The sequence below is a fragment of the Dipodomys ordii genome, unplaced genomic scaffold (genome assembly GCF_000151885.1).
Source record: "Dipodomys ordii isolate 6190 unplaced genomic scaffold, Dord_2.0 Scaffold20, whole genome shotgun sequence".
Taxonomy (NCBI): Eukaryota; Metazoa; Chordata; class Mammalia; order Rodentia; family Heteromyidae; genus Dipodomys; species Dipodomys ordii.
The window spans coordinates 5342342-5413838 of record NW_012267236.1 but is presented as its reverse complement, the minus strand read 5'-3'; the positions used below and the strand labels follow the sequence as shown (position 1 = coordinate 5413838).

The 71497-nt window shown below is 45.2% G+C and overlaps 1 protein-coding gene across 1 annotated transcript; it reads left to right on the top strand.

The window, feature by feature from the left end:
• The first annotated feature begins 41656 nt into the window (after positions 1-41656).
• Positions 41657-68222, top strand: Lbh (limb bud and heart development). The gene is made up of 3 exons (XM_013013737.1): positions 41657-41923; positions 44939-45041; positions 65622-68222. The coding sequence occupies exons 1-3, from the start codon at positions 41898-41900 to the stop codon at positions 65808-65810; spliced, it is 318 nt and encodes a 105-aa protein (XP_012869191.1). The 5' UTR covers positions 41657-41897; the 3' UTR covers positions 65811-68222.
• The last annotated feature ends 3275 nt before the right edge of the window (positions 68223-71497 follow it).

Below are 71497 nucleotides of genomic sequence, written 5' to 3'. Positions count from 1 at the left end.
CTTCTAGCTTCTGTTCCCACAACAGGGTAAATTGAAGGGGATGGAGCATTGTGGGGGGGGGGGGAGAGACAACATTTCCCCTATCTCTGCTATGAAGCATCAACTTTGATCTTAAAGTGCAATATTTTCATTATCACCTATTTGAACAATTATTAAGATATTTTTAGTGGAGTGCTGGTAAATATTTAGCAGCCAGCTCTGAGTGGCAGGGGGTGTCAAAAACATCTGCTTTGTAGTGCTTACCACTTTCCTTGGGGATAACTATTCCCCATCCCTGGCAACAACAAGCCACCACAGTTAGGTAGTGATGTCACAGAATGTAGAGCTGGTGACTAATGTCCACACTTGTCTCTCACAGTGTGATATTACCTAACAGGCTTACACTAATGGTATGGTTCTGCTGCTCACTCCTCCCCTTCCCCCATTGTATTAGTGTGAAGCATTTATGCTACCTTCCCTGGCTTCTGCTTCCGGATTGATTCAATGGAAATAGCAGGCCTGTCTGGCATGGCCCCTTAACCCCTGTGCCTAATAACCAAGGCTCCTTCTTCAGGGCTGTCCTGACTCCCTGATTATCTTCCCTCCAGAGCGTGGAAGTCCTTATTTCCCAGCACCGTTTCTCTGTCTGTCTGTCTGTCTCCCCCCCTCTCACACATGCATACTTCCTTTCTCTCTTTTTCCATTTTCCTTTTCTGTAGCTACCTCTGCTACAGCTGTGCTGGAAGACTGGACAGATAGAAGAAGCATGAGCCACACTGCCTGGGTCCTTCTCTGGGCTGTTTATAGAAACCTGCCATGCCATTTCATCTGCAAAATGAAGATGATGGCCTATGTCCGGGGTTGTAATGAGATTAAAGGAGTCCGAATATGAAGAGCAGTTTTTAGGAGAGTGTCTGACACTCAGCAAATACTACTGACAATTGTCCTCTGCAGCCACCATCATCTTTCTGTGGGCTCCCCATCCAGTCTAGGCTCATCTTACATCTGCCACTCTTCAATGTCATGTCCCCTCTTGGCTGCAGAATTCTGTCTGCCTAGATGTGGTGGCCTTTGGCTATATAATATTGTCACAAGACATGGCACATTGGGGGCAAGAAGACACAAGGAATTAGCCCTCAATTGAGGATCCTGAGTTGTACAGATATCCGAGCCTTTTGGCTTCTGTGCTTCACATCAGGTCCTTTCTAACTATCTGCAATGCAGGGCTTCAAGCACGTGCAGGAAGACAGAGTCCTTGGTTGGGAACAGGAGGACTCTAGGGAGGAAAATAGAGAAAATTATAAGGGAGTGTTCATTCTTTTTTTTTTTCTTTTTATCAGTCATGGGGCTTGAACTCTGGGCCTGGGTGCTGTCTCTGAGCTCTTCAGCTCAAGGCTAGTGCTGTACCACTTTGAGCCACAGCGCCACTTGTGGTTTTCTAGTGGTTAATTGGAGATAAGAGTCTCATGGACTTTCCTGCCCAGTCTGGCTTTGAACTGTAATCCTCAGATATCAGCCTCCTGAGTAGCTAGGATTACAGGCATGAGCCACCAGCACCTGGCTTTATTCCTTTTCCATTAGGGGCTATTGTAGACATCAGACACATTCCACATAAGCTGTGATTGTGAAGCTTATTCCATCCCAGTTCTCCTAAGGGGTCTACTGCCCTTTCTAACAACCAAGGAGCCTGTACCCCCAGACTCAGGTATAACAACCTTTAAGGGGTACAGTGAGCTTGATAAGAAACAGGGGCTTCATCTTCTTCATAGGGAAAGCATTGAAGAATGTGTTTCCAAGGTTCAGTGGCTCATCCAACAACAATAATAATTACCTTAATTTTCTTCAGTAAGGAATTAGTTAAACAAATTAGGGTACATCCATAGTACATGATGTAGCCATTAAATGAAGTAGAACAAGGCATGATATTTCATTAATGGTCCCACTACTGGAAATTGGTGCCACACTGGTGGCTTTGTGAGTGTTATGATAGAGGTGGGCAATTGTAAAGATTTGGAGCCCAAGATGTCAGTTGCATCTTGAATTAAAATCATACCCCTGGATTGGAGCCCAAGGTTCATTTGTATCTTGGCCACTTAAAAGAGAGAGAGATGACCTGGCATGTCCATGTTTCCTGGAACATCATTGGAAAGCCAAGGGGACATTGCAGAGAAGAGGCTGTGAATAGAATTACAATTTGTAGGGGACAGCCTGGTTCAGAACTAGATGTTCCAAAATATGAGTCACCAAAATGAGGAAGGCTAAGACTCCTTATGGAATCTATGTGACCTGGTAAGGATGGCTCAAGGCCATCCTTGAGTCGGGGACTTAACCTGCCATTGTGGGTCTGAAAATTTAGGAAACCCCATATCTACTGGAAATGAGAAGAATAAGGATGGAGCCCTATGTTGGGGAGAAGACAAGGCTTAGAATAAGCAAAGTTCTGTGTCACAGCAAGGACATAACGCTGGACAGGCCTTTGAAGAGACATGCTTTTACTCATGGGCACATTTGTGCAAGGCCCCACCCAAGAGGAGTTGTATATCTGAGCTACTGTGGAGGTTGGTTCTGGATGGGTCACTTTCTATACTCTGAGCACAAGGTAGGGCAGATAGCAACAGATACACTGAATTCATATCCTCACAAAAGAAACTTGGGCAGTGTTGATGGTAGTGTACTTAGTGCCTGGGACCCAAGAACAAGACTTGGAAGTCCATAAAAGCTATGACAGCACTCCTGTTACAAGGGCATCTTGGTCTGTTCTTGTTGTGCTAACAAAATATTATAAATCAGATGGCCTTTAAGTAATGTGAGTTTGTTTCTCACAGTTTGGAAGTTTGAGGTCAGGATGCCAATGCAGCTGGGATCTGGGGAAAGCTTTCCTCTGGGTGGCAGATGGCTGCCTTCTGGCCATCTCCTCATGGGAAAAGGGGTGACGAGCTGTCTTGGGCCTTTTATAAGAGCATTAATCCCTTTTATGAAGGCCCAATTACCTCTCCAAAGTTCCAGTTTCTAATTCTGTCACCTTGGGTGTTAGGATTTTAATATATGAGATGAGTTTTGGAGATCAGAAACATTAAAAGGTAACAGATACTTGCCACTAGAGATGAATTAAAGCAGGATAGAGACACTCATTGTTTCTCTGATCTACAATCTACTAAGAATGCCAGGAAGGAAGAGCAACAACACTAATGATGACAGAAAGTAAGGAGAACAAGGGAGTTCAGGTCCCAAGTGTCCAGATGGGCTTCTGTTGGACCCAAGGCGGGTGTGGCCCCATGCTTTGAAGGCCACTACCCAACGTTCCAGGCCTTGGTAAGGTGTAGGCACACAGGCTTCCACTCAGACATTGGGTATGTGTCTCTGATCCACTTCCCATCTAGCAGAAGAGTCCAAGAATAAGAACACTGTGCCCTAGTCATTCACTCTGACATTTCATCATAATGAATTAACCCTAAAACTAGAAGGGGTCGAAAATACTGCCTAACAAATCACTCCAATGCTTAGTAGCTTAAAACAATAATGATTTATAATTTTTGTGGCTCAGAAATGTAGACAGAGCAGAGTACGGAGAGGATAGCCTGTCCCTACTTCAGTAGATCTGGATCCTGTTTGGGAAAAGCAAAGGCTAAGGGCCTAAAAATACTGGTGCTGACCATGGGCTCCAGGGCTGTTGGCCAGAACACCAACATATAGCCTCTCTGTGAGGCCTGAGCAAAGGTCCCAAGAGAGAAAGCCAGGGAGAAGCTGTATCCTCTGATAACCTAACCTTGGAAGCCACACTGGGTGACTGACTTCTGCCTTGTGCTATTTTTTGAAGTAAGCACAAAGCCTGAAACGTACTTAAGAAGAGGAGAAATAGATTCCATCATTTGAGTGGAGAATTTTTAGATTATTTAAAAACTCCCATAGATCTTAAGAGTTACAGGGATTTTGATAAATTGGGTCTTTTAAGGATGTTGCATCCCGTATTCCCTTTTATTCCTGAAAATTAAGGTGCTGAAGCTTGAAGAGAGTCGATGCTGAAAGAACTCATTAAGACTTTTGCTCTCAATGTCATTCTGTCCCCAACCCGAAAACAGGAGAAGAGGATGGAGGACTCTTTCAGGTTCCAGTCAGAAGAACACAAGAGTTCTTAGAAATGAGGATTGTGATGCAGGGAAGGGAGGTTTTATCCTGTAAATAAAGAGAGGTAATAGGAGGCATCATTAAATATATTAGCTTTCTACCTCTATAGTAGAATACTTGACACAGTCTACTTACGAAGAAGAGGTTTATTAAACTCATGTTTTGGAGGTTCAAGGGGTATGGTGCTTTTATCTACAGAGAGAGGTGCTTTCTCTAGGCAGCATCATTTCATGGTATAGGCACAACTGTATGTAAGAGCTTATAAAATAGGAAAAAAGTGGGGGTGGGGGTGGGGAGGTGGGAAGGAGGTTGCAAGATCCTTTTCATGCTCACGATGGCTTGAGGACCTCTCACTGAGCTGCTGCTTTTTTTTTTTTTTTCTTGTTGGTCATGGGGCTTGAACTTGGCCTAAGCGCTGTCCCTCAGCTCTTCAGCTCAAGGTTAGCACTCAACTTGATCCACAGTGCCACTTCTGGTTTTCTGGTGGTTTATTTGAGATAAGATTCTCATGGACTTTCCTGCCGGGGTTGGCTTTGAACCCTGATTCTCAGATCTCAGCCTCCTGAGTAGCTAAGATACAGGCAGGAGCCACCGGCGCCTGGCTTAGAGCTTTTGTGTGTGTGTGTGGGAAGAGAGAAGGAACAAAAGATGAGGAAGATAAACCAGGACTTCACTAAGGGAGAGGTTTTTCAAGGAATTTTGAAGAAAAATGCAGGTCAGCTCAGGTATGGGAGTGGAGTGAAGTTCAGTTCAGATGTGTAGCCAAGAGGAAGTAATATTTCCTAACAAAAACTGCCCAAGAAACTAAAGTGTCTATGGGTTAGCTTTTGCTTGTCCACGCAGGATACTTCTCAGAGTCTGGACCACGTCGAGAACATTTTATATGCATTACATATTTGTAACCGAAATTAAGTCTCAGAACTGGGTAGGCCTGCCTTCATTTATGCCTTTTTTTTCCTTTTTTTTTTTTTTTTGAATAGAAACTTCCCGGAAAAATTGCAAGCAACCATTAACAGTAGTTTTCTCTGGGCTAAAAATGCCTCCTTTTATTTTATACTGTATTACTAAAAAGTTTCTCAACACAGGCATGTTGTTTTTAAAACCTGTTTAGCATAAATCAGTGTTTTGTTGTTGTTTGTTTGTTTTTAAGACAGTATGTCAATACTATGTAGCCCTGTGGTGGCTCCTGTACTTAACTATCCTCTTATCTCAGCCTTACAAGAGCTGGAATTGCAGACATGTACCAACATGCCTGGCACAATTAGTGCTTGTTTTGATAGTTATATATAAAATACAAACATTTATACTAGCATAGGGGATTTCATATGCATTATATCTGTTTTTCACAACAACAGTGACAGATTGGTTTCTTTATCTCCTGTTTTACACATGAGCAAACTGAAGCTTGAAAAATGAAATGAATGTGTTTGTCAGGGTTCTTCAGAGAAACAAAATCAATAGACGAGAGAAAGTGTGAGATTTATTTTAAAGAATTGGCTGGCAAGTCCAGAATCCACAGGTCAGGCCAGTAGACTAGAAATTCAGGTAAGAACTAGTGCTGTATTATTGTTCCTCATTCAGCAAGCTAGTAGGCTTTAGTGCAGCATTCTTGAGAAGAATTCCTTCTTCTTTGGGAAACTTCAATCTTTGATGGACTTAGAGGCCAGGCATGATGGTCATGCATGTAATCACATCACTTAAGAGGTTGAGGCAGAAGGATATTAAGTTGGAGATTAGTCTGGGATACATAGTGATACACTTTCAAAAAAAACAACCAAAACAAACAACTCAGCAAACAAATAAGTAAATACACCGATGAAGCCCATTACATTATGGAGGTCCTTTACTCAAATCTATTGATTGTAAATGTTAAACACAGCTAAAAAAAATATTTGAACAGCAACATTTAAGTTTGCTGAGCAAACATAGGGCCCCACAGCCTGGCCCTTTAGACACATAGAATTAATTGTTACAGTGAGTTGACCAAATTTTCCCAGTTAATACATCATAAATCACATTGGAGCTAACCTTTTTGTGGGCTGAGTGGCTACATATGAATGAACAAATTTAAGTACTGGGAGTCTCCAGTATTGGCTGCTCAGTGGAGATGAGTATAGGGATGGAAAGAGCCCTGCTCTTGGCTGGACCAAGTGGCAGCTCTACTGAGTGTCCCCTCTGAAAGCTGATGTCAATCAACTGTAAGGTCTCTCTAAGTCTTTTTTTATTAATAAGTTATTTTTTATTGTGAAAATACCGTACAGAGGGGTTACAATTACATGAGCAAGGAAATGAGTACATTTCTTATCAAGCATTGTTGCCTCCTCCTTTGTTTCCCCTTACCATTCCTGCACTCCTATCTTCCCCCTAGGTCTTAAGTGCTAACATCCAATGTCACTAGAAAAAAAAGCATAAATTAATATTATAACGATGTAGCACTAGGTGCGCCCAAATGGCTAATCTTTAAAAGACTAAAAATATCAGGTGCTGGCAAGGACTGGGAACAACTGGAACTCTCATAAATTGGCATTAGAAATGTATATTGGGCCGGGCGCTGGTGGCTCACGCCTGTAATCCTAGCTACTCAGGAGGCTGAGATCTAAGGATCGCCGGTTCAAAGCCAACCCGGGCAGGAGAGACCGTGAGACTCCTATCTCCGATAAACCACCAGAAAACCGGAAGTGGCGCTGTAGCTCAAGTGGTAGAGTGCTCCCCTTGAGCTGAAGAGCTGAGGGACAACGCCCAGGCCCAGAGTTCAACCCCCATGACCGACAAAAAAAAAAAAAAGAAATGTATATTGGTACAATTTACTTGGAAAGTGACCAGGAAGTATTATTAGAGTCAGAAATATTCTTATTCTATCACCTAGCAATAGGACTCAAGTATATAACAGACTCAAGAGAGAGAGCAATAGTCCACAAAAATATGCACAGGAATGCACACACCTTTTTGTATTTGTTTAGACCTAAAAATTGGAAACAAATATTTATCAATAGACTGGATAAATCGAAAGCAAGCAGTTATTCAGTGAAAGACTACCCCCACATTAAAAGAGAAGTAACTACTATTACACATGATGAATCTCATCTCTTATCAAGTAGGAAAAGTAGACTTGCAATATGAGATTCCATTTAGATGAAGTTTAAAAACAGATACTATTTTTTTTAAGGGTGATTGATGTGAAAAGGAGGTAACCTAGGAAAATGTTCACTGAGAATGGGCATGAAAAGTCTTCTGGGAGTGCAGGGAAGGTTCTAGGTCTTGGGCTAGGTACTGATTCTGCAAGTATATCCATATGCAAACATTCCATCATGATTCAGGCATTTTGTTCTACTTGTTGCAACTCAAGAAAAGGCCAAATATGTAGTATTGTATAAAGCTTTATTTTATTTTATTTTTTTGGGTCCAGTAGTGGGGCCTGAACTCTGGGCCTGAGTGCTGTCCCTCAGCTCTTCAGCTCAAGGCTAGCACTCTACCACTTGAGCCACAGTGCCACTTCTGGTTTTCTGGTGGTTAAGTGGAGATAAAAGTCTCACGGACTTTTCTGTTGAGGCTTTTTTGAACCGTGATCCTCAGATCTCAGCCTCCTGAGTAGCTAGGATTACAGGCGTAAACCACCAGCGCCCGGCAAAGTAAACATTTTTTTAATGCAGAGATGATTCTTATAGGAGACAGGAGACTTCAATCTTTAAAGAGCCTAAAGGTATCCTGGAGATCACTTTCTGCTCTAGACCTGGAGGTGTTACATGCACATTCATGAATGCTTTCTGACACCTGTGTTTTATATATTGTTGTGTATATGTGCTGTGTTGTACAACTTCAAAAAGTTTTAAACCACAAAATGCTTGAAACTTGTTCTTTTGATGTAACTGCAGAGCTGAGGCTCTGGGAATGACCTCAGGTAGAGTGGCTTCAATTCAAGGAGGGGTCTAACCACTGGCTCTGCTGTCCTTTTCTGAGAGAAAGTTCCCAGGAATTGTTTTCCCCTTCCAGATGACTTCAGGGCTCATTTCAGAGCTTCTGATGGAGAGGAGGCATAACTTGTAGACAGCTTCTTCCATTTCATGTAAGAAACAGAATTTTCCTCCCTTGTCTGATGTGTTGATTAGATTTCAGACAGGATTAGTGGGGTTGATGCCATTATATAAAATTTCTTCTCCTTTGGAAACAGCCCAAAAAGTTTGATTCCATTTTCAAAAGCCTTAGATCCCATTAAGATGAAATATAGAGAACCATGTGGATTTAGATTTGATGGAAGAAAACAGAACTCCAAGTACCTGGAGACTTTGTGAACACCTGGGTGAGAAGACGGGAGGGGAAAGGAGTAAAATGGAGACAGTGTACTTAGGCAGTGAGGGCAGAGAATTCTCAGCAACTCTCTTCCTCAAGGGATCAATAAATCAACACTGCCCATCTGCCTGAGAATGGCTCAATAAATTACAGTACACCCACACCATGAAATACCGTGCATCCATTTAAAAGTACAAATTAGTTTTGCATCAGTGAACTTGGATGGATTTTCACCAGGTATTATTGATGGGGGAAAGCAAGGTACTGTAGCTTTTAAAGCATCTGTGATATGATCCTATTATATAAAAAATGAAAAACCAACTCCCACTTAACATTTCTCAATATGTATATATATGCTCATGTACCAAAATTTAAAAAAAAATTACCAAAACACCAGTCGGGCAGGAATGATACTATCACATTTATATGTTTACTTAACAATGGGAGAGGTGGGATATTAAAGCTGTGCGTGTATCTCCGTTGGCTCTAGCCCTGTTACACTCTACTGAATAGAGAAATACTCTCTTCACTGGCAGCTTTCAAACCCATTTGAAAATAAAGACTAATCCATGAAGCACTTAGTGAGCAAGTCAGCATAATAATTCAATACTCTTCCTTTTCCTTTCTTTTCTTTGTTTCTTTATTGAACTGGTACTGAGGCTTGAACTCAGAGCCTAGCAGTCTTGTTTGGATTTTTTTTTACTGAAGCCTAGAGTTCTACCTCTTGAGCCACAGCTCCACTTCCACCTTTTGCTAGTGCATTTGAAGTAAGACTCCGAGATTTGTCTGTTTGAGCTGGTTTGGAATCTCAAGCCTCAGATCTGAGCCTGCTGAAGAGCTGGGATTACAGGTTATTAGTACACAATTCCCTGCCTTCTCTGTTCTGACCACTTTATCACACTGTGTATATCTGACAGACACTTCCTTAGCCTACCCTCAGTGCCAGATATAACCACTACCACTCAGGAGCCTATCTAGAGGTAGAAATAGCAGTTATCATTAGAGATGGATGCAGAACGGTGCAAAGTAAATACTTAGTGAGTGGGATTCAATAGCCATAACTAGGACAGAGAGAGGCAGGCTAGGAGATTTTCTCTTTCTCTTCTTTATATTAGCCCATATATCCATCTGGAAGGCTAGAAAGGAACTTCGTTACCTTGCTTGTTTGATTCCCACAGATCAAACCTGTGGAAACAGTAGCCCTGAGACAGGAAGGGAAGTTGCTTTTAGTGTGAAGCACAGCTTGTCAGGAATGATCATCTTACTTCTGTGTCCATACTTTAATGTCTTTAAGCAGACCAAGAATAAATAATGTGTGAGGGTAAAGTATTTTACATTTTCGTTATCTGTCATCAGAGCAAAATTATAGAGAAAACAAGGTGCTAAAGGTGGAGTTGCCTCAGCCCGAAAGGTATGTTTAGGTCTTTAAATTTTAGCCTCAAAGTCCTGTGACTGAACATATTTGTATGAAAATAGGGTCTTGGACCATGTCATCAACTAAGATGATATTATACTAAGTTAGAGGGAATTCTTATATTCAGTATGGCTGGTGTCCTTATGGGAAAAGGGGAATATGGACACAGCGATGCAGAGGAAGGCTATGAGACAGAGATTGGAGTGACACAGCTATAGGCCAAAAAGCACCCAGAATAGCAGCCACCAGAAACTAGAAGAGGCAAGGGAAATTCTTCTCTGGACTTTGGAAAGAGATGGCCCTCTGGCCATCCAGACTCTGAGAAAACTTCTCTTCCCTTCTGTCTCCCTTTTCTTCTCCCTCTCCCTTTCCTTCCCCTTCCCTTCCCCTCTCCCTTCTCTTCCTTCTTCCAGTCCCACTTTCTCTCCTCCCTCTCTCTCTTCTGTCCCCTTCCCCCTCCATTTTCTTTTTCCTCCCTTTCCCTTCTCTCCCCCCTTTTTATTTCTTTTTTTTTTTTTTTTGGGTCCAGTCGTGGGGCCTGAACTCTGGGCCTGGGCGCTGTCCCTCAGCTCTTCAGCTCAAGGCTAGCGCTCTACCACTTGAGCCACAGCACCACTTCCGGCTTTTTTTCTTTTTGCTTATGTGGTGCTGAGGAATCGAACCCAGGGCCTCAGGCATGCAAGGCAAGTTGCTCTACCACTGAGCCACCTTCCCAGCCCCACCCCCTTTTTATTTCTATGCTTGTGACTAAATGCAACTCTGTACATGTTATAGTCCTAGCCCCTATTTATACACACTGTTATGGGAGTCCCTGGAAATTAGTATGTATGGCTTGGAGTTTCTATATTATAAGGCCAGAGGTCTAGGAAGTCTAGATCCTAGATTTATTACTTGATTATGTTATTATTATCAAGTGAACTTTGACCCTTCCTGACTTAATGATGATCTAGACAGTGATATTCAGAAAACAGTGCTGGCATAGATACAGAAGAGATTGGTTTAAGACCCAAGACCCACGTTCTATTCCTGGCTTGAGGACTTGTTCAGTGACATTGGAATTTACATCCTCACAGGAATAGCAACACCTTCTGACTCATAGGATCAGTGAAATGGATAAGTTTTTAGTAAGCCCTTTGGCTCCTAGAGCAGTCACCAAACACATGAATGAATACAGCTCTAGATACAGGAAAAAATCTGGATTTAGTGTGTCTTGTGGTGGTTACCAGCATTCCCTAATACATCTAATGCATACTTTTAAAAGTGGTAACACTTTAAAAAATACTTATTTTTATTCAGTACTTTTTATTAAGAGGGTACAGGACGGAACACACAGAGATAAGGAACATACAGTTCCCATCCAGAGCCTCGGGTAAGGAGGTCAGTGTTAAACATGCCAGGAGCACAATCAAGTTGTGGTCCTGTGACAACTTGGAGGTCTCTTGAATTGGAGGTAGCAGGAGGGAAGGTCAAGGGCACTTTCCTTTTCCTCCTTTCCTTTGGAGGAGGGAATTCCAGGCTATCTTCCCATTGCTGCTTAGGAAATGTGAATTTGGTCACAAGATTGATGCTTAGGAAATGTGAATTTGGTCTCAAGATTTCAAGGTAAGATACCACAGGTCCCCGTAATTCCAACTCATTTCACAAGGCCTGAAAAATTCCTTCTTCTGCTTTGCCTTGTAACTGTGTGTGTACACACACACACACACACATACACACACACTAAAATCAGCATTTGAACTCAGGGCCTTGCATTCTCACTTGACTGTTTTGCTCACAACTGTCATGCTATCATTTTAACCCCACCTCCAGTCTAGTTTGTTGGGGTTTTTTTTGTTTTTGTTTTGTTTGTTTTGTTTTGTTTTTGCTGGTTAATTGGAAATAAAGAGTCTTGCCTACTTTTATTTGGGGCTGGCTTTAAACTGTGATCCTCAGATCTCACCTTTCTGAGTAACTAGGATTACAGGTGTGAGAAACTAGTAGTACTAGGCTATGCATTGTTCCTCCTTAAAAATAAAGTACCTTGGGCTGGGAATGTGGCTTAATGGTAAAGTGCTTGCCTGAGTTCAAGCCCCAGGACCGGTGTTCAAAATAAGTAAATAAGGTATTTTGCAATAGTTTATGTCTATACAAAAACTTATACAGAGATATTTATGCAACCAAAATTTGGAAACCGCCAAGATGTCTTTCAGTAGGTACCTTTAGTACATCCAGACAATGGGATTTTATTCAGAGATAAAAAGACATGGAGGAGCCTTAAGCATTTTTAGTAAATGAAAGAATTCAGGCTGCAAAGACTATACACTGTGTCATCCCAACTATTGACATCCTGCAGTGGCTTGGGGAATGGAGATGCAAACAGGCCCAGTACTAACGGTTTTTAGACTATGAAACTTTGTTGTTGTTGATGTTATTGGTCATGGGGCCTGAACTCTGGGCCTGGGCGCTGTCCCTCAGCTCTTCAGCTCAAAGTGAGCGCTCTACCACTTGAGCCACAGCACCACTTCCAAGACTATTCAACTTTTATGCTTTGGTTTTTGATCCTAGAGAATAAACATGAAACTATTCCGTCTGATACTATAATAGGAGATAGATGGCATTATATTTTTGTCAAGTAACTTGACATATACACAAAACATTTGTAAACAATAAGATGAAAAACAGAGGAAGCTTTATACAGGCAGCTTTTTACAAAATCCTTTTATTGTTTAAGTTGACATTTAAAATGAAGAAAACATCATAAATTCATATTTCTGTAATATTCTTATTTAGGCTAAGATTACAAAAAAAACAGTCTACTAACAAAAATATTTTTACAACTCTCCAAAAACATTCACTTTCAGGCAGGCACAGATTCAGTTTGATGGTACCAATGTTATTTTGAATGTCAAAAGATAGTCTGCAGGGACAAAAAAATAATCAAAATAGAGTTTTTTGTTAAAAAGAAAACATCACAACAGAGCATCATTTAGCTTGTATGAAGTGATTTCAAAAGAAAAACATATCCTGGGCCATCTTACATAGCCTTATGTCTCCTCTGGACTTGCTGTGACTGGTTGTGCCTCACGGAGTCTGGGGCCTGAAGATTCCCAACGGATCTTCAAGAGAGGGCATCAGGCTAGGCTCCCTGGGCAGGACCAGTCTCAGAGACGTGGGATCTATGCCATCCCACAGGGTACCTGGCTCACTGTGGGGCTCCTAGACCTGGAACTTTAAGTTCTCTAGTTCTCTAGTTGCCCTCTTGACATTCTTTGTTATTCTACCTTAGAATTGGGGTTTAGCGTGTGATGGGGGAAAAAATGGAGCCTTGTCTCTTTCACGGTGCCTCAGGCACTGCCTGGCGGTCCTTCTGCACCTGTGTGCTCTGTGCAGGGTGGTGACTAGGTCATAGGATCAGATCCACAGACACAGGAAAGGCCGGGGTGTGATTCACACCTCAGGACTTTGCAGGGTGGGGAAGGTTGTTAGTTGTTCACTCTCAGGATGAGGTCTGCTGAATCATGTCCACCAAAGATGAATTTGTCCTAATTCCTAGGAGATGTGACTGTGTTACCTTTCCCAAAGTGACTCCACAGCTGTGATTAAGGATCTGTGAAGGATCAGGATGTCCTGGACTGCCTGCTGAGGCCTGAGACCATCAAAATGATCCTCACAAAAGGAATACTGGAGAAGCTGGAGCAAAATTCCCTTCTTTCATGGGGAAACGCCAATCTTCAGTATGCTTAAAACTTCAGATAGGGGGGCTGGGAAGGTGGCTCAGTGGTAGAGCGCTTGCCTTGCATGCTCAAGGCCCTGGATTCGATTCCTCAGCACCACATAAGCAAAAAGAAAAGAGCCGGAAGTGGTGCTGTGGCTCAAGTGGTAGAGCACTAGCCTTGAGCTGAAGAGCTGAGGGATAGCGCCCAGGCCCAGAGTTCAGGCCCCACGACCGGACCCAAAAAAAAAACAACTTCAGATAGGCACCAAACCCTGCAGGTCAATGCCTGTTCCTCTTTTACTATCATTAAGTAGTACAAAGGGGTTACAGTTCCATAAGTCAGGCTATGAAGGCAATGCTTCTTGGTCAGTGTCATTCCTTCCTTCCTTCTCCTCCATTTTCCTCCTCCCATCCCTACCCTCAAGTTACATAGTTCATTTTTACATGAGGTCTATTGAATATAATGACTGACACGCTTACTCTTCCACTCCATTCCTGTGTCAATACCTTTTCTTTCTTAACTAAGCACTCATCATATACTGTAACCTTTGCAGTTTGAGTTATGATAGGAAAATCAGCATGAATTTCTTTTACTTTCTTCAAAACTGTACAGAGGATTAATTCTCTTAGCAACTTTAGCTTTTTTTTTTTCTTTCCTCAAGTAAACAACATACTTTTTCCTAGGAAGGAAACTCTTTACGTCTTAAATAGCCAGCATTGCTAGGCTGGCTGTTTGAAGCCATTGTTTTTTCCATTGTTATTATAAAGGCAATGTACAGAGAGGTTACAGTTACATAAATTAGGTAAAGAATATATTTCTTTTATAACAGTGTCACCCCTTCCTTTACTCCCAGTTTTTCTCTCCCATCCCCAAGTTTGGGGCTGTTTTTAAGAAAAATAAGAGTTACTTGTCTAAAAGCATAGTTCATTGGTAGAGTATCTGCCTAGCACATGTGAGAACTTGAGTTCATACACCAGTACTACCGAAAGAGAGACAAAGAAAGGAAGGGGAAGGAGAGAGAGAGGGAGGGAAAGAGGTAGAAGGGAAGAAGAAAGAGATAAAACAAAAGGCTGGGCATGGTAGCTCACACCTGTAATCCTAACAACTCAGAAGGCTGAGATCTGAGGGTCACAGTTCAAAGCCAGCCTGGGCAGGAAAGGCTGTGAGACTCTTATCTCCAACAAACAACTCAGAAAACAGGAAGTGGCACTGTGGTTCAAGTGGTAGAGCGTTTGCCTTGAGCTGAAGAGCTGAGGGACAGCACCCAGGCCTAGAGTTCAAGCTCCACGACTGACAAAAAAAAGAAAACAAGAGAAGAAAGAAAGGAAGTGGGGGAAGAAGAGAGGGAGAGGGAGGAAGGAAGAGGAAAGAGAAGAAAAGAAGAGAAAGAAAAGAAAAGGGATAAAGGTTACTCCACACTAGCACTGTGATACACAATAACCAAGAAGACTGCTGAGTGACTAGTGGGCAGGTAGCGCATGCTGTGTGGACACACTGGACAAATATATTCTCACTTCAACACAGGACACAGCTGGAAAATGCAAGATTTTAACATGCTAATCAGAAAGCATATAACTTAAAATTATGAATGATTTATCTCTAGACTTGCCCATTTCATAGTTTTTGGACCACCATTGACCATGGGTGACTGAAACTGTGGAAAGCAAAACTTCAGATTAGGGAATATTACAGTGAGTATACAGCCTGGATGCGAGGTCTCTCTGGTTCTGTCAGCTCCGTTGCTCATGGCTTTCTCAGCCTTGAGGGCTTGCAACAAGAATGGCAGAGGCAGGTTCTGGTGAGGACAGTGCCCACCCAGTGTTCCAGGTAGAGGGTTGTCTTGAGGCAGACACAAGTTCTTTGGAGAACAGGCTCTTGTGCCCAGCTGGAATCTGGCCTGGACCCCTGTGGGAAGGGAACAGGACCAAGAGTGTGTATAGACATCTGCTCATTCTCCAGATGTGGCTCCTTATACTCGAGCCTGGAAGGGCTTCTGTGTTGATGGTGGGAGATCAGAGGTGGCAGGTGCTTGGCAGCCATGAAGGCACAAACCTGAGCAATCATGCAGTGAACCAGGGACTCCAGCTCAGCACTCCCTGCTGAGCTGTTCAGAGAGTATCCTTCAGGCTGTGTTGTGGTGGGGTAGAGGAGGCACTGGCTGGAATAGTACCTCCTCTTGCACAACTCAGGAGCCTTTTTCCACCTGGCTTCATGAACATCCTTTTTCTCTCTCCAGCTGGGCAGCCTGCCAGGCACTGAGGAATGGATGTTCCTGACACCAGTACATCTGAATTTTGCTCTTGGCTGGGATTCAGAGCAGGGAGGAGTAACGCATCTGGGCCAAGGTGAGCCTGTCTTGGTGCAGCCCTTGGGCTAAATGGAGGAGAAGGCACATGGAGCTAAAGCCAAGTAGGATGATGAGATGATTGTGTTTGCATGTGGACAGCAAAACTCGGACCACTAATGAAGCCAGGAGTGTCCTTCAGCGGCCTCAGTCCTGGCCAGAGGATGGCCAGTCTCCTTGAGACCCAGTAACACCATCTTAAACCTCCATTGCTCACCCCACAGGGCCAAGGCAAATCTGTTCATCTTACAAAACAAGAAGGAAGAAAACTAGGTTCTCTTGGAGATGGATTCTTTACCCATCACTTCCCCACACAAGGGAATCTTATTAATATTCTCATCTTTTTTTTCAAAAAGAGCAAGCCAAGGCCATGAGAAACAAATGGCCTTACTTAAAGTTACAGGACTAATTAATTAAGAAGGCTGGGAGTAGAACTGGATACTTTCAACCGCTGGGTACCGAGACAGATACAGCATGGAAAGATCATCAACTTTGGACTTACTCCAAGGTTTGCCTCTTATGAATTCTTTGAACCTAGGCAGGGTGACTCCTCCCCCAGAGCTCCAACCAGCCACTGCTCACCTGGCAAGATCCAGTGTGCTATTTGGTCCCCAGAAGACCTCGCTACAGTCAGTTCTAACATTCATTTACTGCCATCACCTCTTCTGGGAGTCCTGATGGAAAAATCCACCCAGAGAGTTCCAACCATGCCCACCCCATTCAGACCAGCCAGATTCTTCTTCCACCTTCTGGATTTTTCTCTTTGAAACAGCCAAATAGAAATACTAAGTAAACAGGACTCAAGAAACAAAGGGCCTCTTTTTAATTGGTCGCATCACTTTTAGATGCCTTTAAGTACTTGACCCCACAATGGTAAATACATGTTCCCTCAGATGAGGGAAGCTAGGAGGAGGGCACAGAATCAGCTGGAAAGAGGTGAAAAAAATACAGCAGAGGGTCTCATCAGCTGCACTGGACATTGATGAAAACGAACTAAGCAACTCAAGGGAAGCGATGGGAGGGAGGGAATGAGAGAGGTAGAGGGAACAGCTAACACTAAGCAAAAGGAAAAAAATGTACTTATCACCCGATGTGGAAGAAATAGTTGTATTGTCAAAATTTGTAGAGTTCACAAGCCTTATAGACCATGATAATGAAAAATCGCCTTGTGAAAGTTAAAATGTGTTTGTGACTTTAGCTAAGTATCACTATCTCACAATACTGTGAAATATATGTAATCACTTAATCTCAATAAAGAAATTTAAAAAAGGAACACTAGCAAGAGGACTTAGCATCTTAAATCATTTCCTGTGTCCCAGACAAACCTATCTTCCTTCACTTTCTGGCAATAAGACAGGAAGTGATAGACAGAAAGGGAATTGGAATGTCACCTGTACTAAGTGTCCTGTGTCTGGGGGGACTTTCTGCCCCTCCGAAAGGTCTCCAGTGAGCAGCAGGACTCCCTGTGTCTGTTACTGCTAGTTCCCAGGCCTTTGTACACCCACCTCGAGTTTTCCCCGAGGACCTGGCTGAGTGTGCCTTCCTCTCCATGCCAGCCAGCCCTGGTGTTCCCTTTAAAGGCTCTGCACTGAGCACAGCCATCTCAAAAGGGACCAGGGAGGACCAGTCAGGCAACCTCAAGCCACTTCCCAGCCTGCCTGGGAAACTTCATTTTCTATTTGCAGAAGCACAGATGTTGACCCTTGACCTCTTCCTCTCTCCCCCAGGGCTCCAAATCAGTGATGACAGCTATTTTATTTCTTCTTTTTTTTTCTTCTTCATTTTTTTTCTTTTCCCTATAAAGAGAAAAGGTCAGAGGGAATCAGAAAGGTTTTGAAAATATTGGAAGAGTTCCAATACCAACTACTGAGATGAGAAAGAAGAAGTCTCCCTGGGAGGTTGGGGGCAAGCATTCTTTAAGATCATGCGTCTTCCCTTTCAGTGCCTTTGTAAATTATCCAGCAATCTTGTGATGGTGCAAGCCAGACTCAGCATCTAATGAGCCCCAGATGAGATCCAGGCTGTTGCCCTGGGTGACACTTAGAGAAGCAGGGGTTGAGATTCTCCTTACCACTACCTCACTGGAGCCTGCAGATCCATATACCCTCTGTGCCACGGTCATGCAGCTGGGTGTGTGCAGGTAAGTTGCAGGCCAAGCAAACTGTTCTTAGCAAACAATGCCATCTCATTTAAATCCACACCTACTTTCTCCCCAAGGGGATAGAACACAGATGAAAGAGAATTGTAATGAACTACAAGGCAGATGCTTGGCTCTTAAGAGTTGAGTCCTAGGTAGAAAGAGCAGGGCTGTGCGTGGCCAAGGTGTGTGGGTTTCCAGAAGATGTGACACCTTAATTCAGGAATGCAAAACCTTCACCAGTGGCAGAGGCTGGGCACAGATGGTGTTCAGTAGCTCCTGTGCCAAAACTTCAGGTAACCAAAGTCAGTCTCTTGTTCTTCCTTCTTCCTCCTCCCCCCACCCCCCCACTATATTTCTCTGGCCTTGGAAGGCTTTGTCAGGGAGATTTCCTCACTATTTGAGATCTTCACCCAGCCAGGCAAACCTGTCCCCTACCTCTCTACCTCTCTCCAGGTGCAGTTCTGCCCCCTGTGCTGCAGGTGTCACTCAGTGGACTTGGATCTCTTTGCAATGAATAGCAGAGAGTGGCTTTAGAAACAACACTGGAAGACGAGGATCTGATACAACTGAAGGAGGAATTCAGGAAATACAACAAGAAATGCAAAACCTACAAGTACCAGTCTAAATGAATCCACTGAAGAGTGAAATGAGTAAGCCCAGCACTTAGGAGGCTGAGCTAGGAGGATGGTGAGTTTGAGGCCAGCTTGGGCTACATAGTAACATTATCTCTCTAGAATAATAAAGGGGGAAGGAGCAGGTGGAGGAGGAGGAGGAGGAGGGAGAGAAAAACGAAGAAAGAAAAAGAATTACAGTTGGCTGTAATTTTGACATCATATCCAAGATATACTTGCTAAGCTCATTGTCAGGAAGCTTTTTTGACATGTTTTCTCCTAGGATTTTATAATTTGGGGTCTTATGTATAGATTTTTAACTCATATTTTGAGTGTATTTTCATATGTATGTGGAATAGGGTAAGGATTTGTCTTCATCCTTTTACATATGGATACCCCATTCTCTGTCAATACTGTTTTAAGACTCTGTCCTTTCCCTCATTTGTCTGTCTCTATGCTAGTACCATGGTGTTTCAGTTACTGTATTTTTGTAGTATGTTTTGAGACCAAGAAGTGTGGGTTCTCCATCATTGCTTTTTTTGTTTTGTTTTGTTTTTGTTTTTTTTTGTTGGTTGTGGGGCCTGAACTCTTGGCCTGGGCACTGTCCCTCAACTCTTCAGCTCAAGGCTAGTTCTCTACCACTTGAGCCACAGCACTACTTCTAGTTTTCTGAGTAGTTTATTGGAGATAAGAGTCTCACAGACTTTCCTGCCCAGGCCCCAGGCTGGCTTTGAACTGTGATCCTTAGATCTCAGCCTCCTGAGTAGCTAGGATTACAGGCATGAGCCAAGGGTACCTGGCCATCTTTGTTATTTTTTATCAGAATTATTTAGGATCCCTTAAGGTTCCATATTAAGACACATACAGCTTACTTCTTTTTTCCTTTAGCTTTTTTTTTTTTTAGACTGATCACTGTTCCTGAGCTTTTTGTTCAAGGTTAGTACTCTGCCACTTGAGCCACAGCTCTATTTCTGGCTTTTTGATGGTTAATTGAACATAAGAGTCTCATAGACTTTCCTGCCTGGGCTGGCTTCAAACCACTGTCCTCAGATCTTAGCCTCCTGAGTATCTAGGATTATAGGTTTGAACAGTGGCACTGGCTTTCCCCTAAACTCTTGAATTGAAAAATTAACTACAACTGGGCTGGGAAGGAGGCTCAGTGGTAGAGTGCTTGTTTGCATGCCTGAGGCCCTGGGTTCGATTCCTCAGAACCACATAAGCAAAAAGAAAAAAGCCAGAAGTGACGCTGTGGCTCAAGTGGTAGAGCGCTAGCCTTGAACTGAAGAGCTGAGGGACAGCTCCCAGGCGCAGAGTTCAGGCCCCACAACCAGACCCGGAAAAAAAAGAAAGAAAGAAAGAAAGAAAAATTATCTACAAGAATGTTTCCAAAAGAGATTTAGGATAATCCAACTGAAAAATAATTAATAGTCATTTTCTATAAATATTGTTTGTCTGGATACAAAATGCTAGGCTCTGGTCACATGCCTCCCATCTGACCTTAGGAGAGTCCCAGGCCCTGAGGTCACATCCAGATCCAGTGTGACCACAGCTTTCCCCCACCTGGCCATACCTCTTCTATCCCTGGCCTAGATAAGTCCTAGCCCAGGGGTGGGTCGCCCCTCCATTTTTCAGTCATGCCTCTCCACTATGCACGGTGAGGGCAGCAGTTGGGTAAATAAACTTTTCCTGCCTGAATAGTGCATGGTGCTCTCTTCACTGGCTACCTAATGAAACTTACCTCATTAATATACCTTATACTATCGGTTGCTTTTCTCCTGCTCCTTCCATATGGTCCTCCCTTGCTGAAAAGAGAATCAGCCTTTTCCTGTGGTTGTCTGCTCAGGTCCAGCCTCCTTCTACTGCACTGAAAGGCAGGGAAAGGTCCTACTTTATCTTTGTATCCCTAATTCATCAGTGGCCACTGTGCACTGAGTGAATGAATGAAGACAATAAAGGAGGGAGTGAATGTGACCACAAGCAGGAGCAGGAATTGCTCAGGATGTAGCAGGAACCAAGCCTCCAGACTGTACTGTATTGTGAGCCCACACCCAGGTTCATGACCTCTATCAGGGTGGTAACCCCTGTAGAAGACCCTCCCAGTAGGAGGGAACACTTGGGGCAGCCACCTAGCCCAGCCTAGCCTAGTCCAGCCCAGCCCCACCCAACCCAGAGTTAAGGGCCTGAGGAAGTGCTGGCTTTCTCCACTAGGTTTCCGTTTGGCTCCACGTTTCATTCTGACAGCTAGGCCTAACTTATCCTCTTCTTGTGGAATAAGCAGTTTTCTTAGAGAACAAACCCATTGCTTTGCCAAACTCCCAGGGGCTAAGGGGAAGCAAATGAGACCTTTATGTATTCTATAAATGCAGAGTGACACACAATAGGGATAACTCTCAACACCCCTATGCCAGTGTGCAGTTTAAAGGCCTAAAGAGAAATCCTGCATGCTGATGTGGAGTCCTTGATTTCATCCTGCATCCTGACCCATATTGATCTTTGGAAAAGGCCTTTCTGGATCCCTGAGCCAGCTTTAAGTCAGGTGGAGAAAACTCCATGGCTGTGATTCAACTCACTCTTTTCCCATCCTCCCAACAGCCCCTCTTCTAGTTTCCCTGGGCCGCCCCCTGGCCTTCCTGACTTAACGAGTTTTATCTTTTCCCTGTTGTTCCCAGCAGAAAGTCTTGTGCTACACTCCACCTTATAACTGGGCTCTCAGCTAGGCCTAAGCCAGGGGATTTAAACTAAGGGCCTCCAAGGTAACAAGGACCTACTCCTCAGAAGATATATATATATATATATATATATATATATATATATATATATATATATATATATATATATTGTATGTATATATATATGTATATATATATATATATATTTTTTTTTTTTTTGGTCCGGTCATGGGGCCTGAACTCTGGGCCTGGGCACTGTCCCTCAGCTTTTCAGCTCAAGTCTAGTACTCTACCACTTAAGCCACAGCACCACTTCCGGCTTTTTTCTTTTTGCTTATGTGGTGCTGAGGACTCGAACCCAGGGCCTCACACATGCAAAGCAAGTGCTCTACCACTGAGCCACCTTCCCAGCCCCATCAGAAGATAATTTTTATTTTCTTTTCAATAGGGACATCCAAACCAGAAGGGCCATCATTGGTGGAAATTGAAGCCGGGCACCAGTGCCTGTAATCCTGGCTACTCAGGAGGCTTAGATCTGAGGATTGTGATTCAAAGCCAGCCCAGGCAGGAAAGTCTGTGAGACTCTTATCTCCAATTAACCACCAGAAAAACTGGAAGTGGTGCGGTGGCTCAAGTGGTAGAGTGTTCACCTTGAGCTGAAGAGCTCAGAGACAGGGCTCAGGCCCAAAGTTCAAGCCCTACCACCACCAACAAAAATGGTGGAAATTGTTAGGTCTCCTAGAGGCCGAGGGTAGGGATGGGGGACCATGTCCCAAGCACCACAAGTAGCCAGTTAGTAATGTAGACCAATGAGAAATAGTTCATGATTCCTAAGCCAAGGTTCAGACCTTTCTCTGGTAACTCTCTTTAAGACCTCCCACTATTAACTCTCTAGAAACTTCCTCTCTTGGCTTCTCTTAGCCACTCCCAGCAACCTTTGACCTTGCTTTGTTGATTCATACTATTTTCATCTTCTCAGTTTTTAAAGGTCTGATAATCTTTCAATATTCCTCCCTTTCTGATTTTTTCTTTTCTCATTAAAACCCTCCTTTTCATAGATGCTTTATGTTAAGAGGTTTCTAGCATGTAGTGGGATATTGAATTACGTTACCTCAAGTGTCATTCCACTTGGAGCAACTATTTTGTGTGAAAATGTGAACATGGTTAACACTAACATAATATCTTTTTAGATCACTAATTATTAGATCTAATATGGCAAGCATGATGCCCTTCTGCTTAAGGAGAACACACAACAGTAACAAGCAAGTTTCTTGTCTAGTAGGAAGATCAGTGTGTAATTCTGAAATCCGATTTGAACATTCAAGCTAAGTATTTTCAGCGTGCTTTAGATATCCATCTCTCTAATGACAGAGAAACAATACATTGGAGACACCTACAATGAGTCAGACACTGTCCCAAGTACTTTATACATATTAACTCATTTACTTCTCACAATGATTATGAGGTAATTAATATTTTCTGCCCCATATAGTTGGATGGAACTGAGGCACAGGGAAGTTATATAATTTACTCAAGATCAGGACTATGAAAGAGCTGGAATTCAAATCCAGAAGGCTACATGCCAGACATTATGTGTGTGTTAACCACTATACATATTTTGTGTGTGTGTGTGTGTGTGTGTGTGTGTGTATGCGTGTGTGCGTGCACGTGCTGGTTCTTGGGCTTGCACTTAGGGCCTGTATGTTATCCTTGAGATTTTTGGCTCAAGGCTAGTGCTCCATCACTTGAGCCACAGCTCCACTTCTGGTGTTTTGGTAGTTAATGGGTGGGGGGGGGGGAGATAAGAGTCTCAGGGATTTTTCTGTTTGAGCTAGTTTTAAACTGTGATACTCAGATCTCAGCCTCCTGAGTAGCTAGGATTATAGGCATGAGCCATCGGCACCCAGGCACGTATGTTTTTTTAAAATTTTTTGGCACATATGTTTTGAAGCTCAGAAAGGATTTTTGTGTACCTCTCATGTGTAACTAACTGCGCCTTATACCCTACATAGGAGACTGCCAGAATGTTCTCCTCCCCTCCCCTCAGTATGAGGCATGTCTCGGCTTTAGCTTTTGCATACCAAGAATGGTTAGGAGAATGAGGAAACTTTTTAAAGAGATTGATGTTGCCATAAAGAAAGATGTTGAAGTTACAATAAGCAATAAAATGTAATGTTTCAGTTAAAGTAATGAGAAGGGAGGAGAGGAAAAGAGGGAAAAGGAGATGAGAGAAAGAGATTAGGAGTCTTATGGAGCACTCGGAAATTATAAGCACAAATTACACAAAAGAAAATAATTAAAGGAAAGGTTCAAAATAATTGTGATAGCATTTCTTCTCAACTTAAACTATAGATTAAGTACAAAGTACAATAGGGTTTTTGTCTTACTTTGAACTGGACAATCTGTTCGCAAAATTCTCTTGGAAGAGCAAAAAGTGGCCAGAAATAACTAGGAAATTAATTTGAAAAAGTGCAAGGCCAAAGAACTTGCTCTATCAGATGTCAAAATTTGTTCTCAGAATATGCAGTAAAGAAGACAGTACAATTCAGGGACAGACAGACAGACAGACAAAATACAGAACACAGCCCTGGCCCACCCATGCTCTGAAAACAATGTAGGGTGGAAATGATGTTATAGATTAGTGTGGAAAGGAGAGACTATCTGATCCACACATTCTAGGAACAGCTGCGGTCTGTACAGAAAACATAAAAGTAGATCTATACATTAGATCAATCCTAATCAAATGACAAAAATTAAAAAGTAAAATTTTAAAGTATCATATGAAAGTATTAAGCATGGGGCTGGGAAGGTGGCTCAGTGGTAGAGCGCTTGCCTTGCATGCCTGAGGCCCTGGGTTTGATTCCTCAGCACCACATAAAGAAAAAAGCTGGAAGTGGCACTGTGGCTCAACAGCACCCAAGCCCAGAGTTCAGGCCCCATGACTAGACCCCCCCCCCCGCAAAAAAAGAAAGTATTAAACATTTTTATGACCCCATAATAATTATTTCATTAAAAACCACAACAAATCAAACAATCAAATAACAACAAAAACCCTCAAACACATAAACATAGAGAAATAAAAGCTGCAAAAAGTTGATAATCTTGATTATGTGAAACTTAACTTATTTCTATTAAAAGCCACTGTAGCAAAGTGGATTTTTAATTATATAGCTGGGAGAAGATATTTGCAATGAATATGACATATATACAAATCTCAAATTAATAAGAAAAAGATGACATAGAAGGGGAATAAGCAAAGAAACTAAACTATAAATTCATTGGAGACAATAACATAAAAAGATGTACACTCTCACTATTAATCAAAGAAAAACAACTCAAAGCAACAGTGAGATACTTCACACCCACCAGATCAGCAAAAATGTGTGTCAGCTCATGCCAAATGTTGGGAAAGAGCAGTTAAATCATGGAGTCTCATTCATCACTAGTGGGATTGTAAGTTGATCCAAGCATGACAGAGAACATTTTGGCAAGAACTAGCAAAGTTGAAAGTGATTGAATCCAGAAATTCCACTTCTAGATCAACAGACAGAAAGACATCTATGAAGGTGTTCACTGCCACACTGAAAACAACCTAAGCATCCATCAACAACAGGACAGATAACAACATTGTATTTTGGTAATACAATGGAATACAACACCAGGTGTCAGCAGAGATAAAAATCTCACTATTGTCAGGCTAAGGGAGAAATTGCACACTGCAGATTATAATACTCTGTATGTATATGATTATGTGTTATGTCATATGAAGTATTATGAAAAGTTCTAATAGTTTTTGTATAAAGTTGAAAAGCTTGCATCGTGTTTTATAATGTCTGTGAATTCATAAAATGCAGTAATAAGATACATGCAGGAAGGTGATTCAGAACTGGGCTTCGCTATGGGAAGTGAGGGATGGGATTAGGAGGCCTAGAGACAGGCACTCAGTTGTAATTCCAATATTTACTTACTTTCAAGTAAAAGCGATGAAGCAAATAAGGTGATGTGTTAATATTTGCTAAATGGATGTCGCCATCATGGATACTACTAATAAATGTTCCTTTCAGGAAGAGGATTGCATCTCCTATCCATTTGGAAGGTAGGGGTAGCCCAGAAGCTTCCTTTGGCCAGTGAAATATAAATGAAATGACCTCAAGAGCCAATTCCATACTGACTGATGTCTCTCAGACAGAAAGCTTAGCTCTGCTTCAGAGAAATGTAAATGGAGTTGTGATGAATGCAACTGTTGCTGACTCTTGGTGTGGCTTTTTGAAAGCTCATTTTACATTCTCTGATGTGTCTGACCAGCACCTGCTCTCCAATCCCCACTGATCAACCACTGTTTGTCCCACCCGGAGCTCACCTCCCCAGAGAGTTGTCAAGCAAACTTTCCCACACCTGCTAGCCAGCCCAGGTTCCCTTTCAGAGCTGCCTGCAAGTCTCTTCCCCCCCCCCCCAACCCCACTCCAACCCCCAGGGACTAAACGCCCTGGCCTGGGAGGGGTAGGGCAGGAAGAGAAGAAAGAGAAACTTGCATCCTCAGCCAGTTTTGTTGTGTGCCCTGTGTAGAGAAACCTAAGAAGAGCCTGACATGCGATGCCTTTGAGAAGTTCTGTGGAAAAAATGACATCATCACCAACCCCTCCCCCCCACCCCACCTTTTTTCCAGTGGGAGTGTGAAATAAATAGACTGACACATTTTCCAGTCAGGGAGCGATTCTGGAGAGCAAGTTTACCTTGGCATAAGAGCTCAGGTGGGGCTGTGAGAAACCTTATCTGTGCCTGCCCAGTAAACCAGGAGCTGTAATCTCCCCAGAGCCTTGGCCACCGAGCAGGTGACACAGAGAGGCAGGTGAACAGGGCAGGTGAGCCAGCTTTGGACTGGCCAGAACCACTGTCGAGCCAGACTGGCCCAGGATCACTTGGGTTAGGTCAATATTGTTTTTAATTTGATGGGCAGAACTGAATACTAGTTGCCAAGTGAAACGCTATCAAACATTCCTGTCCTTCAAATAGAAGACTTTCAAACATGTGCATATGGGAATCTCATTGAAAACGTGGGCTCTGATTCAGCAGGACTGGGTGGCCAGAAATTGCCTTCCCATCCAATTTGCCAGCACTTCAGGTGCTGATGGAGGGATCAGTGTGTGGGTCACAAGGAACCAGCAAAGTTGTAAAGACTGTTCAGATGACTGGGTTTTGCATAAATGCGTTCCCCTTCAGGCTGCACTGAGACAGGATACAGGTGCTGGACCAGGTGTTTTCTATCTTCTCTCTCTGTTAACTCTTCACATCAACTCTGTAAGGTGGCTGTTGTTAATCTCGCCCCCTTGTTGGCAGGCAAGGGGATGGAAGAGGTTAGTTCATGCTTTCTACATGTCATTTTTTGACAGATTTCATTGCTATCTTTATTCCCTTCCTGGTGATCTGAAATAACCCAAAGACAAAGGATAATAGATACTCTGTGGTAGCGATGGGTGTGGCCTTCTCAACACCTGGGCATGAATAATTCCTTTTGTACAGAATCATCAGGGCCAAGCACAAAGATTCAGGGATCCTAGTATCAGCGTTTGACTTACCAAGGCCTAGCATCAAGAGACAGTTGCTCAGAAAGGTGGACCTGTCTGTTTTTCAAATGCCTGGTGCTGATGTATTTGGCTCTAGGACATACAGTTGGAGAAAATTCTTAATACCAGGAAGAATCTCTTTGATGTGTCAGCTTGGAAAGAATGCCTGGTGCAGGCCATTCAGGACCACAGGAGAGCAGCAGCAACAGAAGCCTCAGCTTGTGGAAACACCAAAAGAAGGCCACGAAGAACTGACTGACCCATGTGGAGGTATTAAAATACTTTGAAGATGCTTGCCTCACGTGCATGAGGCCCTGGGTTCGATTCCTCAGCACCACATAAGCAGAAAAAAGCCAGAAGTGGCGTTGGGGCTCAAGTGGTAGAGCGCTAGCCTTAAGCTGAAGAGCTGATGGACAGCGCCCAGGCCGAGTTCAGCCTCCCACAACTGACAAAACAACAACAACAAACCTTGAAGAACTGCAATATAACTTGCAAAACTCTTCAGCTCTCAGCAGGAAGCTTGCATCATTTCTGGACTACAAAGGGGCAGGGGGCAAGGTAGCCTGGTTGGCTGCTCCTAGCCCTAGGGTTACATTCAGGAAAACTCTGGGAAAAAATGCTTCCTCCAACCACTCCCCCTCCCCACAAGATCTGGGAAGACCTGAGCTTTAATGACCACTTAGCAAATGGAGCTGTTCTGAGAAGAATTTGCGCTGTGGGCTTTGTGCAGTACCTTCCCACCTACACTGGCCAAATCCAAAGCTCCCCCACCCTCAACAAAAAAAGGCATATTAATGTTGGTCTTTATATATTTCATTGTTCCAGAATGGCTTTGAGGTATTCTATATAAAATAAACTATATAAAATAAAGCAAAGGGTTTTTTTTTTGTTTTTAGTGTGTGTGTGTGTGTGTGTGTGTGTGTGTGTGTGTGTGTGTAAGTGTATGTGTGTGTGTGTGTACTGGTAATGGGCCTTGAACTCAAGATTGGGCATTTTCCTTTAGCTTTTCACTCAAGGCTGGCATCCTACCACTTGAGCAATACCTCCCTTTTTGGCCCTTTGGCTGATTAATGGAAAGTCTTGAGATTCTTATCTCCACAATCCTTAGATCTCAGTCTCCTGAGCAGTTAGGATTATAGGCATAAGCTGCAGCATCTGGATGTTTGTTTGGCCTGTTTTGGATTTTTGTTATTGTTGTTGTCTTTTGTTCTTTTGTTTTTCAAGGAGAGGGTATAAACAGAAGGGAAAATAAAGGCAGAGGAGGATCCTAAGTGCTTGCTGCCTCCCAGCATGTGTGAGCTCCTGTGCTCCTGGCACATTAAATTGAGCTTGGACATCCTGACCCTATAATGCAACCCCTGATCCTCTGACTCTATAAAGCAAAAGCTCAAGGAAAGGAGCTTCAAAGAAGCAGGTCGATTTTCAGTGCTGAGACCCCTAATGGCCTCTTAAGGGAGAATGAGAAGACACTTCAGAAAGTCCCAGGGCATGTGCTGCGGCAGCCCTACAGCAAAGCCTAGAGGGAATTATTTTCATGGGATGCTTCCTGTAACTCCTTCAGTGCAGGCAAAGGGTGGTGCGGATGCCCATGTCCAGCAAGAGCAAGTATGAAAGGCTTCAGAATGACCTGCTTTGAGACTCTGATGGTCCCCACCTTTCAGGGAATCTGAACCTGGTTCTCTCCAGGTCTTGTACTGACCTCATTCAATGCTTTTGAAAACAACTTGCTAGGGCTCTGAGCAAAGCTGCAGACATGGAAAACGGGCACAGAGTAGTTTCCATGGTGGAATTGAGAAGGACTAACAGGACCCTGAGCTGATCCTGGGCTTGCCATTCACTGACCGTGAACTTAGCAGCAGTTCTCCAAGTTGCAATATTCTGAGATGCACAGCAAACGAAAGAGATGCAATGAAGGAATACTGCAAAGTTCGGGGTCTGTGAAACACACAAAGGACCACCTAGAACCCTAGGCCCAGCTGTGGGCAACTCTTCTAGCTGGCAGCCTTTCCAAGTCTGCCTTGGTGGCAGAGGACTACCTCCCCAGCTCAAGGTCATGTCCTCCTCTCCTCTCCTCTCCCCTCTCCTTCTCTCTCCTCCTCTTCCCTTCCTTTCCCTCCCCTTAAAAACATGTGGTGTGTGTGTGTGTGTGTGTGTGTGTGTGTGTGTGTGTGTGTGTGTGTGTGTGTGTGTGTGTCAGTACTGGGGCTTGAACTCTGGGCCCAGGCATAGTCCCTTAGATTTTTTTTTGCTCAAGTCTGGCTCTCTACCACTTGAGTCATAGCTCTATTGTCAGCTTCTGGCTGATTAACTGGAAATAAGCATCTCACAGACTTTCTTGCCCTGGGATGGCTTCAAACCATAATCCTCAGATCTTTCTTAGCCTCCCAAATAATGAGCCAGTACTGCCTGGCTACTTTTGCCTTTTCAACATAGCCCATACTATGGACTGAGTGAGACCAGGGAAGAAAGGCCCAAGTATTGCATCCAGACAGGTACTATTTCTCCATGGGGTTGATCAAGGTTCATTGGCCTGCATCTCCAGTGGATCCCTTTATCACCCCAGTTGGCCTCTTTCTTTCTGAGAGGTTGATCCAGGTCCTGCCTCCTCAGCTCCTGCTTCTTCAGAGCCAAGCACCCCCATCACAGGCTTCCACATGACCTTTCAACAGAAGCCTTAGCGCTACAGACCTGAGAGCTTGAGAAGCCATGGATATGATGATGGTTTGGCCACACACGTTGCCACGGCTACTGCACTGTATGCTGTCACACATGGAAGTCCCATGGGTGTCACCCTCTTCTTCTCAACCTGCCCTTCCAGACAGCTTTTCCAGCTGGTGATGCTCTTTTCCAGTTACTCCGGATCAAGATCTCCAAGCCTATTTCCCTTCTGTCTCCCTTTGGCTCTCATACTTACAGTTCAGAAGCCTGGTCTCTACCTTGTCACTCACCCGCACCCTCACCCACCTCTCCTGGACACTCCCTCTCTCGGGGTCATGTAGTGGGCCCTTGGTAGACCCTCCTTCCTCCCTAGTGGCCAGTCCTGTCATGTGATGCCCCCTCTGCTGTCTGCCCTCCTGGGGTCACTGCTCTCTAGAGGGAAGAGCATGCCGTATTGGAGGCAGGCCCATCCTGCATACCCATTTCATTGGCGGGTGTTGGAAACACCCAAACAAACATAAGGTGGTAATGCAATTGGAAGTGTAGAGCCTGTGTGGACATGTGAAATGCCAGCAGATCAGGGTGGCTTGTTGACTAGCTGGCACTCCATACTAGGGTAGCCTTTCCTTTTCTTTCATCGCATTTTCCTTTCTTTTCTTTCTTCTCTTTTTTCATGGTTTGAATTCAGTGTCTCCAGCTGTCTTGGTACACTTGCTCACTGAGCCATACTTTCAGCCCAGACATTTGCTTCTTAATGGGAGGTGGGATCCTGCAGACTGGCTTCAGATTGTGAACCTCTAGACCTCAGCCTCCTGAGTAACTAGGATTGCAGGTGTGATGCTCCAGCAGTCAGTTTAGGGTATTTTGTTAATATTCCTATTGAACCAACTTTAAGATGCTGAAGGCAATACCATTGGCTACATGTACAGAAGGGCAAGCTGTGAGGGTGGAGACTTCAAGCCTGCCAACAAAAATCAGTGTCACCTCCCTGTACTGCCATACACATAGGTCAGCTCTCACTCCTGCAGGCTAGTACACAAGGTGTCACCAATATAAGAGAAATACACCGATGAAGTACGGTTATTCTACATGGCCTCATTCTCCTCTACAGCTGACTTGGCTTCCTGTTCAGAAATCAAGAAAGCGGGCTGCTTCCTTTGCCCTGTTTGCCTGCTAAGCAGCAAAATGGAGCAGTCAGTGTGGCTTTTTACTTCCCCTCTTCCTTGCTCCATATTCAAGTAGATCCAATCAAAGGAAAGTTAATGCTGCACCTTTCTGCTAAGCAAGCTAAGACTGGTCATATTGTGCCTTAAGCTGAGGGTGGGGAATATCAGGGCCATTTTACAGATGACTAGGTGAGGTCTGAAAAGAGAAGGGAGCTGCTGTTTCTTGTTAAAAATGCAAGGTATAGTCTGGAGGCATAGTTTGAAGGCAAACCAAGCAAGCCCAAGATCCCAGTTTAAAACCCCAGTAGAACAAAATACAAAACAAAACAAAAACCAAAAGAAGAATGCCAGGAAATACCTTATCTGGTATGCAGCCCTTTATTTTTTGGTAGTACTAGGGTATAAACTCAGCACTTTTTTGCTTGCTAGGCAGGTGCTCTACCACTTCATCCACAACCCCAGACCTTTTTTCTTTATATTAGGAATAGAGTCCTGCTTTTTCCCCAGGCTGACCTGGATTTTGGTTTTCCTATTTGGGCTTCTGATTCCTGCACAGCTGGGGTGACAGGCATGCTCAGCTTTTTATTGATTGAGATGGGATCTATCTGAATTGTGATTATGGATTGAATCCAAACCTAGACCTTTTCATTTTTTTTTTTTTCCGTCAGTCGTGGAGCTTGAACTCTGGGCCTGAGCGCTGTCCCTCAGCTCTTCAGCTAAAGGCTAGCACTCTACCACTTGAGCTACAGCGCTACTTCCAGTTTTCTGGTGGTTTATTGGAGATAAGAGTTTCATGGACTTTCCTGCCAGGTCTGGCTTTGAACCTCCATCCTCAGATCTCAGCCTCCTGAGTAGCTAGGATTACAGGTGTGAGCCACGGGCACCTGGCTGTGACCTTATCATTTCTTTTCTTTTTTTCTTCTCTGCCTCTTATATGCTGGGATTACAGGTCTGTACCACCATGCTCAGTTCTCTCTCTCTCTCTCTCTATGTATATATTATATATATATATTTGGGGGGGGTCCGGTTGTGGGGCCTGAACTCTGGGCATGGGTACTGTCCCTCAGCTCTTCAGCTCAAGGCTAGCGCTCTACCTCTTGAGCCACAGCGCCACTTCTGGCTTTTTTCTTTTTGCTTATGTGGTGCTGAGGAATCGAACCCAGGGCCTCATGCATGCAAGGCAAGCGCTCTACCACTGAGCCACCTTCCCAGCCCCTATATTTTCTTAAGTGGAGAAATGAGGAGGGTTTCTGGAGATGAAGACAGCAAGATGAAAATAACACTAGGAATGTGCATGAAGGACCCTCAGCAGGATCACAACTGTCATTGGTGTACTCTGTGGCCACCCCAGATAAAAAAGAGCTGGTGACTACACACAGGAAATGACGCCACCCTGGACGCACACAAATTGCTCCTGTTTTTCCAGGACTAACATCAGAAGCGTCAGAGCTAAGGTCCTGGGGACATCACTATGCTTTCCTACTTTTCCTTTCCCGAGGAGAGCCAGCAGAAGAGTCTAGTGCTCTGTAAGGGCAGGGCCAGAATCCTGAGGGCAAGAACCCTCTGTAAGGGTGGGAGGTGTACATGGCCAGCTGCCCCACCATCCTCAGTACCTAGGGCCAAGAATATTAAACAAGGCCAAAAGGTATTGCGTTACTCCTCTTGTGAGTCTTCAACCTGTGCAAAGCCTCTGTTGCTTCCTCAAGCACGAGAGATGCCAGGTGCCTTTTGTTCAGTTGTCACCCAGCTGGTGCAGCAAGGCCAGGGCCTCTTCTGGACACACCTGGATAGGGTAGTAGGCTCCCAGGAAAGGCACTTGAGAGAATCACCTTAGGTCAAAAGCTCCTCCTCCTCTTCCTTGCCTCCCCTCCTCCTCCTCATTCTCTTCTTCTTTCTTCTAAGAGTTGTTCCCCTCCTGCTCCTTCTCCTCCTCCCCATCCTCCTCCTCCTCCTCCTGCTCCTCCTCCCCTCCCTCCTCCTCCCCCTCCTCCTCCTCTTCCTTCTCCTCCTTCTACTTGTGCTGGTATCAGGGAAGCCTGGGTGCTGTCCTTTAACTGTTTCTGACACTTTACCACTTAAACCACAGCTCCAATTCTGGCTTTTAGGGTGGTTCACTGGAGATAAGAGTCTCATGTATTTTCCTGACTGGGTTAGTTTTGAACCCCAATCCTTAGATCTCAGCATCCTGAGTAGTTAGGAGTCCAGGCATGAGGCATTAGCACCCAGCTGTTTCATTTGTTGGTGGTGGTCATGGGGCTTGAACTCAGGGCCTGGGGATTGTCCCTGGGCTTTTTCTCTCAAGGCTAGCACTCTCACGCTTTGAGCCATGGCCCCACTTCCAGTTTTCTGGTGGTTAATTGTAGAGAAGAGTCTTATGGCCGGGTGCTGGTGGCTCACGCCTGTAATCCTAGCTACTCAGGAGGCTGAGATCTGAGGATCGCAGTTCAAAGCCAGCCCGGGCAGGAAAGACCGTGAGACTCCTATCTCCAATAAACCACCAGAAAACCAGAAGTGGCGCTGTAGCTCAAGTGGTAGAGGGCTCGCCTTGAGCTGAAGAGCTGAGGGGCAGGGCCCAGGCCCAGAGTTCAAGCCCCACGACTGACAAAAAAAAAAAAAAGAGTCTTATGGAATTTCCTTCCTGGGGTGGCTTGAAACTGTGATCCTCAGATCCCAGCCTCCTAAGTATGCGTACCTGGCCCAGCTGTTTCTTCTTAAAATGAAGAAACATATTTTTTCAGCCCCCCTTTTCCTCTTTAATCTTTGGAGCTAATACACCGAAATATTGTTATCACATTATTGCTAGGGTTAAGGGATCCAATCATCCCTCTCCAGAAGGGCCAGTGACCCATGAAGAAAGTCATCTCCTCCTACGTGTGCCCACTGATGGTGCACATCCCAGACTCTCTAAGGAGAGCCCCCTCCTTCCTCTCTGTCATCACGGCCTATCCCGGCTCCTGCATTGGACAGCCCTCCCCTCTCTACTGACCCTGCCTGAAACCCCACCTTAGATCAAACCTTTGCGCCAGTGCTACATGTCACTCATTCTCACAATAGTGTGAATTTATTTGTTAGATCCAGTTCTCTGCTTAGCAGCTTCAGGAACCCAGGGAGCCACAGGATGGAAGTTTCAGTGGAAAAGAAAAGGGGTATGGGGGAAGCTTGAGAGGCTGCTAGGAAGGGAGGAACAAGTTCCTGAGGTTAGGGTCTGCAGAGAGGTGTGAAACCAGTGGGGATTCAAAGGGAAGTCTCAGAAGACACGGGTCATATAAACTACAGTTGACTTACTTAACACTTCTGCCCAGGCCCCTCCCAGCTGGGAAACACGGCGCTGACATTATCCCAGTGAAAACAGGTGAAAGAAGTTGGCTTGACTAATAACAGCGACAGATCTTTTTTGGCTCGTAAGAAATTTTTCATAATCCCTTACGCAGAGCACAAGGCCCCTTCCTACCGTTAGTTATTCAATTGTGGTTGCAGGGGGCTCTAGTCCCTCTTCCCAGGGTTCTCTCTGCTCTCTTCTAGTTCCTGGTATGCCCCTGGCCTTTCCTACCCATGAGCCTTCACTCACTCCATTCTCATCAACAGAATGGTCCTTCTCCAACATCTACCTATCCTTCTAGGCCCCTCAACAGGCACCCTCCTCCTTTAACTGTTCCTGCTACCATTCACTCAATAGCTATGATGGAGCTACTACTGTGTGCTGGGTAGTAGAGTTACAGCAGGATGCAACCAGCACAATTCTTTCTCAGACAGAGCTTACGACCTTGAGGTCAGCACCCCTCTTCCTAGCCTCTCTTCTAGGCAGACCTAACCCATGTCACATGACCAGGGTCTGGGTTGTGGCAGTTTGTAGACAGTATTACAGGAGCTAGCTAGCATCTCTGTCCTGTCTCCCCAGTGTTTGACCTTCTGCCAAGAAGCAGGGTCAGCTCTTCCTTTCTTTATAACAGGAACTCAGGCAGCAATCCATGGGAAGCCTAGAGGGTGTGACTCAGCTGCACCCTGTACTTGCCGCTGTGCTGCTTCTTCCGAACTTCATGATCTTTAGGCATCATTGGATGCCGTTGAGGGAATTTGTTGTTGTTCTTATTCATGGTGGTGGTGTTTTATTGCCAGTACCAGGGCTTGAACTCAGGGCCTCACTGACTTGGCCTCTTTTGCTTGTGGCTGGTGCTCTACCTCTTGAGCCATGCTTCCAGGACAGACTTTCTGCTGGTTCATTGGAGGTAAGTGTCTCACAGACTTTTGTTGTCCTGACTGGCTTTAACTAGAGATTCTCAGATCTCAGCCTCCTGAGTAGCTAGCATATAGACATGTACCAGTGATGCCCAGCTATGATGTGGGTTTTTGTCATTGTTGTTGTAATGTTTTGAGACAGGGCCTTGCTGGGAAGCCCAGGCTGGATTGAAATTCACTCTGCAATCTTCATGGCCTTAAACTCCCTCCTGCCTTAACCCGAATGCTTATGCAGACTATTTGCTTCCTTGGGCTGGTTTTGCAGGTGATAAAGATGGGAGAGAATAAAAGTCCTCCTAACTTTATTCTTTGTCAGCACCGCCTCCTGCTTGGCAGACAGTAGGCACTGATGGATGCCTGCTGGAATTGTTGAAAGGGCAGGGAGGTGTATCAGACACCCAGCTATCTGATTCCAAGGCAGGCGTGTGTGGTGTGATCCACACCACAGACTCCAACAGGCTAGGCAGGCTCGGGTTTCTGTCCAGCTTGCAGGCAGCGAGATGATGCTCAGGAGGAGCCCTTTGTAGGACTGGCCACTGCCTGTTCCTCCAAGGAGGGGCAGGGGTATGAAATCGGCAGAGACCAGCTGTCCCTGGAGGAAGCTGGCCGACATCCTGTCTACCCGAAAAGAAAACTGAAAGTGGGTTTCTCCGGGGGAAACTGTTGGATTGTTTTCTTCTTTCTTCACATCCCCGCAGGTACAGTAGAGTTCGTAGTTACACGCAGGATGTAGAGAGCAGGTGACGGTGTCTATGTTGTTCTGTGAGCGGGCATTCCCATCTAATTTGAAGGAGCTTGCAGCTTTGCTAAGGGTTGCTCTGCTATGTGAGCATGTCCGGTGATAGTAAACCTCTCTTTTCTGGCTGTGGAAACACATTCCTTAGCGGATATGGAAGGAGAAAAGGCAAGATAGAGCCAGAGCTAACGCAGGAATGTACTTCCTTAATTGGACATGAGAGCCTTGAACTGGTTCCAGATGGAGTGTTTTCTTTTAGGGCCTGGACCCTTAAGGTTCCATAGTTTTCTTTCTCAAAAAAAAAATCCCTCTGGTTCAAAGGCCCCTTGATAGACATAAAGAAAAAGTCAGGGCTGAATTTCTTTGATATTTGGGAAGGCAAGAGTTTATGGGCAGTCAGATTCCAGGCTTCTTTTAAGGGCAGGAGGATTCTAGATGGAAAGAAGAAGGCGCCTTCTGAGATGGCCCAGAACAGGGAGCCCCCCAGACTTTGTACTGAGTCCTGAAGCAAACCACTTTTCTGGGCAGTTATAGAAGCAGTTCCTCTCAGCAACCCTATGACCTGAAAAGAGAGACGTCCATTGCCTGCTTTGATTGCATTAGGAATCCGAGATACAGAGAGGTCAAGTGTATTTATTGCTTGAGGACAAACAACAAGAGAAGTCAAAGGCTGGCTGTTTTTTGTCCGATGGGTTTTGGCTGTTTTTATTTATTTATTTATTTATTTTGGTGCTGGTACTGAACTCAGGGTCTGGAACTATCCTTTAGTTTTATCTTCTTGAGACCAGTGCTCTAACACTTGAGCCACAACTCCACTTCTGGCCTTTGCGTGGTTAACTGCAAATGAATCTCATGGACTTCCTGCCCAGGCTAGCTTTGAACTGCTTTTCCCAGATCTCAGCTCCCTGAATAGCTAGAATTACAGGAGTGAGTTGCTGGCACCTGTCTGCTTTGTATTGTCTTCTGCTCGTTTTCCAATGGCACAAGATCACATTTTGAGGTCTCTGTATTCATTGTGTGCCTAATACCCAGCTGAGTACTTCCTGGGAGGTACTGGTGGAGGTACAGGTATGAAGATGGTAGGACCAGAGCAGTAGCCTGATGTGGGCAGAGCCTCACATCAATCAGTGGAACTGAGAGGTTTGTGTACGAATGAGCAAAAGCCCAAAGTGGGTGCAATTAAATCTGCTAAACTCCCCCTTCTCTCCCAAACACTTAAAACAAGCCCTACATCTGCTCAGTGCTTTCCCATTTACCAAGTGTTTTCCCATCATTGTTTCATTTTGCCTTCTCATCAACCCACCCACATACATTCTTACCTTTCACATTTCTTACGTACCCAAATGAGTTTCACCAAAAAAAAAAAAATTGGACAGAAACCCTTCTTCTCCTACTCACTTCAAAACCAAACCAAACCAACCCCTAAAACTTCAACTGATATCCCAAGAGGCTCCACATCCCCAGGCAGGGTGGCAAACTTGTTTACTGTACCTGCCCTGCTCTGCTGAATAGAGAGTAGGAGTCCTTAGTCTTTGCTATTGGAACTAACCCTTTTGTAATTCACTTCATAGTTGAGCTGTTAAGACACACACACAAAAGCTATAGAGACCATGGTAAGTACAGTAGTGTGTGTGTGTGTGTGTGTATGTGTGTGTGTGAAACAGACTTTGGAACCAGCAAGTCAAATTCTGATCCAACCATTTGAGGGCCATGTGGCCATAGTTACTTACTTTCTAAAGTCTTGATTTCTTCCTCTGTGCAATGGAGTAATAATGCCTACCTCTAAGGTGTTGTGAGGCATGAGGTGGCAGCAGATCAGATCAGAAATGCTGTCCGTTTGTTTCCTCTTTTTTCCTCTTTGAGGTCAAACAACCACTTTGTGAAGTTCCTTATAACCAAACCAAAAGTACTAGCGAAAGTACCAGTTTCACCACAACTAGGCAACCTAAACACAACATTGTTTTCTGCAAGCCACAGGGAGATGTCATGTAGGTATAAATGTTGCTAAATGAATTTAGATGGAGTCTTTCTTAACTAGGTAAATAATTAGCTACATAGTTGTAATCACTGCACAGATGCAACTAAAGTAACTGACAACTTAAGTTCTTTAACTTAAGTTCTTTACCTTATTTATTTATTTATTTTGTGTGTGCTGGGCTTGAACTTGGGGCATAGGTGCTGTCCCTTAGCTTTTTTGCTCAAGGCTGACACTCTGTTACTTAAGACACACATCTAATTCCATCTCTCTGTGTGTGGAAATAAGAACCTCTTGGCTTTTGCTGTCCAAGTTGGCTTAGAACTTTGATCCTCAGATTGCAGGCTCCTGAAGATTACAGGTTATGAATACCTGTGTTTTGGTTACCTTTATTTTTAAAACATTTCTTTTTAAAAATTTTAGGCAAAGGGGAGAAGAAATTGCGAAAGTGGATTTATGTGATGTTGGAAAACAAGACAATTCTATCTGGATTTTTATTGAGGCTGAAGCACAAATCGACCCTATTATTGCTCCCCAGTAAAAACAGGTGGGAAGAAAGAGAGAATTGAGGGCTCTGACTGGGTGGGGGGAGGGGTTAGCTCACTGTCTGTATGTAATAGATGAAGTTCAACAAATATTGGCAGTAGACTGAGGAAGTTTAGTAAGACTTCATCTTGGCCTTGATCTCTGTTGCTGACTTCTTGGCCAATACAGCAAACCACTAGTAATTATAGTGGAAAGAACATTTGGCCATTGGTCTGAAGGTCCAACTTCCAGCAATCCTACTTCATAGCCTGGTGACACTGGATGTGCTATTTAATCTCTCTTAAGTGTCTTCTCACCTGTAAAATGAGGAGACTGGACTGGGCTATTTGGAAGGTTTCTTTCAGCTCTAAGGTTCTGGTGCTCTGAGTCACTTCACTCGCTTGTGTTTCTATTTCTTCATTTAGGGATAGAAATAGTCAATGCACTTCTTGGAAGTCCCTGTAGCTTTAGAGGTATAAGGAATGATGTGTGCAGAGCAATGTAACAGAGGGGAAGACTGAGTGTGAGAACCTTCCGGTTCCAGGCCCAGCGTAACTCATCTAGCCATGCAGTCTGGCAAGAGGCCTAATTAATTTCAGCCTCTACTTGCACCTCTGTAGATTAGGCACCAGAAATTGTGCTGCATGAAGCTCATCATCTTTCAGAAGCTGAGTTAATAAAAGTGCTTTGAAAATTTGTAAGGCACCAAGGAAAAGAGTAAACTGAGAATGGGCATGCTTGGGACACGCTGTGATAGCTTCCTTCAGCACCGCTCCTCCAAGATTTTCACATGAATGAGTCTGTGATCCCAGAGGAAAGACTAAGTGTAGATTGGGAGGATCTCAGCCAAGGCTGATTTTCACTGTAATTACTAATAAGTGATATGCAGCCAAAACAGGACCCCATACAGTTTTCCCAAGGTTAGGCAGCAGATAATTACCTCAGTGTACTCCAGTTCAGGGATTTATCCTGAGGCCAGGTCACTGTTAGGGGATGGGAGGCCTTAGGAGATCTTTGCCAAAAGGAGCTCATTTTGGCAGCACCAGAAATCCTAGCTATCCAGGAGACTGAGATCTGAGGATTGCAGTTCAAAGCCAGCCCTGGCAGACAAATTTAAAAATGTTTATTTAACAAACAACAAGCCGTAAGAGGAAGTATAGTTTAAGTGACAGAGTGCTAGCCTTGAGTGAAAAAGCTAAAGGATAGCACGTAGGCCCTGAGTTCAAGCACTAGTACTGGCACAAATAAAAAATAAATAAAAGAAACCCATTTTGACTCAAGGTGTGTGGTGGGGGGGACTGAAAGGGAGTGAGGTAGCTTTCTAAGTCTTGAAAGTGTCACTAGGTCAAAATGACAAATATGTAAAAGGTGTCTTGCTCAATGTCAAAGTGTCACGGCAGCTTCTCAACTGTAAGAGATTGGTTGCCTCGATCTCTGGCCAAAAGTGTCCTCCTGCTCACCCCGAACCTGGCTCAGACTCTCCTATGGAGGGCCCTGGAAAGCCCCAGCCTGGGATCCAGCTTTCCAAACACTAGCTTCTCCTTTGGCTCCTCAGATGACAAGTCACACCCAGCAATGACACTGAAAAGTTCCCCTATTCCTCAGAAAATTCACATTGTCCCTGTCCTTGGAAGCATGGCCTCCACCTGTACATGGTCCTGTGCATCACACATCTATTTCTGGCTTCACCTGAGTGATAGAGGCAGGCTCCTGAATGTTTCTGAGTGGAGGAGACAGCTTATCCTAAGCCTATATTTTATTAGGAAGTATGCTGTTTCTATTCAACTTGTATATGTGTAAATGCAATTAAAAATAGCAATTATTGCCAGGCACTGGTGGCTGACACCTGTAACACTAGCTACTCAGGAGGCTGAGATCTGAGGACCAACCTTCAAAGCCAGCTGTGGCAGGAAGTCTGTGAGATTCTTATCTCCAATTAAGCATCATAAAACAGAAAGTGGAGCTGTGGTTCAAAGTGGTAGAGTACTAGCCTTGACCAAAAGAGCTGAAGGACAGTGCTCAGGCCTTGAGTTCAAGCCCCATGACTGGCGAAAGAAAGGAAGAAAGGAAGGAAGGAAGGAAGAAAGAGAAAGAGAGAGAGAAAGAAAGAAAGAAAGAAAAAAGCACAATTATTTAAAAAATTATTACAGCTTTTTGGTGGGTCATGGAGCTTGAACTCTGGTCCTTGGTACTGTCCCTGAGCTCTTCAGCTCAAGGCAAGTGCTCTACCATTCCTCTTCTTCTTCAAAGACTAGGCCTCACTATATGGCTCAGCATAATCTGGAATTTGCTAGATAGCCCAAGCTACCCTGAAATTTATGAGCCTCCTGTCCCAGCCTCCAGACTGCTAAGCTATAGGTGTGTAATCTTACCTGGCTTTACAGTTCCATTTGCTGCACACATACATCAATTCAATACTCAAGTCTTTTTTTTTCTTTTTTTCAAATAACTGACTTCAAAGCAAATTCAATTTGGTTTAGTTTTTAGAAGCCCTATCCGATTTCCGCAGCTTCCTTTTCTTCCCGTAGGTCAAGGTTATAAAGCTGTTTTACAGGAGTAATTGAAGCCGAGGCCACAGAGGGGCAGCGCTGGGTGCCCAATGAGACTCTTCATCATCCGGCCCGGCTCTGGGGGCTGCGCCGCTTCACTGCCTAGAGCTGCAATCTCTGGGCAGTGTGTGCGGCTTGAGCCTGAACCTTTATTTCTGCGGTGACAGAACGAACCCTGGGGAGCAGCAGATCTGGGGAGCAGCAAAGGCTGGTGGAGTGTGTGCGCGTGTGCGTGTGTGCAATGGAAAAACCCTAGTAAGCCGCCACATCCTTTCTCCCATAAACAGACCCCTGCACAGGTCGCAGGGCTGCAGATGTCCCCTCCCCGCGGGCGCCGCGGACCCGCCTCTCTCCACCTCTCCGACCTTCTCACCGCTTCCTCCCCAGCTCCGTCTTCGTCTCCGTGCGGAGCATCCCGGGGATGCGCGCTAGGCTCCGGGGCCGGGGCGGGGGTATCGCGATGACGTTGCCCCGGACAACGATCGCGGGGAGAGGCCTAGTTTGGAGGAAGAGCGCTGTGGGCAGTGAGAGGTGCCCCAGGGGGCCGCGGTGCCAGGCGCCCCCCCACCGGGGCGAGGACCGGTCCCGGCCGGGCCCCCTCGTTCCCTGCGGGGGTGCGCAGGCGGCCTCGGGGCTGGAAACGGCCGTGTCATTGAACTACAAAGCGGGGCCGCGGGCGCGCGAGCGGGCGGGAGGGGGGGACGGCTGGCGCTCCGGCGCGGCGAACCTCGGGCCGCGGGGAGGCCGAGCCGAGCGCGCCCCCAGCCGGCTCTCGGCACACCTCGGGCCACGGCGAGGCCCGGCCGAGCGCGCCCCCCAGCCGCCGCCCGCGCGAGCTGCGAGCGCGCGCCGCTGAAGCCATTCATGATTTTGGTGACGTTATTCCAGGAGTGGGCGAGGGGGCGGCGCCCCGCGGCGCCAAGCCCCGCCTCCTCCGCTATAAAGGCGGCCGGCCCGGCTCTTTGTGGGACCCGGAGCTCGGTGGAGAGCGAGGCGCGCCGCGTGCTCCGCCGACGCCGCTGGCAGCAGCAGCAGCAGCAGCAGCAGCAGCAGCAGCGGCAGCGGCAGCGGCAGCGGGGCGGTCTCGGGAAGGCGGACCGGCGATCGCGCAGTGCCCGCGCTCGGCTTGTCCGCCGTGCCTGGCAGCGCCCGTGTCCTCCTCATTCGGGACGCACAGACCGTTTAAAAACCCCCAGGGCGTGGGTCAGCCTCCCCTAGGGCTTCATGTCTGTGTATTTCCCCATTCACTGGTGAGTATTCTAAGCCGGTGCGCCGGGCTGCGGGTTCGAGGTCAGCCGGTGGCACGGACACTGCCCGCCCCTGCCCCTGCGGGAGTCACATCGAGGTGGCCCAAGGTGGGGGTGTGGGTGGGGGGTGGTGGCCAGAGGGCCAGCCAGACAAAGGAAGTGAACTGGGAGCCCTCCCTGGAGGGATGGGAGGGCTGGGGGGATGCGGGAGCCCAGGGTCCTGCCTGAACCCCCACCCTCCGGGGGGACCCCCCTATGCGGAGACGCGTGCCGCCCGGCGCGGGGGGGTCTGCTCTCCCCTCCCCCTCCCTCCTTTTTTCCTTTTTGTTTGCTTGCGAGCCTCGACGTGGAGGCCAGACGTGGAGGCCGGCTGTCTGCAGCGGGGCTGAGCCGCTGCAGCCTCCGGGTTTGCAGAGCTCTGGGGAAGGGGGGCGGGGGACGCTGTCCTCACACCGAAGCCACCAGCTGCAGCCAGGCACGCGCGCACCCTCTCCACCCCTGTCCTCCCCAGAGCCCCTGTCTCCTAGGGGCCGGGCTGGGGAGAAGCCACCCTTCCTGGGCCAGGTTGCCCGGAGCGCGCTGGGGTGGGTAGACGTTTGTCCCTAGCCAGCGTGATCAGGCAGAGGAAGGATGGGGGAGAGAAGGCTCCTGGTCGCTGGGACGTGCGCGCAGGCGGCTGCTTCTTCCTTCCTGAGCTGGGCAGGGGGAGGGGGTGGGGGGCCGGGGAAGAGGAGGGGGCGGCCGAGGGGGACCGGAGCCGGCCATCTCCCGCGCACGCTCTCAGGTGCCGGCACAAAGAGCTCAGACGGGTTGGGGACAGGGGTGGACTGCAGGGAAAAGCCCCCGTCCCCCACCCCGGCAAGTTCATGCATCGCGCTTCAACTTGTGGGACCGGTTCCTCAAATCCAAGAGAGGACAGAACACCCCTCCACCAGATCACGAGAGCCCGGAGGATGCTCCTCTGGCTATTTATTTGTTTGTTTGTTTGTTTTTTGGGGGGGATTTTCAGGACCCAGGGGAAAATTGCCTTGCAAGTCCCAGTTCCTGAATCTAAACTTGTTCTCCAGCCCAGCATCTTTCCCTTAATCTCCCCTCCCATCCAACAACCTGGCTGTTTAGAGAGGGGACTGAACTCTCACACGAAGTAAATTCCCTATCCCTGAGACTTTGGTACCCCTCTTTTCTGGGAGGGGGGTCCTTGGTTCCTTCCTCCTTGGTACACCGTTGGTAGGGTGTCTTGAGGGTGAGGGTTTGAAGGCTGGTAGAGGTTTGTGTCTCTTAAAATTAAGTAAGTAGATGGCATTTAGTAAGTAGATGGCCCCTCAAATATATATATATATATATATGTAATCTATATATATATATATATGTTAGACTTCAAGAAATTGGAAGTTTAAGGTTCTTCATAGTGACGAGCATTGGATAGTCTGCAACACTTCCATTCCTTAGACTATGTCTTTAATACAGTCATGTCATGCATTAAGATTAGCCTCTTGGTAACAAACAGGGCACCTGTGGCTCAGTGGTTGTACCACTGTTTTCAAGATAACACAGCTCTTGAATGGCAGAGCCTAGAACAGGAACTCTTGGCTTCTGTTTCCAAACCTGATGCTAACCATCTCCCTCCTTCCCTCCCTCTCTCCCTTCCTCCTTTCCTCCCTCCCTCTCTCCCTCTGACCCCCCCCTCCTTCTCCCTCTCCCTCTATCCCCTTTCATATTTCAGTTTTGGAGGCTTGAACTCAGGGCCTGGGCATTGTTCCTGAGCATTTTTCTCAAGGCTAGCACTCTTCCTCCTGAGCCACAGTGCCACTTTCAGAGGTGTGTGTGTGTGTTTGTGTGTGTGTGTGTGCACATGCGTGCGTGCACGCACGCACCACACATGCTTAATTAGAAATAAGAGTCTCATATACATTCCTGCTGGGCTGGCTTTGAACCTCAATCCTCAGATCTCACCTTCCTGAGTAGCTAGGATTACAATGAGCCCTGGGCACCCAGCTCCAATGCCATTTCTATGTACTCTATGTAGTAACAAAGACAATGAAGAACCTGCTCTCCCTGTTTTCTTAGCTATCATCTCTCTAATGCCCACCTCACCTTTTTCTTAAACAATTTGCATAGACATGATGGTGAAAATACTAGGTGTTACGAAGCTGGTACCTGGATTTGATGTGTTTGGCATTACGAGTTATGGGAACCCTGTGTGTTCCCGTGGCTGTGTGAGGATAATGGGACATTTGTATCCTGCTTAGAGAGTACAAAGCACTTTCACATGCCGGCCATTGGTGGGCCGGCTTGGCCCCTCTGGAAATTTCCTTTGCAATCAGAGACCTGGTATCCTTAAGGCTTTTTAATCCAGAGGATGTTGTTCAAACTATGAGCATGCAGCTGCCCACACTGAGGCGAGGCGAGGCAAGGGGAGGGAGCTGGATGGCAGATAAGAAGCTGGCTGAAAAGCTGACCCCTTGGGACTCTAAGTGGGACAGTTTGCTAAAAGGAGCACCAAACAGACGGCCATATAGGGAGCCAGCATGGCTGGGCTTTGTTTCCCTGTGGCTGGCCTGTTATTGTTATTACGTAATAATAATGATATGGACTTTCTCTTTGTAAATTTATGTGAGATTTTTATTCTAGGTAGAGGAATGAAGGGTGACCTGGAGGAATTGGCTTTCATATGGACACTTGACTGAGCTACCTATTGTAGATTTTTTTTTTAGCTCATCAATGGAAAGAAAATCCAGGGTCACCCTTTGTGGGAGGGATTACAGTGTAGAGGAGAGTAGGGAAAAGGAGGTTTGCAGACAATGGGCTTTGCTAATCCATGGTACTGGAGGCCTGGAAGGTGCTTCCTTCGATGTAAGCTTGTTTTGCTGCTGTGAGCTCTGATTTGGGCACCTCTTTTCCTGTCTTCAGACAGTGCCCTGTTCTCAGAGCCATAAAGATGCTGAGAGGAGGAATGTAAGAGTGTGCATGCACACACGCGCGTGTGTGTGTTGACTTTTGGTCTGGGTTTCTTGGCAGCCCTGACTGTCTGAGATCGGCCGAGATGACTGAGGTGATGATGAACGCCCCATCCATGGAGGAGATTGGCCTTAGCCCCCGGAAGGATGGTCTGTCTTATCAGGTAAGTTAAGTACTAGGTTCCCTCTGATTGCTTAGAGCCTGGTGGCTTTCATTGGGATTGGAAGAAGACTTGGTTTTGTGTCCCAGTGACACCTATAAGAGCTATGTGACTCCAGGACAGTCCTTGAATATCAGTAATCCTGGGCTGTATATCTTCAATGTGGAGAGCAATGATATGATGTCTCTCACATACACACACACACACACACACACACACACACACACACACACACACACACACACACACACACGGTAAGGATGCAATGTCACAGGAATGTGGGATTAAGACATAATGCCTAGGACACATAAGGGTCCAGCAGACATTAGCTGTCATTATTAATTAGCCAGCTTGGCTCTGAGAAATCTCATTCCCATTGGCAAAGGTGTACTCAGTTCAGACCAGAACTTCCCTCGCCAGCCATGCCTGGGGCAGGAGGAACATGGCAATGGGAAGGCCCATGGGGGAGGGCAGTCTGATGGGAGAGTGACTGTCAGACCCTCTCTGCCTCCTCAGGGTTGTGATTGAGCTGCTTAAAATAACAAAGGAAGCTTTCTCCAGGTATGCTGCTACTGGAATCTAGCAGAGAGAACATCTTGAATGCCAGATCCAAACTGCAGAAAGACCACAAAAAGGGAGTAAAGTGACTTCCCACACTCCTTTTCCAGTGCTCTTTCAGGCTTGCCATGCCTAGCAGGCGACAGGGCACTTCAGTCATCTCTGGGGTAGAGAACTGGTTTTGGACTGTCAAGGAATGTTTTTTCCAGGTGCCAGTGGTTTATGCCTATAATCCCGGCTGCTCAGGAAGCTGAGATAGGAGGATCACGGTTTGAAGCCAGCTGGGGCAAGCAAATCTGAGAGACTTCTACCTCCGAGTAACTAGCAAAATTATGACCTCTCATCCTGCAATGAGGACCTAGGCCCAGCCCTAGGGAAGAACATGGGTCTTTCTACCCCCAAAGCTTTGTTCTTCTGCTGTACCATGCACCTGCACCTTGGATTGGTTCTGTTTGTAGTCTAGAGCTAGCTGGTTGGTTATTCCCAAAAGTAGTTCCAGGGGCATTGATTTCATAAAGATAGAAACAAGTAGGAAAGCTGGAATGATAGGAAGAAGGGACTCAGAAGGAGCAAAGATGAAAACTAAGGCTGGGAACATAACTTCAGAAATGCTTGGGAGGATCAAGGAGGCCCCTTTGTTTTGTGGCAATATAGTCAGTCTTGCTGGTTGCTAATAAGTATCCCATGAAGCTACAGAAGTAGGAAGCTGAGGGTGCTGCTTTTTCCTGGGCTGGTTGCATTTTCTCCTCCATCAAAGTAGGTCAAGAAAGACAGTCAAGGGCCTCCTGGCCTAGGGGGAGGTACAGGACTTTCCTGGTCAACCATCCAGTGTGTTTTTGTATAGTAATTTCCAAGCCTCTGAGTCATATTGAATCTCTTAATGGTTATAAGTGAGGTTTTCTTTCTAGATTTCTATCACAGAACCTTTCCAGACATAGTCATCAGTAAGTATTGCATGTATTTCTTGTATTGTTTGCAACATCAGCCAGACACTGCAGGGTAGTCTTTTAGACCTTTAAGTCCTTCAGGCCCTTCTTCTAGATCTGAGGGTTATTAGCACAAGTGACCAAGGAAATAGAGGAGTTGAGTTAGGGCTGCAGTGGCCAGAGAAAAATAAGATCATGTCTTTCTGGCCTCATGATGCTGGCTCTAAATCCCATTCCCACGGTCCCCAGGCAATCTGTCCCTGTCCTCTGAGTGGGGACCACTGCCCAGTACCATAAAACCTTACCTGGAACTTCGGATCACTATTTTCATGAGAGGATTTCAGAAAGGGCTCTTGGTTACCTTGATGTGGAATGAAGCAACACTTATTGGGTCTTTTCCATGTGAAACTTGCTCTGTTGGCCACTTCCACAGAGTCTAGGTTTGGGTGGGGAACTAACATGCACATGAACTTACAGAACACAGGCAGTGTGGTCAGTCATTCAGGGATGGGCTGTAGGAAGCTACAGTCAATCTCAATAGAAGCTGTGCTGATGCAATTTGATGGACAGAAGCTGAGTAAGTGTGGGGCAGGGAAGTCAGGGTAGGGCTTCAAAGGAAAATGAGGACCTGGGAGGGATACTACCACCTTTCATGTAATTTTGTTGAGGCTTCAGATCCCTCTTGGCCAGCTCCTGTTTAGGCTAAATGAGGGGCTTGGAAATGAGCAGGTAGAACAACTTTTAGTTGACTCTCTGGGCCCCTTCAAGCTAGTGATATCCAACTAAAAGCTTTTCCACTAACGTTCTGGGGATTGTCTGGGCCGCCTCTTGAGCTAAGTCTATCACCATGAATACTTGGGCTTGGCTCATGGCTAGGAGTCTCAGAGCTCTGTTCTTGGCTTTACTCCTGAGGATAATAATAGTATGTAGCTTTTTCTGAGACCTACTTTTCCAAGGAACTGAGAGAGGCATTAATCCTGACTTGGCATATGAACAGAATCTCAAGCTTGTGATTTGACCTTGGAACAAGGTCATCAAATATATGACCCATTGGAATTCGTCAATCCTTGCCCCCACCATCTAGCCCTACTGAGAATGAAGCTTTTCTGATTTCTTTCTCCTGGGCGTGACCTGTACTTCTCAATGATACCTCACCGTCTCCTTACCTGGTCATTGAGAGCAAGGGATAACTTACTGTTATCTTTATCCCCCTCCCTCCCTCCCTCACCCTGGATGCCCAGCATCTTCACATGGCAGGTGCTGGGCATGTAGGCACCCATTACTTCTTTAGCCTCAGACCTATATCTGTCCAGGTTACGACAGATAGATGCATGTTTATGTCCTGAAAGATTTAGGTCGGTCTGCTACTGTCCCTTGAAAGTTAGTGCCATATTGCGAGCATATTTAAAAGTCTACAACTCCTGTGCCTTGTTTTGTCTACATCTCCAATGAAACAAGTGGAACCCATGCTTGCACATTTACTTGGCACAAATTGTGACACCTCATGGAGTGGGTGAGTAAATGGTTACTAGAAAGTCTGAGGACATGTTGAGCAGGCTGCAGGCAGCAGCCAGCTCTCAGAGATGAGTGGGAGGATCATTTGTGTCCACCAGAGCCGTAGCATTCTCTTTCGCAGTCTCTGTCTGTCTGTCTGTCTGTCTGTCTGTCGGCCTGCCTGTTTGTCTCTCTCTCTGCACCTTGTTCCTGAGTACCAGCCTGGGAGACAGGATGTCTGCATCCATCCCATGCAAGTCACTGGCTTCTTGGTGGAGCCTGCTCTTTCCACGGCTCTAGGACTCTTTAAGAATATGGTGTTTGGGGCTGAGGTAGAGTCTTGGTAGAGTCTTGGTCTAGGATGCCCAAGCCCTGCATCCAATCCCTAAGCACTGCAAAAAACAAATAGAGTTTGGGAAATTGTCTCTCTCCGAAGGACTTTTTCCATTCTATACCCACATTGGCCTGGGCTCTAGACAGAGAAGAGTCCTGGGGATTTGTCTGTGGAAACCCAAGGGGCTCTGGGCTGCTGGCCTTGCTGCCTAAACTCCCCTAGCATGGCATACGGGGGCTTACAGTTTTATGCCCTTGGTGACATCTGGTTTTCATTTCTGTCTGTCCCTTCCTTAGTATCTAATACTGTCATCCTTTCCTGGGCTCTTTAAATCCTTCCCTAAGCAGCACCTGCATGGCTGCACTTGCCTTCCAGCCACCGTTAGTCTTGGCCATGTAGAGCTGTTACTCTGGGTCAGGCAGGAATTGGGTCTCTCCTCCAGGAGGCCCCATGCAGGGCTCCCATGCGCAGTGTATGGAACAGATCACAGATCTCCCTTTTGATTACAGAGCTAGTGCTTCATCTGCTAAGGTAGGAGGGAGAGAAATTGGGCAGGAGGGAGAGTGCTGGGCTGACCTATCTTTATGTCTGCCTATTATTTGCTTCTTCCAAGAACCTCAGTTGTGGCTGTGTTCTTAGGGACAGGACTGAAGGATTTGTGTGGCCTGAAAAGCAGCTTCCCAGTACCAGGTCTTAGAGTCAGCTGCTGCCTTCTCTGCCCCTCACTCTAGAAGAGCAGTGGCTTCTCTCTAAGGAGAGGCTCCCTGTTATCACAAACTTTCCTCCCATCTTTGTAAGTCTGTCTGCATGAAGTCTTTTTTTCCCCCCTAATGTGCTGGTAATGGTGCTTGAACCCAGGGCATGAATGCTGTCCTAGTTTGTGGTTTTTTTTTTCCACTTAAGGCTGGTGTTCTACCACTTGAGCCATACCTTCACTTCTGACTTTTGGGCAATTAATTGGAGATAAAAGTGTCACAGACTTTTTTTGTTTGTTTGTTTGTTTCGGCTGGCATCACACTGTGGTTTTCTGATCTCTGTCTCCTGAGTCACTAGGATAATAGGTGTGAGCCACACCAGTGCCCAGAAGTAGGCATGAACTCACTGTGCATTATTGTATCTGGAGCAGCAAAGTTCAACACTGTTATCTCCCCCCCCGCCCCTTAGTCATGGGGCCAGAATTCTGGGCCTGGGTGCTGTCCCTGAGCTCTTCAGCTCAAGGCTAGTGCTCTACCGCTTGAGCCACAGCGCCACCTCCGTTTTTTTTCTTATGGGGTGCTGAGGAATCGAACCCAGGGCCTCATGCATGCTAGGCAGGCACTCTACCACTGAGCCACCTTCCCAGTCCAACACTGTCATCTTATAAGTGCCCCTTTAATCCCACGCAGCACAGCGGGGCTGCCTAACAGTAGAATCTGCTTCCTTTATCACTGGTGAAGCCCTCAAGCAGGTTCTCACCCTCCTGTCCCCGCCAACAACTCCTCACCCTCCAGACTGGACACAGCTTCTCAGCTACCTTTGTGTCCTCCTCCCCACTCCCCTTGTCTCCTTGGTTACCCCCAGCCCATCATACTCCAAATGGAGTCCAGAGTTTCTTGGAGGCTGCGATGAGCAGCTGTGCACACAAGTCCCATGGTCGTCAGGAAATTGTCTTTCACAACACCAGACTTTAAAAAGCCTCCGTTGTCCCTAGGGAGACATAAAGCTAAAATTCCAAAAGCCTTGGCAGGAGAAGGGCAGCCATAGACACGACAAGTTACTGGAATTGGGACAAGTTTTCTTTCTCCTATCCTCCTTATTCCTTCCACCCCTCTCCTGGGTAGAAATCATAGTGAAGGGAATACAGCAGGCAGTTAGGACCATAGGGGTCAGAATCACAAGGTGCCTTTTCTCTCAGTGGCATTGGCCCTTACAGAGCCATCGCCTCCCTTCTTTCTACCAAGTCCATGTTGTCTGAGGATCTAGCATCTTCCCTCCTGTGCTGAAAGCCTCAGCACAAAGTCATGTTCATCGCTGTGGATGACCCCTGGATTAGGTTCTGTGGAGGGCTGAGAATTAGTCCCCTAGGAGACTTCTCCCTCTCCCCCTGTCTCCCGTGCACACAACCGTGGGTCTGTGCATAGCCAGCAAGAGAACAAGCGTTCTTCACTCTCCATCCAGTCTGCACACTGGAGCTATACAGCTAGCTGCTCTCAAAGAGCCTGTGTTGGACCTATCGCCTCCCTCTCGCAGCGGCTGTGCATCCATCCATCCCGCTGCAGAGCCAGGGGCTGTGTCTTAGACTCCACTTTGTTCCTACAGTGTTGAGAACACAGTCCCTTAATGATTAGGTCCTTCCCCTCTCCCTTTCCTGAGAACGATCCTGTACTCTGGATATCCCATGGCAAATGTTTTTATAGAATCAGATATTTTTTTCCCCTCCAGTTCACCCAGTCTCTTCCGTTGGATAAGAAAAAGGAGGATTGTACCGTGAGGAAAAGGGATGCTTTTGGGTGGTGAATCTTGTGATGGAAGCCAAATGCTATTCCTGGGTGTCTAGCAAATGTCCTGAGCTGATCTTTCAGGGCCAAGTGCTGAAATAGTCCTCAGAGGATATGAAGACAAGCCCTCATTCATGCAGGGTGGAGGCTTGTGGGGGTTTCCTTCTCTTCCAGTCTTCTGCCAGCCTCTCCCCTGTGTCCATAAATCAAATCCTGTGGCTACTGAGTGCTTCCCTCTATAGTCTGAAGACGACTCCTTGTGGCTCAAGCCCACCTTGGACAAAATGTAAATGTGCCTACAATTTCCCCAAAGTGTTGTCAAATAAGCATCCTGGCCTCGAGGGGAGTGGGCTGGGTGTGGGGACTTCACTGAGTTCCCTGGGGCTTGTTCATTTTGATAAGTTGTTTTTAAAAGGCCCTTAAGCATCTAGCTATACACTGGACATTGGCCTCTTAGCCAAGAGAAATGATAGAATCAATGGGAAGGAAGGTTCTAGATGGACCTGAGCAAAGAGAGTGTGATGAATGTCACCCAATCATCCAGAGATGGTTGATCTCCAGGTCTGCTTACCGTGGTTCAGGGGGTAGTTTTCTTGGTTAAGTATGTATTTTATTTAAGAAAATATTTGGTAGTACTGTTTTTTTAATTCACTGGCTTGCTTGCTCTGCTGGTGCTCTCCCACTTTAGTCATGTCTCCAGCCCTCATTTGCTTTAGTTTTTTTGTTTTTGTTTTTGTTGGTCGTGGGGCTTGAACTCTGGGCCTGGGTGCTATCCCTCAGCTCTTCAGCTCAAGGCGAGCGATCTATCGCTTGAACTACAATGCCACTTCCGGTTTTCTAGTGGTTTTTATTGGAGGTAAGAGTCTCACAGACTTTCCTGCCCGGGCTGGCTTTGAACCATGATCCTCAGATCTCAGCCTCCTGAGTAGCTAGGATTACAGGCGTGAGCCACCAGCGCCCAGCGTGCTTTAGTTTTAAGATGGGATTTCTTCGTTTTGCCCTGTTCAGCCTCAAGCCAAGATCTTTCTGCCTCTGCCTCCCACATAGCTAAAATTACAGACACTTGCCACCATGCTTGACCTCAATTCATTTTTTTATGGCAATTAGAAAAGCATGCAGTAGTTCAAAGAGAAGAAGAAGGAAAAATAAAAACACCATGTATTGCTCTCTGAATACCGAAACATTTGTACATCTATTTTTTACATTTTTCTATTTTTAAAAATCTGCTGTAGTGAATCCTTATTTTTCATTTAATATAATATTGTGACTGTATTCTTTGTATTTTGTTTCCTTTGCAAAATAGTATTACATCTTGTTATATGCCTTTCTAATTACTGAATATTTAAGTTGTGGCATATTTTGTTCTTACAAGGAACAATGTTTTGAACACCATTTTACATAAATTTTTTGCACAGGCTTGGTTTGTTTCCTTGAATAAATTCCTGGAGGTAAAATGTCTGATTCAGAGAAATTCAACATCATTAAGCCTCTTGATTATGTATTACCTTAAAAAAATAAAAGAGCATATCAAAACATTAAGCTCCTAGCATTGAAAGCTCTAGAAAACAACAGCTCAGGGTGGTAACATCTACTGAGATAGGGTAATGATTGAGGAGCACTGTGTACTGAGTCAGAAAGGTGCTTGTTTTTGCAGTGTGTTTCAACATTATTTATCTTTTCCTGTAGTTCATTATTTATTCCAAGCATGATGATAATGATGATGTTGAAGCCAAATTTAGCCATGATAGGTACACTCTGGATTACACATGTCCATGGGCTGGCCATGGCTCCGAGTGTCCTTTTTATTCCATTAACAGCATTGGAGTACTATATGACCTTGGAAAAAACCAGGAAATCCTTTTGACTTAGAGACCTATGAAGCTTGGCCAGATGCATGCTTAGTCCAGTAAACTACTATGAGATCCTAGGGGTTCTTGGCCTGGGTCATGGAATGGTCACGTTTGAGAGATACTGCTTCCCTGGCAGTAAGGCTCAGCTGGATGCTTAGAAGTAGATTGAAACATAATGGATATCTTGAACTCAGAATCCAGGGGCCTTCTACCCCAAGTCTGCTGGACTCCAGGTGCATACAGACAGCCTAGCCAAGCATTTGAGTAGAGGCTACAATCCTCTTATTGGTTTATAAAGTAAATTCAGGCATTACACAGACAACTTCAGAAATGTTAGTACTATTCTGGTTACTATCTATGACACCTACATTAGTTTTACATTTTTGTGGTCATGGAGTTTGAGTTTTACACACCTATGCTTTTCAACAAGTGAGTAAAAAAAAAAGCAGGTATCTGGATATAACAAGAATTTGGAAGGTTGATACTTCAGCTTCTTGAACTGTGAAGTTATACAGTGCAGTTCTTCTAGGGGACAGTACTGCTGATATCACAAGGGAGTTTGCTTTCTTCAGAAGTTGCTTCTATCCTGTCAGACAGAAGCATTCAGAACAACAGCTACTACTCAATTATGATTTCTGTATTTGTTTGGTCATTTGCTGCCTTGGAGGAGGCAGTTGAAGCATCCGGATCCTTTCTGGCTGTTTTGCTTGGCACGTTAGTTTCAGAGATTTTCATGCCAAATAACTTCTTAATAATGCTTCTGTGAATACACTACTCCACATTTGAACAGTGTTAAACAGGAAGATGGCTGGCCCAGGGATTCACAGAAACTTTCCAAGAGCCATGTCAGCAGGAAGGGTTCTCAGGAAATTCATATCCTCATTTTCAGCTTCCTTCTGTGACTTTTTCAAATTACAGTTCCTGAAGATAGGCTTCCGTGATTTCCTTTTCCTACCTTTCTGTCACGACTGCCCTCCCTCCCTTTCTTTCTTTCTTTCTTTCTTTCTTTCTTTCTTTCTTTCTTTCTTTCTTTCTTTCTTTCTTTCTTTCTTTCTTTCTTCTCCCTCCCTCCCTCCCTCCCTCCCTCCCTTCCTTCCTTCCTTCCTTCCTTCCTTCCTTCCTTCCTTCCTTCCTTCCTTCTTCTTTCTCTCTCTTTCTTTCTTGGTTTAGCAGATTTATTTATTTGTTTTTATTGTAAAGGTGCACATCACAACAGTGATACACACAGTCACATATACAGTTACATAAGTCAAGTAATGAGTACAATTGTTTTTGAACAATGTCACTCCCTCTCTTGTTTTCTCCTAGTTTTTCTCCTCCTGATCCCCCTCCTCTACAAGTTGTGTAGTTCATCTTCAATATAGCTGTCTAGTGAGTATCACTGCTGAATTAGTTCACCCTTTGTCTCACCATTTCTGTGCTTCCCCTTCCCCTCCCCAAATCAGATAAACTTACATATAAGACAAAAGGTACAGAAATTTAAAAAAAAAAACAGCGACAAAAGGGAAAAAAACAAAAGAAAAAAAAACAACCGCAAATAGTGTGATTAAAAAGAAAACAACCCTTGTTTCCATTTCTTGGAGTTCATTTTGACAAGCATCATTTTATATGAGCATATGCACGTAGCTACTGAGCCTTTGTGATCCTCTCTAAGGAATATCCTCCTTTGCTCTCACTGTGTGAATGTTTGGAGTCTTGTGTAATTTATCATGTCCACGTATAAGTTTTTGTTTTTTACTATTCACTGGGATTACTTGTAGATTTATAGGCACATTCTAATTATTACAAATGAGGAAAGCATGCATCCTATGTTTCTTTGGGCCTGGCTTACTTCACTTAATATAATTTTTTCCAAGTCTTTCCATTTCCTTACAAATGGGGCAATGCCATTCTTTCTGATGGAAACATAAACTTCCATCCTGTATATATACCACATTTTCTTGATCCATTTGTCCAGTGAGGGGCATCGGGGTTGATTCTATATCCTAGCTATGGTAAACTATGTTGCAATGAACATGGTTGTGCTTTAGAGTGGCCTGGTTTGTGGTCATTGGATAAATGCCCAGAAGTGGGATTGCTGGGTTATAGGGAAACTCTATGTTTTGTCTTTTGAGGAACCTCCATACCATTTTCCAGTGTTCTCTCCCTTTTTCTAAGAGAAGATCTGCTTTCTACCCTTCTCTCATGATGCTACCCCAGGGTTTGAAACTTTAAGAATGTCAAACAAATGTTGTGGTCTAGGTATCCCTCTAAAGTCCATCTCTCCTCCACAGTAAGAAATTAATCTACTGAGAATTTACCTTTGTGTTTATTAATTATTGTGATATATTCCTTGATCACTTAGGTACTATTAGCTATAATAAGTTAACCCATAAGTTTTTGTTACTGTGTTGGGTTTTTACATTTTTTTCTGCATAGTTGTACAAAGGAGTTGCCATTTAACAAAGCAGTTTATGAATACAATGCACCGCAGTCAATGTCACCCCTTTCAATATTCTCACCTACCCTTCCCAACACACCCCTTCCCTTACTTTCCTTAATTGTGTAGTATATACATTGAATTCTTGACTACACCACCCCTCCTCCTTCTCTTCATTCATCTATTCCTCTTCTCTTGGCCCCATATTGTTGTGTTGTAAGATATAGTCTTGTTGTTAAGTCCAAGCTGCCCTCAAACTTATCATGTAGCTGAGGCTGGCCTGAACTACTGATCTTCCTGTTTTAGCTTCCTAAGTACCAGTACTGGAATTATAGGAATGCACTGGAATGCACTACCACACACAGCTTCAGAATTATGTCACAGAATTCTTTTAACAAAACCTTAAGGTCACTGGACATTTGAATATGTCTATTTATATACATAATAGCTATTCTTATTATAAAGAACTATGGAAAGCTAATGACTGAAACTTATGTATATATATTATATTAAGAAATATATTTCATTAAGGAAAATATCTATGGAATAAAGGAGAAAGTTTCTGGTAGAGAAATGATGCTTTAAGACTTAAGTATTAGATTTCATGAACTTCTTAGTAGCTGATGTTTGATCTTAAATTGCTATGGTATTTATAACCTATTGAGTTCATTAATAAGAGTGGTGCTTGATGCCAGTGGCTCATGCCTGTAATCTCAGCTACTTAGGAGGCTGAGATCTGAGGATCATGGTTAGAGGCCAACCTGGGCAAAAGTCCATGAGGCTAGAGCACTAGCCTTGAGCAAAAAACCCAAGGACAGCATCCAGGCCCTGAGTTCAAGTCCCAGTACTGACACACACAGAAAGAGAGGCATACATGTTTCATTTTGCAGTGTTAATATTTATAATATAGTGGGAAGGTTAGGACATGCAAATAGAGACACCCTTCTTCTGGAGAAGCACATAGACTAAGAGTTTAGGAACACTGGATATATACTCTTCCTGGAATCAGTACTCTGTTGCCTCTCAGAGCAGGATGCAGCTTTGAGATTGGACCAGCTATCTGACCATGGGTCATCCTCTACAGAAGTATGATATTAGGTCACCCAAGGGTTGCTGGGACACCACCAGTGACAAAGAACTCAGGATTCCCCAGCTCAGGGAGTTAAAGATAGCTGGCTCCTGATAGCTGGCTCCTGACCTTGGCTTTGCTGATCTCTCTGCCATCATAGGCAACTTATGTCACCTCTTTGGACCTTCATTTCCTTACCTACAAGAGTTCCTCTCTCTCATTTTATTAGAAAAATAAGTAATAAAATGGAATCCTTCAATCTGATCCTAGATTTTCACATTGGATGGGGGGGGAGAGTATTTCTTATATCCTCCTTTGGACAGGTGTGAAGGCACCTCATTTTATTTTTTACTTGTTAATTTTTGTGCTGGTAGTAGAGGTTGAACTCAGGGCCTCATGCTCTTGCTTAATTTTTTCTCTCAAGTCTGGTGCTCTACCACTTGAGCCACACCTCCACTTCAAGCTTTTGTTGATTAACTGATTAATTAATTAATTGGTGGTTAATAACAATCCCTCAGATTTGTCTGTCCAGGCTGGTTCCAAACCTTAATCCTCAGATCTCAGCCTCCTAAGTAGTTAGCACTATAGGCATGAGCCATCTAAAGCCCCTGGTAGGTTCCCCTCAACTCTTTTCCAGTTTTGAAATGTTGCCTTTTAACCTTGACTTACATGGTTTTCTTCCTCAGGGTATTTTTTCCCCCACTAGACCAAGAGATCTCAAACTTTTGGTCTCAGTACTTTTTATGTTCTTAATAATTATTTATGATCACCCAAAGAGCTTTTGTTTATGTGGATTTTGTCTCTATTTACTGTTTTAGAATTAAAACAGATTTTTCCACCATTACTAATTCATTTAGAAGAACAATAAAACCATCATATGTTAATATAAATATTGGATTTTTATAAAAGTAACTATATTTTCCAAAACAGAAGATGTGCAATGAGAAGAGGGACATTGCTGAACATGTTTGTAACTCTCTTTCATGTCTATTTTAAGGGGAGATAGCTCAATCCTCACATGTGTTTCCCATAAGCCAGTCCATTACAACTGTTGGTTGAAGTTAGGGGAAAAAAACTTGGCCTATATAGATATGTAGTTAGAAAAGGAAGACATATATGTTCACAGCTTTTTCAGGTGTTTTGAATTAGATACTTCATCAAACCCTAACTGGTAGTTTCTTTTCTTTTCTTTCTTTAAATCAGTTGTGGGACTTGAACTCTGGGCCTGGGCACTGTGCCTCAGCTCTTCAGCTCAAGGCAAGTGTTCTGCCACTTGAGCCACAGTGCTACTTCCCATTTTCTGGTGGTTAATTGGAGATAAGAGTCTCCCGGACTTTCTTGCCTGGGCTGGCTTTGAACTGTGATCCTTTGATCTCAGCCTCCTGAGTAGCTAGGATTACAGGTGTGATCCACCAGTGCCTAGCCAAGTGGTAGTTCCTTAAAAGTCATATGATATCTGAAATCTGTGAATGAAGTTTTCATCTTTTACATTGAAATTCATTGGTGCAGGTTGGAAACATGATTTGGTGGTACAGTGTTTACCTGGTATACATGAGGCCCTGGACTGTTTCTAGCACCACTAACAGATAACATTCATTCATCTGGATTGCCATTTTATTGAATCTTTTACCCATACTTTGTTTTATAGTATAATGCACTGGTTGTTTGAAAAACAAATCAACTCACTGAATTATGCAGATGTCTCAGTGTTGATATATCTCATTTTGTAATAGTTAAAAATTCGTATTTGTTAATATTTCCACTGGTCTCATCAGAAAGTCTGTAAGTATTATTAAGCTGATACAAGTCTAGTTGTCATTTGAAAGCCCAGTTTTTCAAATCATCAGTAACAAACGCAAGCAATCATTTTTCTCAAAGTGACAAATTCACTTGGTTCACTTTGAAGAAATTGGCTACCAAATACCAAGTTGGAATAATCCATTTGCTAGTCATTCTTTCAAGTAACAATGGTACTCCATCAAGAAAGTGACTAATTCAGCTGGCCACGCAGTCATACAAGTGCTTTGCTTATCTTAGGACCTCTACACCTGAGTAAGCAGAAGAATATTTCAACTTTCTGTTTTACCATTCCCTATGATTAAAAATTACCTGCATGTAAGATCCAATATTCAATGAAGATTATCTTTGTTGATGCATTAAGGACATGAATGGACCTGAAAGGACATTACATTTTGTTTTTCATTATAATTGTGGAGTTAATGCTTGTGGGACCTGTACGATTTACAGCAACTGTATTCATTAGTGTCACTAATCACTAGTGTCACTCCTTGTTGCTTTTTATACTATTCATGCTTTGGTAATGTGCTGCTAATGTCTTTGGAAGTCAAACAGTGACCATGAGACAGAGCTGCAAAGAAGGCCTAAAAGAAAGAGTTATTTCCATTCAGGGTGATTTTGGAAGATATGGTAGGATTGAGAAGGGTACTCTGGACAAGGATGGGAAGGCTGTATGATGAAAGAAGGAATAGGGTCTGATCATGGACATTTGGGTCGTATGAGTGTACCATAGAGAGAGAAAGATCTGGTAGACTGGAGACCTGTCTTCTTTCAGTGATGACATAGTCAGATGCAGGTATCTGAAATCATCTATGTCAGATAACTTTATTCCTTTTTTTTCTGCCCTGCCTAGAGAGCTTTGGGAAACCTCTCACATTTCAAAAATACTCATCTGTTCTCTGGGTCCAGCATTATTAGTAGCAATTAATATTAATTAATTGGAATCTGGAACTCTTGCCTTGCAGGATGGGTGTGTGTTTGAAAGATGTTTATGAAAGATGGTGTTTATCCCAAGGATTTCCTTTTCTTTCAAGTTTCCAGGCTAGAGGCTTAAGCATCTTTGATCCAAAGGAAGGAGGCTCAGCAGTTGCTCTAAAGCCCAAATCTCTGCTCAAGTGCCCTGAGGATTAGAGGCACCAAGGAAGAGCAGGACAGAGTGAGGTAGACTTAGTCTCAGCTCAGGGAAGTGGGATGGTCAGCGAATCACTGGCATTGGAGCAGAGGAGGGTTCTCCCCTCCTATCCCTGACTGCCCTGCTACTCCTGTGCTATAATTCTTTCTGTTCTTACCAGTCACATACCACATGAGAAACCACTAAAGTGCAAACGGTACTAACACTATAGTGATTAGAAAATAGTAGAAGGCAAATGTTCCAAAGATGGTCAGGGGCAAAGTGCAGGATGTTCTGTTCATCTGAATGAGCTGCTGCTCATTCATTCTCCCCTTGGCAGAACAGGATGCTGGGAGAAATCTGATCATTGTTACAGACCCCCTCCTAGGAAGCAATAAACATACAAGGCCAATCCATTGTTAATCTCTAGAAAAAAATAAACTCAGATATGGGGCACTGGGAGTCAGGAGGAATCTGACCTGCCCAGGTGCAGGTCCCTAGAGTGAGGAGCTGAGGGTTGGAGTAGGAGACCCTCTGGCTTTAGGGTCTTCGCAAAGAGTCCAAGGGCTGCACAATCCATGGACTTATTCAAGTGCTGAGGAAACAGAGGCACTGGGAGGTGGACAGTGATGCCACAGTCATTTCTCCAGTGAATCTGGAGCCCAAACTGCTGTTCATATGCTACTATCCCAAGCTATGGCTGTTGGCTTTCCAGGTCCCTCCTCACTCTAAATGCTCTGCGGGGACCCCAGCTTGACTAAATTAAGAACCAGGCCTAGGAACTCAAGAGTTTACACATACCTGTATTAGATTCTCTCCAAGGCCTTACTAGTGCATTCATCTGAATTTATACAGGGGAGAAGAGGGGAATGTCTGCCTCTTAATGGCCAACATCAGTGTCCACTCTGAAAACACTGCAGAGAGAGAGAGAGAGTGTGTGTGATGTGTGCACATTTGTGTGTTTGTGTGTGTGTGCGCCAGTCTTGGGGCTTGAATTGGGGGCCTGGGTGCTGTTGCTTAGCTTTTTCACTCAAGGTTGGTACTCTACCACTTGAGTTACAGCTCCATTTCCAGCTTTTTAGTAGTTAATTAAGAGTGTCACAGGCTTTTTTTCCCAGGGTGGCTTCAAATTGTGATCCTCAGATCTTAGCCTTCTGTGTGCTGGGATTACAGGGGTGAGTTGCTGGGGTACCTAGCTTTCATTTCTCCATTTCTCTCAGGAGGCCACTGAGGTTCTAAAAAGTCAAAATGACTTGATCATGGTTGCATGGCTAGGATGAGATGGAACAAGGTAAAAACAGAATTTTTCCTGGCTCATTTGTGGGATGGTGATTTTCCATAGCAGCTTTGGGGTTGATTCTTTGTTCTTCTCTGCAATTGGAGAGGGAAGAGGCTTACTGTGTGGTTTTGTACCCAGTGCCTTGGGGAGCTAGCCAGACTGTTTCTCCCAGGCCCTCTGCCCTCCTTCCCCTCCCACTGCCCCTCCTCCATCACGCCTTTCCTCTGTTCCTCCCCAGCAAAGAGGAGCAGGGTGTTCAGGCTGCCAAGGTCTCAGCTTGCAGAGCTGGTAATTAGCTCTTTGTGTCCAGTTAACCACCTTTCATCTCCTCCACCTGCTGGTGTCTGCTTTCCCTATCAGCATCACTTAGCCCTCTGTGGAGCCCCTCCAGCCTCTCTCTGGCCAGCTCGACTTGCCGACTGAGGGATGCACACTCGGGCAAGGGTGGCTCTGACCAGAATCACTCACATTTTCCACACAAGATGCCAAGCATCTCTGTCTTCTGTCCCCATCCCAGGGGCAGCCAGCTTTCGGTCACCTGGCTTAGAAGCAGACAGTTGATAGCCAGTCCTCCAAATTTGGGGCCTTTGGAGACTGGGTGTTGCTTTTCAGTTCCCTTCCATGTATGAAATGGGAGCTGGCTTACCTGGGACTGTCATACCCGAGCAAAACCTTGCTGATGAACTAGGATTCTCCAGAAGCTTGTCCCCAAGCCCCTAGTTTTCTGTTGTGAGGTCACCTGTGTTGGTCAGCCAAGCAAATCACCTGAAGTTTTGGGACAGCTCTTCCTTCGTTGTCTTCATAATTATGTCTCCAATATAGTAGCCTCTAGTCACAGGTTTTTATTATATTTATATTTATCTTATATTAAGCCATATGTAAACTCATCTCAATGAAATTCAGACATACTAAAAGTGCTCAGGAGCCAGCACGTGACTGACTAGTGTCTGCTTATTGGACATTACAGAATATTTTCATTATAACAGCATTCTGAAGGACAGCACTCACTTCTGCTAGAAACTCCAATATATTAGCTTCTCAACTCCATCTCACAGGCTATATCCCTCCTCGATTATCCTGAATCCCCCTTGACCTTTCACACGAATTCATTTGAGTACTCAGAATGTGATGACTTACTGGGATTGGGGGCCACCTGACAAAATTTGCCTCTCCAGAGTTGGCCCCTGGTAATGCCTGCTACGCTTGCACAGAGGGCGCGCACACACACACACACACACACACACACACACATGCACAACTCAGTGATTTCTTAGAGTGTGATTAACAAGACTTTATTCTATTTGCAAAGGAAAGGCTTGGTGCCCATTCCTTATGTCCAAGCCCTCCACCCAGGCAGCCCATGTGACAGTTGGATGCAACCAGCAATGGCTGTAGATGTAGGGCTGGGAGAATCACAGCTGGGGATGGCTGCTTCTAGATCTACCCTGCCCTGGATGAGGATAAAAAATGCTGAGAGTTTCCCTATCTTTCCTTTCTGACCCTCTTGGAGAAGTGTCTATGCTGAGAAAGATATTCTCTCTCCCTCCCCCCCCTCTCTCTTTCCCCTTGACTTTTGCAATTCAGAAGGAAGAAGGGGCACTCTGGACTAGGATGTTGACCAGAAGCAGTTTCTTTTTGGAACAGGAGTCATTCTTTATTCCCTGCCAGTTCCTGCAGGCAACCGACATGCTGGGCTGGCCTCAGCCCTACCTGTCATGTGCTTGGCAAGTCTAGCTCAAGTTCTTTTTCTTTCTTTTCCACTCCCTTCCCCACCCCATCCAATTACAGTTGCAACCTCTCATTTTTCTGCTGCCTGGATGATTAAAAAGCATGACTTAGTGGAAAAACGTTGACCTCCTTAGGGTCAGCCTCTTAAGCAGCTGTTGGAGATAAGATTGTTCTGGCAAAAGACTTAGCAACACTTTGTAAGACTTTCTGTCTTGTTTGCAAGGAAACAGTGAGGCTGTTTGTGTCTGGGCACCTTCTGTTTAATTTTGAAGAGAGCAGCAATTTTTCAGAGGCAAAAATTCATATAATCTGATAATAAAATCTCTGATTTTATTATTATCTGAGTAATTTTTTTGGGGGGTCCGGTAGTGGGGCCTGAACTCTGGGCCTGGGCACTGTCCCTAAGCTCTTCAGCTCAAAGCTAGTGCTCTAACACTTGAGCTAAGGTGCCACTTCCAGCTTTTTTCTTTTTGCTTATGTGGTGCTGAGGAATTGAACCCAGGGCCTCAGGCATGCAAAGCAAACGCTCTAGCACTGAGCCACCTTCCCAGCCCATATCTGAGTAATTATTATAATGGTTTTTAAAGTACAGTTAACAAGCTTTGTCCTCACTTTTTTTTTTTGGGGGTCCGGTCGTGGGGCCTGAACTCTGGGCCTGGGCACTATCCCTAAGCTCTTCAGCTCAAGGCTAGCGCTCTACCACTTGAGCCACAGCGCCACTTCCGGGTTTTTTTCTTTTTGCTTATGTGGTGCTGAGGAATCGAACCCAGGGCCTCATGCATGCAAGGCAAGCGCTCTACTACTGAGCCACCTTCCCAGCCCTGTCCACTCACTTTTTAAAAAGAAAATGGTTCCTATTTTGAGCAATTCAGGGAGCAAAGTTGTTCGGCAACTAAGCAGTATCAGAAATTCATTGCTCAGATTTCCCTCCAAGGAGTTCAAAGACTTAATTGTGGCATGCTTGGTATGAAAAGCATATTTGGAGTTATTTTAATTGCTGTCTCTTGCTTAGAAACTGGCTACTTGCTATCGTGCTGTTGAAATTGCTCCGGAGAAGACATTTGAATTCTGTTTGTGTCCCCAAAGCACCCCACCATCTCAGTATTTGTCAAGAACTTGTAACCATGTAATGAGACCAGAAGGTTACTTGACTCCTCAAAAGGAGAAATTAAGCCTGAAATTGAGAGGACTTGACAGAAATCAATCAATAACAATCACAGTGAGGACCTCTGTGCTGTGGCTCAACTGAGTATCCTCAAATAAAAACTTCCTTCAAATTCTACAGACACTTTCCAAGGATATGGCCTTGAGCAAGGGACATGCCCTCTGTACTACAGGGTTATTTTTTTTTGACCCATGCAATAGGAATCACTCAACCAGGTGCTGGTGGCTCTCACCTGTATTCCTAGCTACTCAGGAGGCTGAGATCTAAAGATTGTGGTTCGAAGCTAACACAGGCTGACAAATCTGAGAGACTCTGATCTCTAATTAGCCAGCAAAAAAAAAAAAAAAAAAAGCTGGAAGTGGAGATATGGATTAACTGGTAGAGTACCAGCCTTGAGCAAAAAGCCCTGAGTTCAAGCTGGCAAACATGCGCGCGCGCACGCGCACACACACACACACACACACACACACACACACAGGGATCACTCAGTACAGACTTTGTGGAATTATTATTTATGAAGAAAGGGTGCTCAACACAAACTGATCCATCAGCATCGGCATTGACATTGTTTTACCTAAAATCCAAATGAGAGATATTTCTTCCCAGCTCGCATTGAAATCAAATGCTCTCCCCTCCTACAGTTCTCGTGCCTTTCTAACCTTGTCGCTCCCCACTCAGCACCTTCCAATCTGCGCACATAGCAAGACAAGGACACAACTTTGGGGTTAGCTCACACAGGAGGAGAAAGCTGCAGATGGTGTTCAGCTTCCCTCCTTCCACCTGCCCAGGCCTGGCCCCTCCCTGGCTTGTCTTTCTTCTGGCTGCTATTATGATATTTTTTATGAGCCCTGTTAAGTCTTTAATGATGCCTGCTTGGGCAGCTGGCTTAAGGCTTAATCCCCAGCAATAGGCCTTTATTGGATAAATGGTTAATAACCACTGGTCTGTAGGGATTGGGAGGCTTCTTGAGGCCTGTGATTCTCAGAAACCCCATGTGGCCTGTGACATGGTCAGACTGTGACATGGCTGGGGAAGCACCGTGTGTATAGTTGGGGTACAGTAAGATTGGACACCCTCAGTGCACCATGGAAGCTGGGAGGTCCTGAGCATTTCTTCTACCTCTTGGGGACTGAAGACCACTGTCTGTTGCCATGGATCTATCCTCATCCAGATAGGAGCAGGCAGGCTTCTGGGAACTCTTCATATGTGTCTGCCAACTGTTCTCTCGCAATGAACAAGCTGGTGACCTTGAGCAAGTCCTCTGGTCACTCTGGACCTGAGTTTCTTCTTCTGTCAGTGAAGAGCTGGAAAGAGGTAACTTTAAAGGTGCCAAAATGTTTGTGATTGGGCGAGCCCCTGCTTCCCAGATCCAGCCTCCTTTCTCCAGCTCTTGGGTGTGTCACAGAGGGCTGTGAAAGGCAAGGGAGCAGCAGCCCAGCGGATTAAGTACTTAAGCGGTTGGGCAAAGAATTGGGTCAGCTGTAGTCACAGGGCAGTGTGTGCAGAGGGAAACCACAGAGCCAGACTTGGCCCTTGATTTTATAGCTTGGCTTGGGGTTTCTGCCAGCTCTAAGCAGGACACACAGTAGGCATTATAAAACAGAGACTCACTGATGGAACTCTGGAAAGCCAAGTAGCTTCTTCCAGATGTAGAGCTGCCAGTAAGCCTGGAGTTACTCACAGGTGATAAAGGAAGGCACCTTGGATCTTGTTTCCTGCTTGCCAGTGACTGGGAGTCCTGCGTTCTGTCTGGGTCTGACTTGGCACCTATAGTGGGATCAGGACCTGTCTACATGAGGGGCAGGGTGGTCTTGGAGGATAGACAAGAGAGTCAGACAGACCCGAGTTGGTTCTCATTCCATCCCCGACTGTCTGTACAGCTGACTTGTCCAAGCCTGAGAGTCTTCCAGGCAGCCTGAGAAGCACCCTTTTTGGACTGCCTTGGTTTGAAATGAGCTATGTAAAGAAACTGCTAGGTACCAGTGATTATGCTGACAAGAACTTAATACTTCGGTACCTGTTGCATGCTTTGGACTCCAAGAATAAAATGCTTGCTGGCAAAAAAAACATGGCTTACTGTGATGACATGATTTTGCATTCTTTTTATCTGGAAATAGGAAATAAAATAAACCAGGCTTTACAATTCGGTGGCACTTCTTCCAAAACTTGCAGCTTCAGGATTCAAAATGAAGTCTGATTGAGGGACAGTTGCTACTAAAACTTTCTTCCCTGGTTTCTGTCTCGTGTATCCACAGTGTCTGAGAAGTGGAGCTTAGTCTCCTGTAGACAGACAATACCATGTATGTATGAAGAGAACTGAATTTCTCTTTTTCAGATATGCTTGTGACCCAGGTCTGTGCCCTGCTTTGATTTCAGATCTTTCCTGACCCATCGGACTTCGACCGCTGCTGTAAACTGAAGGACCGCCTGCCTTCCATAGTAGTGGAACCCACAGAGGGAGAGGTGGAAAGTGGAGAGCTCCGATGGCCTCCCGAGGAGTTCTTGGTCCAGGAGAATGAGCAAGACACCTGCGAAGAGACAGCGAAAGAAAACAAGGAGCAGTAAGAGTCCCTGCAATCTCGCCTGGGTCATACCAGCCAACAACTTGTACCTGAACTGTTTTTTTTCCCATCTCGATGGAAGAAGAGAGTGAGCCACAAGCTGAAAATATCAAACGAGGCTTCCGTTTTACACCTGCAAATCACCCAGTTGGTTTTGAGTTCTTTTCTTTTCTTGACTTTTTTTTTAATTCGTTGAGCAGCAGAGCCCTCTGGTAACTTGCAAAGCCTTGTGAGAAAGGAAGCTGCTGAGAAAGGGGTGTGGGGTGTGGGGAAGGGGTACAGCTTCTGAGATCAGTATCTGAGCTCCACTCCCCGGAAGGAAGCAGTAGTGTTTGGAGGAAGGGGTCGGACGGGGAGGCAGTGGGGCTAAGAGGGATGGGCAAATGAACAAGGAACTTTGTGTGTGGGGGGGTAATCAACAACAGGCAAAAGCCCAAAGTACATGTTTTTAAGAAGCTATCAAACAGAGTGCCACAGCCAGGAAGTGCTCAGTCAGCCTTTGCTCTGGCTGCAAGAGCACCAGACACCTGTGGCCTCATCTCCAGCTTTGTCTTACCCACAGCCAGCGTTTGCTTTTACTTCCTGGGTGGTGTGTTGGTCGGTGGTGGAAAAGAGGGGAAAGGGGCCGTGTGCAAAGCTGGCTGGCAGGGCACCTTGTCTTTCCCATGGATTTGTCCCCATTGCCCCAGGTTCTCAGAGACCCCAGACACCTGGAAGTTGCTTTGCTTTCTTTCTTTTTTTTTTTTTAAGCAGTACTTTTGAACTTTTTGCCCCTGATTTATCCATTCTGCTTCCCAGCACTTTGGGAGAGTAACGAGAACTCTTCCCACCAACCATCGTTGAACTCCAAGGCCACTGCCTGAGCAGGCAGGTCCTTCCTTCCACTGTCCCCTTCCCCAAACTTGCTCTCAGAGTCCCAGGAAGCAGAGGGATGGAGGGGTTGCTCCACTAGGTCTGCCCATCCTTCTCCTCTAGCCATGACAGCCAGGCAGTGGTTTCCAGTCCTATTCTGGCTCAAAGCCTACCTGACCAGCAGAAGGAGAAGCAGCAGCAGTAGCACCACACCCCTATGGGTTCTTGCCTTGATTTCTTGAGGGAACTGAGAATAGAGCAAGTTTGTTGGTGGGGAAGGGAGCTTCTGTGCAGGTCCTAAGGACTGGCACAGTCAAGGCAGGACTGCACAGAGATGCCAAGGGCCCTGTGCTGCGGGTATGGGACAGTGTGAGACAATAACCGTCCCCGTGTGTCTGCTTCTCCTCTTTACTGTTCCTGGGCGTGGGTTGGAGGACGGCATGGGGAACACAGTGGTGTCCTTGTAGAATGGTGGACCTCGTCCATCCCCACCGCCCTGCCACCTGTTTCCAGCAAGGGCTGCAGTGGCGTGAGGAAGACACCTCTGGACTTAAGAGCCCCCAAACTTCTGGAGCAGCAGATTGCAGGAAAGACTCTTCCATCTCCATTTCAGAGCGGGACTCTGTGGGCCCAGAAGCATTCTTCGAGCCTTCCTTAGACTATATCCTGCCAGATGTCCCCTGTCGCCCCTCCCCTCTACCCCCTCAGGTCTCTGATAAGTCCAGGTTGACCCCCCCTCGGGCTTTGGACTTGTGTGTCTAGCTGTATTTAATACCTCAAGGTCAGTGTGGCTGTGGGCCACGTCGGGGCAGGAGGGTGGAGGTGTGCTGTTCACCCAGTAGGCAGCAAGCTTTGGTTCTGGGATCCCCGCCTCCTGCCTCTTCCCTCTGTTGTCTGCCAGTAATGCACACACCAATGGCAATAACTTCTTCCAGGCTCCTCAAGGAAGCAGGAGAGGGCTGCAGCCGGCCATGCAAGGAGATCTGCTCACCCCATTCTCCTTCCCTTGCAGCATTTCTCATCCCTTGCCTCCCGACATGGGTGGGTGGGGGGGTCTTGCCTTTGAAATCCCTGTGTTTTGGTGTCTCCCTCATCCCTGACCCTGGATTGTTTGTCCCAGTCTTGCTGTGTGACGGAACATGCTTGTAAACCGAGTATCCAATTGACTTTGTGTATATGTAGTGTCCGGGGTGGTTTCTTCTTTTTGCCGGTCACGTAGATGGCTCTGTACAGCCGTTTGCAGTCTGAGCAGGCCAGGGGCTGACAGCTAAGGTCAGGCCCCTCAGTGGTTGAACCTGCTGTCGGGGACCCAACTGCTCTCAGACAAGTGGCTGAGCTCCTGTCTGGCCTCCTCTTTTTTTTTTTCTCAGTAATTTGTGTGTATTTCTAATGATTGTATTGAAAAAAAAATCCTAGTATTTGAGTAACATGCTTGTTGTCAGATGAACCTCCTGTAACTTCTATCTGTTCTTTTTTGAGGCTCAGGGAGAAACTAGCATTTTTTTTTTCCAAACTACTTTTTGTCACTGTGACAGTTGTAAATAAAGTTTGAAAATGCTTTCCACTCTGGTCTGGTTTCCTTCTTTTATCCTGCTCAATTTGGGTGGAGTCAACTCAGGAAGAAGGCAAGTCCTCATAATAGGCTAAGTTGGGGATGATGGAGCCCCGTGAGGTGCCTCATACATCTCACAAGCTGGCCCATCACTTAGCTGACTGAAAGCAGTCTTGGTTTTTGCTGTTCTCTTCTCTTCCCTTCCTTTCCCTTTCCTTCCCTTGCCTTGCCTTCCCTTCTCTCCTCTTCCTCTTCCTCCCCTCCCCTTCCCACCTCTTCCCTTCCAATTTTGTCTTCCTGTGTCAGTGGGTTCTGTATTCTGGGTTCACATCAGAAGCACCTGGACTGGAGGCTTTTAAAGACAAACACTATAGCTACTCAGATGACTGACCTCTGAGGATTGCAGTTTGAAGCCTTCCCTAGCAGGAAAGTCCATGTTTTATCTCCAGTTAGCCACCACCCCGACCCTGTGCAAAAAAAAACTGGAAGTAGAATTGTGGCTCCAGTGGTAGAGCACCATTGTTGAGGGAAAAAGCTAATGGACAGGCCCTGAGTTCAAGCCCTGGTACTGGCATAAAAATAAATAAATGAATACAAACAATTGGCCCTTACTCTGACAGACTTGGATTTCAATGGTTTGGGGTAGGGTCAAAGTATTAGTATTCTCTAGAATTACTTGGGGGAGGGGTTAACCAAGTTTAAGCTACCCTTGTAAAGGAAAAGAAACTCAAGAATTGTAAGGTTGATCACAAAGCCTGGGGTGCCTATGAATGAATGCAGGTTCAGAGAGAACTGATTCATTGAGTGCCCACTGGTAGTTAGGTAAGAGATGGAGTGAGAAACAAACTAAGTCATGACCCTCATAGCGTGGCACTGCTTAAGTGTAAAGTTAATGAAAATATATGAGTGCAGGGTAGGGGAAAGCCAGGGTTCCCTGAAAGCACACATTAGTTAGCAAGGTCAGGAAGGGTTTCTAGAGAAGTGACTAGAAGGAGGTGAACAGATAATGAGTAGCAGGAAGAAGAGGGATTTGGAGCATGGGGAATGGTTTGGGCAGGGAAACAGCCTGGAATCAGCCTGATGGAGGAGATTTTAATTGTGTTGTGTCTGTAGTTTATAGATCAGTTGGGAAAGGAAGTCGGGTGCAGAGGGCTGCTAAGGCCTGGGTGAAAAGTCTAGATCTTAGTCTAAGTGCAAGGCCTATCCAGTATGAGATACATTTTTATATGGTATATCTTGATGGTGATGGCTGGAGGAGGCAAGATGAGAAACCAGAGACTGGGAAGAGGCTTTGTGAAAGTCAGAATGAAAGGTGTTTAGTAAGAAGGACTTTTTGGACATTTTTTAAAAAAAATCCATGGCTGAATATTTTTACTTACATTCAGTCTTTGGGTTCTTAACCAAGGTAAGTATGGATCTGTACTGAGGAGGTCCTCCAATATGATTACCAGTCCATATGATCATTAGCATTAATGAAGCCACTGGATCCACAGAACTGCTGTCCTGTGGACAGCTTGCAAGATTTGTCCATCCTTCTATTGGATTGCCCTTCTTTTCCTTCTAACAGCCTGAACATAGAGTTTATTGTGTGGACTCTTACAGAAATCGAGCTTTATCTCTACATGGCATCCTCTATGCAAAAAAAAAAAAAAGTAAAACTACCCCCCAGAAAGTTATGAGAACTGATATGGAACTTAGCAAGGTTTCTCAATATACAAAAATGGATTCTATTTCTGGGTACTGGATAATTGAAAGTTGAAGTGTAAAATCTCATTTGTGTTAGTATCAGGAATACAATTTACGTAGAGATAAATCTAACAAAAGGCCTATGAAATGTGTTCAACAGAAACTGCAAAACACTGAGAGATGCTAAAGAAGAAGTACAAACATGAGTGCTATACCATGTTCATGGACCCCAAGACCTGATGTCGTTAAGATGTCAAAACACACTGAAAATTCAGCAAGAGGACTTGGTTTATGGGTCAAGTGGTAGAGAAATTAAAAAAAAAAATTCCCAATAGGAAATGAGGCCCTATCTCAAAAAGAACTAGTGCAATAAGGGTCTGAAGTGGCTCAGAAGTAGAGCACCTACTAAGGAAGCTCAAGGTCCTGACACCAAACCTCATGTAGACGCAAGGGGAAGACACTCTATCCTCAAATGCAACTCACTTGGTCTACACCTTGTTGTTCACTATCCAGAGAGGGAAAAGGCAAAGAAAACAAGGAACCATTAAAGAAATATTGAAGAAAGGAAAAGGGGTAGTCTCTCACTTGGGAGGTTATATAATGATCCTTGAGCAAACCCTTGTTTGAAGTGATGATGGAGCTTTGTGTAGATTAGGGAGAAGTTCCAGGTGAGTGAGACAGCAAGTACAAAAGCCCTGTGTTAGATATGGCCTTGGAGTAGAGAGAAAGAAGCAGCTGAGGTGAGCCATACATGGCAGTGCCTTGTGAGTTTGCATGAAGGTGAGAAGTGTTTAGGGAAGGAAAGGTGCTCATCACAGAATCCTAGCCCTTGGAAACTTATCCCAAATTAGTGGTATATAGTGGATGACCCTGAGTCATTCTGGATCCTCACAAGAGGATTGAGTTAGGGAGACCTGTTTGTGTAACTGTCCTCAAATGAGTGTGATTGTAGTAAGGACCAGAGGCTCTGCTGTTAGAATCTTGGATCTACAATTCAGCTCTTCCTCTTACTAGCTGTGTGGACTTGAGCAAGTTGGTCTCTCCACACGTCCTTTTCCCTTTTCTGCAAGTGACGACACATGCATACATGTTCATGGTATGGGGTGAGGCTATTAAATCAACATGCTTAGAATTGGACCAGGTACTTGATAAGTGCTCAAAGTCACAGAAACCTGGGGCTGTGTTATGTGGTGTGGTGAAGCGGTATTAAGGTTGCAGATAATGAGCTGACTTGGGCTTGGGGAAAGCCTGAGTTAGCCAGGTGATCTCTAGCTAATCACCAAGGCCCTTGTAGTAAAAGAGGGAGGCAGGAGAGTGTAAGAATCAGAGATTTGCAGATGACATCCTCTTGACTTTGAAAACTGAGGGAAAGGGGAATAGCCAAGAGAAGCTGGCATCTGGAAAAGCTGGAGAAAGGGGAGGAAGTGATTCTCCTTGGAGCATCTAGAAGGAACACAGCCCTGCCAATTCCTTGATTTTAGCTAGTGACATTCATTTCAAACTTCTGCTCTCCAGAACTGTAAGATAATACATTTGCTTTATTTTATGCTGCTCATTTTTGGGTGATTGTTATAGCCACAGTAGGAAACTGGTATCTCCCT

Bases quoted from the DNA above. Each gene is read 5' to 3' on its own strand.
- Lbh (XM_013013737.1), top strand. From the start codon at position 41,898: ATGTCTGTGTATTTCCCCATTCACTG. The intron at 41,924-44,938 runs GTGAGTATTCTA...GTTTCTTGGCAG, and splicing joins GTGTATTTCCCCATTCACTG to CCCTGACTGTCTGAGATCGG. The intron at 45,042-65,621 runs GTAAGTTAAGTA...CTTTGATTTCAG, and splicing joins AGGATGGTCTGTCTTATCAG to ATCTTTCCTGACCCATCGGA.